Genomic DNA, 72,089 nt, shown 5'->3' on the forward strand with positions numbered 1-72,089 from the left:
CAAATATACACCTAAGTTTTTTTCCTCCCTGTCTTCTGCCCACATATATGTTCCAGTATTTTGCCAGACTGCCTACATGTAAGATATCTTCAAAGAAGCTACACACAAGTGCTCCTGTCCAACCTCAGAAATTGTGCCAGCTGGTCCTGCATTGTTCCTTCTAGCTGGACCTACATTGCCCTTCCCAGCTACGGATGTTCTCAGACCCTGGACAACAAATGCAAGAGCCTGTTCTTCTGGAACCTGACCAACATTTCAGCCTTTTAAATCCCCTATCGGCGCCCTACTGTCAGCAGGAAGTAGTTAAGATGATTACTTCGCCTCTTATCTATATACAAAAGACTGAAATGGTGTGTTCCAGGTTCCCTCAGCACTCCTCAGCCCCTATCTACTGCAGGATATGACTAACATAGTCTGCCTTCTACCTTGAATTTTCAGGGCAGAACTTTTCCTTCCTCTTCATGATATAATTTGGACATTTTGTTGCTATTGCTTTTTTTCCTATCTTTTTTCTTCATTACCTACATTTATATACTTTAACTTGCCTTATATAAAAACAATCCAATGTTCTTCATTTTTAAATATAGGAAAAGGAAGGAATGTTAGCAGTCTGCCTACCTGTGATGTTGTTAGACTTTGATTGACTGAGTCTGTTCCTGGAAGCCTGACTGTGAGCCAGAGTCCAGAGATGATGCAAAAGCAACGGATTAATTAAGCTGACGAGTCAGGGTCCACCGTACTTTGGGGAGATGGAAAGACCCGCATTCTGTAATGGCGGAGGGTTTGAATACCCTTACAGATGCAGAACTTAGTACAAACATGATTGGTTAGTTGACCTTTAAAATGCTTGGTTACTAGTTATTTTATCCCTGAGGGGGCAAGTGCTCAGCTTGGGACATCATGTCACATAAAAGACACCCTCCACATGGTGCTCTATCTCTTCTTCTCTACCTCTCTCTCTACACCCCGCTTACTTTCTCCCTCACTCTCTCTCTCTCTCTCTCTCTCTCTCTCTCTCTCTCTCTCTCTCTCTGGTGCCCCTTTCCCCTTTTTCTTCTCACTCCTTGTTCCTTTAATAAACTCTGTATTACATCTGCTGCTGGTACCTTGTATTCTATTCTATCATCTGCCTTAATCTTATATATAACGAAAAGCAAGCAAACAAACAACAAAAACAAACTAACAAAAAAAACCTAACGAGTATAGAATGTCAATCTGGTTTTTAGAAAACAAATAACAACCATTAGACACCCCTTAAAACCACATTGAATCTGTGCACTATTCTGAAGAAAAGCAGTCCCAGCACTTGGAGGCAGAGGCAGGAAGATCTCTTGGCTCTGCTCCTTAACAATTAGATTTTATTATGAATTTATTAAACAAAACTGTCTTCCTTACAACCCAACTACTCTAAGCAAAAAGGAAAGGAGGTTAAAAAAAAGAAGATTAAATCTTCCGGGTCCCTAGGTGTCTCTGGGCCTGTAGGAAGATCCTCTCCCTGATCAAAGGAATCCTCCCCTTGTGGTCCAAACCTGCAGCCCTTTCTGTTGTCTTTTTGTCTCCTTCTTCCAGTCTGTCTACAACTCAGAACTTGGTCTTCTCTCCATTTCCCACCTCCCATCATTGGCAATTTGCAATACAATAGCCCGCCTGGAGTTCCCAGTCCTTTTTCTTAATTTTGGACCCAGGATGGATCCTCTCAGTCCATCACAATGTTTATCACAATAGGTATCCGTGGTGTCTCAAAAAAGCCCACCAAGATTGCTTTTACCTTGGGCCAAGTCATATTCCTTCCACAAGGATCTCTATGAATTTGAGGCTTATCTGGCATCTATATGAGTTCATGGCTGATCTTGAGTAAGTAGCAGGCCAGCTAGGACAGACTGCATAGTAGGAGCTTGCTTCTGCTGCTGCTGATAATGAGGAGGAGGAAGAGGAGGAGGAGAAGGAGGAGGAGGAGGAGGAGGAGGAGGAGGAGGAGGAGGAAGAAGAAGAAGAAGAAGAAGAAGAAGAAGAAGAAGAAGAAACAACAGGAGGAAGAGGAGAAGAGGAAGAGGGAGAAGGGAGAGAAGAAGGGGAGAGGAGGAGGTAGAAATATTTTTAAAAGATATATTTTTTATTGGTTAAATGATTGTCATCACAAGTATTTGTACATATAAATATATAAACACAACCTGCTGAGTGCATTTATGTTTCCCATATGTATATGGTTTTAGAGCTGACTGTTTGGCGTTAGATAATTTATCAGGGATAATCCCTTAAGAAGATTGATTCTCCCTTCCTTAGCAGTCATTAATTGGCTGAAGCTCTTCATTTCTGTATGTGACCTTGTGAGATTTCTGTTCTTCATGATGATGTGTCAATTGGTGGAGTCATCTTTCAACTGTTGTTCAGGCAAGCCATAATGTTGAGATTTCACAGATACAGCTTCCCTGTTATTAATAGAAGATACTGTCTCACAACTGATTTCCTAGTTCTTGGGCTTGTAGGAGAGGTACACATGTTTTTGTATTGATCCAAAATGTGGGATGGGGAACAGACTTGTGAGAGAGCAGGATGTTTTTCGGCTTAGAAGTCAAACCATTTTGCTGGAGAACTTGGATGTTTCCAGCTGAAAACATCCTAGTAGAGACTCTGGGAATATATATATATATATGAGCCTCAGCTGCTGTCCAGGTTCCAGCAACAATCTTGGTTGAATTGTGGGTTTGCTGAGGGCCTGCTTACTACACCAGGAGAATTGTTCCTTATAACTGATATCCTTAAGATTTCATTATTGTGTTCCTTAATCTCCTTTTCCTATTGTTTGGGTTAGTCGGGTTGTAAGTGAGGTACTCTCTGTTAGGGAGTTCATAATAAAGTATAATTGTTAAGACAATTGGGCCAAAACAGGCTCTTACAGCCTTTCCACTCCCTCTTCCAAAATGTTCCCTGAGCCTTAGGTATAAGGTCTATGTTGAAGATGCATCAATTGGGCTGGATGCGAGGTGCTAGGTGCCAGGTGCCCAATGGTCAGATTTCCACGACATTTCGTCCAGTTGAGGCTTTCTGTAACAGCCTCTGTTTGGTGCTAAAAAAAATAATTAGAAGAATTTTCAAAATTATAAAACAGAGACAGCTGTGAATAGAATGCTTGCTACCATGTTCTGGCTATTATGAAACAGCCTAAGTGTCCCTCAATCGAAGAATGGATAAAGAAACTGTGGTACATATACACTATGGAATATTACTCAGCTATTAAAAACAAGGAATTCCCGAAATTTGTGGATAAATGGATTGAGCTAGAAATGATCATAATGAGTGAGTTAAACCAGAAGCAGAAAGACTCAAATGGTATATACTCATATCTGCATATTAGCCCAAGGGGCATGTCCCACAAAAGCCTTCACTTACCAGGAAACCAAGACAGAGGGGAGGACATTCTAGTGGGACTCTAGATGAGAGAAGCATGGGAGAATGGCAAAGTAGAAGGATCCAGAGGGTCCTAGAAGCCTACAAGTAGAACATTATGATAGGCAGATTTGGGCTCAGGGGTCCCGCTCAAACTAAGGCAACAGCCAAGGACAATACAGGCGGTAAACCTTAAACCCCTACCCAGATCTAGCCAATGGACAGAACACTCTCCACAGTAGAGTGGAGAGTGGGATATTACTTTCTCACATAGTCTGGTGCCTCACCTTTGACCATGTCCCCTGGAGGGGGAGACCTGGTGGCAGTCAGAGGAAGGACAGCAGGTTACCAAGAAGAGACTTGATACCCTATGAACAAATATAGGGGGAGGTAATCCCCCTCAGGAACAGTCATAGGGGAGGGGAATAAGGGGAAAATGGGAGGGAGGGAAGAATGGGAGGATACAAGGGATGGGATAACCATTGAGATGTAACAAGAATAAATCAATAAAGGAGAAAAAAAACCAAACCAAAACAAAAAAAAATAGAATGCTTGCTACGTAAGCCTAATGTCCTGAATTCAATCACAGAACTCACACAACACTACAAAGGAGAGAATGATTCCAAAAAGTGGTTCTCTGACTTCTACGGACCCAACACACATACCTACACTCACACATGTGGAATATATGCACATACTAGGTAGATGGATGATAGATAGATGACAGATAGATAGATGATAGTAGATAAATAAAAAGAACAAATAGATGATAGATAAGGAAAAGATGGAAAAATAGATGATAGATGGGTAGAAAGATAGATGATAGATAGATAGATTATAGATAAATAGAAAGGAAACTGATGGTAGATGGATAGATAGAAAGAAAGATGATAGATAGAAAATAGCTAAAAAGATAGATGATAGATAGACAGACAGACTGATAGATAGATGATAGGTAAGAAACAGGTGGGGAGCTGGCTCAGTGGTTAAGACTGAGTACTGCTATCGCAAAGGACCTAAAGTTAAGGTCCCAGTATCTATGTGGGGTGGCTCACAACTACCTGTAACTCCAACTCTAGGAAACTCAATGCCCTCTTCTGTTCTCTGAGGACATCTACAATGTGTGCAAATACCCAACCCCTACACATATACACACATACTTAATAATACAATATTAAAATAATAAACACTTTAAAATTTTGAGACAATTAAAAATAAAAATGTTAAAAAGTAATTGATTTGGGTTAAAACAATTAACTCCAAACACAGAATTCTTTTTATTTTATTCTTATGGAGACTATTGTACCAAGAAGCAAATGTGTGATGAGACTAGATTGGTCACTGAGAAAGTGGCCCTTACTCCCTGTCTCCTCCATCTGCCTAGTACAAGCTTGCCACTCTGCTTCAGTTCTCCCCTCTTCACCCCACCTGTACAGACAGCTCATCTATGTCAAACAAGTTCATCTGGCATTTGAATACATTCTCAAAACAACAACAGAGTGAGTATTGTATCAGAAACAGCCCAGAGGATTGCAGGGATTTCTTGAAAGATGTGTGGTGACACCATTCAGGGATGTAGGGTACACTGGGGGTGGGGGAGGGACACTGAAGCTCCCTGGGCTGGAAAAGGAGATGTTGTGGGTTGATTTCACTTTCAAAACCCATAAGCTGATACAAAATCAGGACAGTAAGAAAAGGGGGCTTGAAGTGGCCACTTTAATCTTCTTTTCTTTCCTTTGAGAGACTGAAGGAACCTAGATTTCCTTCTTCTGCAGGGCTGTCCAGTGTGTTGTGGCTCCAAGACTGGATCACATGGGCCAGGACATCATTTTAGTTATGAGTGCCAATGGGGATGAGCACATCATGGTTCAGTACTGAGCAGCTGCCCCAGCCAAGTCAGCATGACCCTTGAGCCTCTGTTTTCTTATTTCCAAAGCAGAGAAACTCAGTAGGACCAGAATTTCCAAGGGATGTTCTGTTGGAATTTAATGCTGATTATCTGGAAAAGGGCATAAGCAAGGTGAGGTGTGAAAATAGTGCGTTAAACATATTTAGCTTGTTTCCTCAAGAGTTTCTGAGATATTCATGTCGTGTGGCTTGGGAATTCTCAATCATGCTCCTAGTTCATGCTTGATTGTGGGATTCTTCCTACCATCCGGCTTACCTCAGGGTTTGTCAGATTATACTGTGGGTATGTGCTAATACCCATTAAGATCCCTGCCCCATCTCCAACTCTAACATGCATGATTTAAAAAAAAAATCCATATTCATCAATGGAAGATGTTATCTATTTGATCTGTTTGGAAAAAATACACAAGGAAGGACTGAATGCAGGTCACAGGATCTCTGAAGGAGGATATAGAGGTCATTGCCTTTGTAGCTCTAACTCTGTCATGGATATTTCATTATTGGTGGTAGATAAGTGCATAAAAATATATCTAATAGTGAAAGTGTAAAATCCAATGTTAAGCTCACTGAAATGTCATCAGTTTCAATGTGTGATTGCTACCTTATTTCCAAGTTTTTAATGATAAATTTATTTTTAATTTTTTAAATAAGTAGAATGAAAAGTATATTTTCTATGAAGTGAGAAAAGTCAGAGATCATGAAGAAGACAGCAGGAAAGAAGGTTGAAGGGGAAGGTGGGCAGAGAGGGTCCCTTAGGGCACTGGCTGAAGGAGCAACCAAAGCATGCGTGTGTGTGTGTGTGTGTGTGTGTGTGTGTGTGTGTGTGTGTGTGTGTGTGTGTGTGCGTCAATTAAACACTCATGCATGTTTAAAATGATCTGTGAGCCCATGGGTGGTTGCTGACAGGTAAAAGAAGGCTTTGCATTATAGGTTCAAAAGTGTTGCCACCAGTACCTTTGTCTATTGAATAGCACAAGAGGGACAATGAGCAAGGCCTTAGCACTGAGCACTGAGCACTCCTCAAAGGAGGCTGAGTAAACTTCCTGCTGCTTTTCCCTGAGATAGTGTGGGCACTTCCTGAATATCTGCCACAGGGATGTAGAGATCCTGGATTCTCACCAGTTTCTAGAAGTAGAAACAGTCTCCCAGGATGACCAGTATAAGTCAGTTGCAGTGACAATTAGCGCTGGTTATGACCTGTGACTCACTGCAGCATCCTATCCCCAGATTGACACAGCCAGGTTCCACCAGAAAGCAAAATCAAGTCTAGGTGCTGAGCTGTGCTTCCTCCTGGAGTCTCTCCCTCTTTAGAAGTTAGTTAGTGGCCTCTCCACATGAAAATAAAGGCCAGCTCCAAAATGGCTATAGGGGTGTTTTCCTCCCCCAAAACACTTTTCTTATCAAAAGTTCTTGTTCAAAAGTGCTTGCATTCTATGGGTTCTTGGCTCTAAAATCTGGCCAGATAACCAGACACAATGGTTCTCTTCATTTACTCTGTGGAAGGGTTTGTTTTGTAATGAGCTGAGAGTCTTGGTGGACCTAACAGCCCATCAGATACCCAGCTGTCTGGGGTGCTGCCTGGTAATCAGGGCTTAGAAGAGGCCAACAATTCTTAACACTAAAACAGCAGCTGGAAAGCAAAGCCTGGTGGCCTAGCCTTACCCAACCAGATTGCAGGGCTATTTTTGTCCCTGGTGCTGACTATCCTGATGGAATGCAGAATTACTTTTGTGATTAAATGTGACCAAAAGGCTAGCAACTGTTAATCTCTGGAAATCTGTTACAAATTGGATGGCAAGCACCAGCAAACTGCTATTTTTTTTAAGTCTAAAAATAATTCTTAGTGCCCTTTAATGTAAGTAACACAGGAGTAAAAGGGATTTTCATTTATTAGGTTGGAGTGGTAATGATTGTTAGCAGTCAATTCTAAATATAGTAGGAGGCATGGATGTATGGGCTCCCAAGGGAAGAGGAGTGGGTGGGGGTGCTAGAGGGGCAGGCAGAGCAGCAGGTAGGGCTTTGAGCTTCCACACTTTAGTCATTCTGGTCTGGAGAGTACTGCACAAGAGCCGATATCCTTTAACTCTGCTTCTGGGGAGCTTTCGTGACTGAGATGAGAGTATATGAGATGTGGACCAAAACAGGGTGGGGGCCTCACTGATTGGGATCACTCTGAAGTAGTGGTGAATATATTGCTAGTCTGGCTGTGTGTCATCTGTGTTTGGTTTCTTCGGAAATCAGGGTCAGATCCAGAAGAATGTTCTACCCCAGAAAAGGCTGTGATTTCTAATTTGGGCCATGTGCAGTCAGCTGTACCGAGACAGGCTGAGAAATAAGTGAGACTCCGGGGGGCGGGGGTGGGCAGCAAAATGCTTTTGTCATCCAAATCTAGGCTTTCTGAACACTCTGAAGATTTCTTGTAAGGAGTCTAGCCACACTGGCCTCAGTTTCATTTTTGTTTGAGTAGAGACCCAAGACTCCAGAGATGTTCCTCCCTACCCTCCTCTCCTCCTTAATTTCACTAGTCCACAGTCATGACTCACTATTTGCCTATTATCCTCAGGACTGTTCTGTACATATAAAGAAACTATGACAAACAGCATAAATTATAAAGCAGCAGCAGGAGCAAAGGTCTAGGCAGATTCCCACATCTTGTTCCTGAACCATTGTACTTTAAAAACCTATCCAATCACAGATTTAGCAAAGCTCCTTACGCACACCCATATGTACTGCCTTTAAACATGACAGTGCTATATGCTTCTACATGTACACATATGCTGACATCATTTACTAACATATGTTTGTATATACACACATCTCATAGTCATGAGCAAACAGTATTTGTTTTAATTTTTCCTGTCTCAGATAAATCTTGCAGTAAAGCATTGGATTTTCAGCATTCACAGGAAATACATCCAACTGAATCCATGAGGCATCTCAAGCTAACACTGACTTCTTGCTTATCCTGGGGGAGTCTTTCTTAAATGCCCTTCACTATTGTCTCTGCCATAGAGAAAGAATCACAATTATCCAGGTATTATATGATTATCTAGTGGGTAAGATGACACGAGGGTGGGGTGCATGCATTTGAGTTCCTGTGAGGAATTTGAGCATTAACACTACTCTCGAATCCATGAAATTACCTCAGCCCATGGTGCTCTTAGAATGCCTGATTCTACAGTTCAGAGTTTTTCTTTCCACATCTGGGCTTCAGCTTGTATCTGTATCACTTATATCGATATCCTTTTACTCTGCTGCTTCTAATTTGTTCAATAACTATATGATCAAACTCAGTGATTTGTGGGCAAGGTAAGAATAAACATGGTGGCCTGTGAACCTAAGGACATTCCTTGTAGGTGGCCTGCAGGGTCTTGAGTACCTAGCCCTTGTGAACAGCCTAAGTCCTAAGGCAGTAAAAACCAAAAGCCTGGGCAGAGTTTGATGTCTTGTTCTTCAAGCATTACACTTGTAATACTACTGGGATGCTAAGGGATGTGTTTGGCCTTCCTGGGTCAGATATGTTTAACACACATGAAAGAAGCTGTCAAAACAGAGTGATTGTTCAGAAACACAAAATGAAAATATCTCCTAAGAGCATCCTTGAATGGAGGCTTCCACTTTACTCTGTTTAGGGAGAATGGGATTCAGTAGCATGGACAAGTGAATACTGATCTTAAACCCTCAGCAAACCTCAGCATCACTATGTTAGAACCCAAAACTTAGGTTACACGTGATCTTTTTAAAAGAAAAAAAGCAATCGATCCTTTGCCGGACCTTATTTAATCAAATTCACTGTACAAAATGGATCTCTGAAACACTGAAGGTCATAGAAACTGCTTTGGTTCCCCTATACACAAATGCCTGATGCTAATGGGGCACCTTATGTGAGTGGTCTTCTGATTTAGAGAGTTTGGGGCAGGGGTCTGGTAATATAACTGAGTGACAGAGCATTTCCCTGGTGTTCAAGAGACCCTGGGTTCAGTCCCTATTTGCTGGTGTTGGGAAAAAATTTCCTGAATTAATGCAGCAACAGTCTGTACCATGGCCTGGACAGAGTTAGTATAGACCTGCAGCCACATTTTTACACAGCATATACTTGAGGTGTATTGTTATAATTGGATGTTTCTTACTCTCTCACTCAGGATACTCAGAGGGGTCCACCCTCCAGATGCTCGAACGGAACGCACCTGTGGTCTGCATGCAGCCTGCATATAAAGCATGAATTCACTGTGTGGGATGGTGGTACACCAGAGCCCCTGGCCTGGGGAAGTCTCAGGGAAACAGGAGAATCTGCCTTTGGCCCCCTCCACCTGCCCCATGCCAATTTGTGGAGGGCCCAGGGGCCATGTGGAAACACAGGTGACTGGGTCCACCTAGCCCAGTGAGGGCTCATGCGATGATGGAGGGGACTTAGCCCACAAACCTGAGCAGCTAGAACCCAGCTTAGACAGTGCCCACAGCCCCGGCAGGATCTCCCACGCACCTGGGAGAGGCTGGAAACCCCTGAGGTGTCTATACACTGGTGTAAAAGGCAACAACAGCTCAGAAGGTCTGACCTGGGTGGGGTCTTGACTACAGGGCCATGGGAAGTACAGGCAGCTTGGAGCAACCTGCCCAGCCAGAGCATACAAAGCCTGTGGTCTGAAACATCCCTGTCTCTGGACCATGGCATACCAATCCTTCAGACTCCACCAGACAGAACCTAGCAGGATCAGTTCCCATAGCCATGGCAGGATCTCTCATGCTCTCAGGAAAGGCTGGACATACCTGAGGTGTCTATATGCTGGTTGAAAAGTTGCCCATAGCTCAGTGGGTCTGATCTGGGTCAGGTCTTGACTACAGGGCTGAGGGAAGTGTAGGCAACTGGGAGCAACTTGCCCAGCCAGAGCTCGTTGTCCACAGTCTGAGTCCCAAAACAGCTGGTCTGCATCATAGCACTAATGTGAAAGGGACAAGGTGGAAGCCTACGTCTGCTGACCCACCCTGGTGCCTAAGGTATATAGCAAAGTCTCCAGGAGTGGAAACCAGGTCACCTGCCTGTTCCAGGGAAGAACTCCCTGCTCCCCATAGGCAAGGGCACATGACCTGTAATCATTCACCAACTATCTACTCTCAACGACCAGTGAAGAACACCAAAAGCTATGTCCCATCACCAGAAACAGTAAAATTACCAAAGGAGAGTGTAAGAAGGCAAACAACAAAAACCAAAACAGTTCGGCATCTCTGGATCCCAGCTATCCCAAAGAAAGTAGCCCTGAGAACCCAAACATAATCGAAATACAAGAAAATGATCTCAAGTCCTTAGTATGGAATATGATAATAAAAGAAACGAATAAAACTTGTAAACAACTGCAGGAGGATGCAAGCAAACAGGTTGAAGACATAAAAGAGACATATAGAGAGGCACAGGAAGAATTTCAGGAAAATACAAACAAACAGATGAAGTAGATCAATAAAAGAGTTCAAGATCTGAAGATGAAAATGGAATCTATGATAAATGAACACATAGAAGAAAAACGTGATCGAAAGACCTTAGAGAACACAGCAAGCAACATAGAGATGACCTTCTCTAACAGAATCCAAGAAATGGAGGAATGAATCTCAGGACTTGAAGATACAATTGTAGAATTTGAAAGAGCCATCAGTGAAAATGATGAATCTGAAAAGTTCCTGACACAGAACATCCAAGAAATCAAGGACACTATGAAAAGAAGAAACCTGAGATTAATAGGCATTGAGAAAAGAGAAGACACCTGACTCCACAGCCGAGAAAATATCTTGAACAATGTCATAGAAGAAAATTTCATCAATCTGAAGATGCATATGAACATGCAAGAGGCCTACAGAACATTAAATAAAATAGACCAGAAAAGAAAATCTTCCCATCACATAATAATAAAAAGACAAAACATACAGAACAAAGAAAAATATTAAAAACGGCAAGAGAAAAAGGCAGAGTAACGTATGATGGCAAACCTATCAGAATTACACCCGACTTCTTAGCATAGACCATGAAAACCAGAAGGACCTGAACAGAAGTCCTGCAAACCCTAAGAAAACACAGATGCCAGGCCAGACTACTATACCCAGCAAAACTATCAATAACCATTGATCGAGAAAACAAAAGATTCCACGACAGAAAAAAATTCAAACAGTTCCTATCCACAAATCCAGCTTTACAAAAGTTACTAGAAGGAAAACTCTACCCCAAAGGGATGAGTAACAACCAAAACTAGACAGGAAATAGATAACTACACCATTGTAAAATCACAACGTCACACACTCCCGACTATAACAAACATCAAAAATTGAAGGGACTTAACAGTCACTGGTCATTAATATCTCTCAACATCAATGGTCTCAATTCTCCAATAAAAAGACACAGACTAACCGAGTGGATGCATAAACAAGACCCAACATTCCTCTGCCTTCAAGAAACACATCTCATCCACAAAGACAGACATTACCTCAGGGTAAAAGGCTGGGAAAAAATATTCCAAGGAAACGGTCACAAGAAGCAAGCTGGTGTAACCATTCTAATTTCTAATAAAATAGACTTTCAACCAAAATTAATCAAAAGGGATGAGGAAGGACATTTCATACTCATCAAGGGTAAAATCAACCAAGATGACATCACAATTCTGAACATCTATGCTCCACATACAAGGGTACCCACACTTGTTAAAAAAAACTGTTAACAAAGCTTAAACCACTCATTGATCCCCACACATTAATAGTGGGAGACTTCAATACCACACTTTCACTGAAGGATACGTCATTGAAACAGAAACTAAGCCAAGAAATAACACCATTAACCAATGCCATGAATGAAATGGATCTAACAGATATTTACAGAACTTTTCACTCACAATCACAAAGGATTATACCTTCTTCTCAGTACCCCACAGAGCCTTCTCCAAAACTGTTGAGAAAGTAGGTCACAAAGCAAGCCTCAACAGATACAAGAAGATTGAAATAATACATTGTATCCTATCAGATTACCATGGTCTAAAGCTGGACTTCAACAACAACAGAAATAACAAAAAGCCTACTCACATATGGAAACTAAACAACTCTCTACTTAATGACACCTGGAAGGAAGAAATAAGGAACTCCCTGAAATTCAATGAAAATGAAGGAACAACGTACCCAAATTTGTGGGATACATTGAAAGTAGTGCTAAGAGGAAAATTCATAGCACTAAGTGCCTTTATAAAGAAATTGGAAACATCCCACATAAGCAACTTAACGACACATCTGGAAACCCTAGGAAAAAAAGAAGCAGAAATGCCTAAGAGGAGTAGCTATCTGGACATATTCAAACTCAAGGCTGAAATCAATAAATTAGAAACAAAGAGAACAATTCAATGAATCAATAAAGCCAGGAGCTGGTTCTTCGAGAAAATCAACAAGATAGACAAACCATTAGCCAAACTAACTAAAAGATGGAGAGACACTAAGCAAATCAACAAAATCAGAAATGAAAAGGGAGACATAACAACAGACCCTGAAGAAATACAAAGAATCATAAGATCCGACTTCAAAGGTATATATGCCACAAAAATTGAAAATCTAAGGGAAATGGAAAATTTTCTTGATTGATTCCACTTGTCAAAATTGAATCAAGATCAGATAAACAAATTAAATCATCCTATTTCTCCTATAGAAATAGAAGCAATCATTGATAGCCTCCCAACCAAAAACAGCCCAGGGCCAGATGGTTTCAGTGCAGAATTCTACCAGACCTTCAAAGAAGAGCTAATATCAATACTCTTCAAGCTACTCCAAAAGATAGAAATGGATGGAACATTACCAAATTTTTTCTATGAGGCCACAGTCATGTTGATACCTAAACCCCACAGAGACCGAACAAAAAAGAGAATTTCAGACCAATTTCTCTCATAAACATTGATGCAAAAATACTCAGTAAAATACTCATAGAACGATTACAAGAACCTATCAAAGATATCATTTGCCATGGCCAGGTAGGCTTCATTTCAGGCATGCAGGGATGTTTTAATGTATGGAAATCCATAAATGTAATCCACCATATACATAAACTGAGAGAAAAAAACCACATGATCATCTCCTTAGATGCAGAAAAAGCATTTGACAAAATCCAACACCCTTTCATGTTTAAAGTTTGGAGAGATCGGGAGTACATGGTGCATACCAAAACATAATAAAGGCTATACACAGCAAGCCAATAGCCAGCATCAAATTAAATGGAGAGATACTCAAGGAAATTCCTCTAAAATCAGGGATCAGACAAGGCTCCCCACTCTCTCCATATGTCTTCAATATAGTTCTTGAAGTTCTAGCCAGAGCAATAAGATATCAAAAGGAGATGAAGGGGATTCAAATGGGAAAGGAGGAAGTCAAATTATCCCTATTTGGAGATGATATGATAGTGTACATAAGTCACCCCCAAAATTCAACCAGAGAACTCCTACAGTTGATAAACACTTTCAGCAAATTGGCTGGGTACAAAATTAACTCAAAAAAGTCAGTAGACTTCCTATGTACAAAGGACAAACATTCAAAGGAAGAAATTAGGACAACTATTCCCTTCACGATAGCCACAAGCAATATAAAATATTTAGGAGTAACTCTAACCAAGCAAGTGAAGGACTTGTTTGAAAAGAACTTCAAATCTCTGAAGAAAGAGATTGAACATGGCATCAGAAGATGAAAGCATCTCCCTTGTTCATGGATTGGAAGAGTTAACATAATAAAAATGGCTGTCTTACCAAAAGCAAATTACAGATTCAATGCAACTCCTATCCAAAAACCTACACAATGTTTTTAAGACATTGAAAGACCTATTCTCAACTTCATATGGAAAAACAAAAAAACCAGAATACCTAAAACAATCCAACACAATAAAAGATCCTCTGGAGGAATCTCCATTTCTGATCTCAAGCTGTACTGTAGAGTAACAATAATTAAAACAGCGTGGTACTGGTGCAGCAATAGGTGATCAATGGAATTGAATTGAAGACCCAGAAATAAATCCACACACATATGGTCACTTGATTTTTGAAAAAGAAGCCCAATCTATTCAATGAAAAAAGGATAGCATCTTCAACAAATGGTGCTGGTGTGACTGGATTTCTACATGTAGAAAAATACAATTAGACACATATTTGTCACCATGCACAAAACTCAAGTCCAAGTGCATTAAGGACCCCAACATAAAACCAGAGAAACTAAATCAGTCAGAAGAAAAAGTAGGGAAGCGCCTGGAACACATTGGCACAGGAGACAACTTCCTGAACAAAACTCTAATAGCCTAGGCCTCAAGGTCAACAATTCACAGTGGGACCTCATGAGGCTGAGAAGCTTCTGTAAGGCAGGAAACACTGTCAAAAGAACACAGTGACAGCGTACAGACTGGGAAAAGATCTTCACCAACTCTACATCTGACAAAGGTCTAACATCCAAAATATATAAAGAACTCAGGAAATTAAACACCACCAAACCAAATAACTCAATTAAGAAATGGGGTTCAGAATTAAAAAGAGAATTCTCAACAAAGGAATATCAAATGGCTGAGAAACACTTAAATACATGCTCAACATCTTTTGTTATCAGAGAAATGCAAACCAAAACAACTCTGAGATTCTATCTTACACTTATCAGAATGGCTAAGATCAAAAACTCAAATGACAGTACATGCTGGCAAGGATGTGGAGAAAGGGGAACTCCTTCACTGCTGGTGGGAGTGCAAACCTGTACAACCACTTTGGAAATCAATGTAACATTTTCTCAGACAACTGGAAATAGGGCTTCATCCAGACCCAGCTATTCCACTCCTAGGAATATACCCAGAAAATGCTCCACCACACAACAGGGACATATGCTCAACCATGTTCATAGCAGCCTTATTCATAACAGTAGAACATGGAAACAGCCAAAATGGCCCTCAGTTGAAGAATGGATAATGAAATTGTGGTACATTTACACTATGGTATACTACCCAGCTATAAAACACCAAGGAAATCCTGAAATTTATAGACAAATGGATGGAATTAGAAACGATCATACTGAGCAAGTTAACCCAGAAGCAGAAAGACTTACATGGTATATACTCACTAGCCCAAAAGGCATGTCCCATGAAAGTTTTCACTTACCAGGAGATTGGACCAGTTGTGAGGACATCCTCTTGGGACTCTAGGTGAGAGAAATATAGGAGATGTGGTAATAGAAGGATCCAGAGCATCTTAGAAACCAGAGCATCTTAGAAAGAAGATCATAATGGATGGATCAGGGCCCAGGGGTGACTACTCAAAATATTGCACTAACAAAGGACAATACAAGTAATAAACACAAAACCCCTACTCTGATATAGGCAATAGACAGGACATTCTCCACAGTTATGTGGAGAGCAGGGACTAACTCTGACATGAACTCTGGTGCCCCATATTTGATGACCTACCTTTGGTGGAGAGCCCTGGTGGCACTCAAAGAAAGAATAGGCAGGCTGCTAAGATGAGATTTGATAGCCTGTCACCACAAAGTGGGGGAGGAGATCACCTTTGATCATGGACCTAGGGGAGAGTGGAAGGGAGGGAAGAACAGGAGGATACAAGTGATGGGAGAACAATTGAGTTGTAATCTGAATAAATTAATTTTTAAGATTACCAAAGAAATGTACAAAAGGTTTGCATTCTGTGGAGATGCACATGTTCAATTTTGTGACCTTATGGAACTCTTCAGAATTGGTGGGAAATCTCCAGACACAAACTACCTATTCATGAGTGACTGTGTAGGCCCAGGTTATTATTCTGTGGAGGCTGTGGCTCTTCTAGTAGCATTAAAGGTGCACTATCCAGAGCACATTACAATACTGCCAGGAAACTATGAAAGACGGCAGATCACACAAGTATACGGATTTTCTGATGAGTGTCTATGGAAGTATGGAAATGCCAGTGTACGGGAAAACTTTACAGACCTCTTTCATTGTCTTTCACTTACAGATTCAGTAGACAGGTATTCTGCCTCCATGGTGGCTTCTCTCCACCCATAGATACAGTGGATCATGTGAGAGCTCTGGATCATTTACAAGAAGTTCCTCATGAGGGCCCAGTATGTGATCTCTTATGGTCAGACCCAGAGGACAACGGTGAATGGGGCTTTTCACCATGTGGTACTAGCTACACATTTGGACAAGATATTTCTGAAGCACTTAATTATGCCAAGGATCTCACACTGGTGTGTCATGCTCTCCCGTTTGCAATGGAATGATATAAATGGTGCCATGATCAGAATGGGGTTACCATTTATAGTGTACCCAATTACTGCTCTTGTTCCAGAAACCAGGCTGCTACCATGGAATTAGACAGCCCTTTAAAATATTTTTCTCTTCAGTTTGGTCCAGCATCTCATCATGGAGAGCCCCATGTGACCCAGTGCACCCCAAACTACTTCCTATAAATTCCTCCCCTGGACCTTTTTTTTGTATTTGCAAGTATACCTGGCCCTTTACTATGTACATATGTACATATATATTTAAAAACAATGGTTATCTATGTGTTTCTGTAACAAATGGTGGTATGTCTTGACATAAAGCCACATCATGGACCACAATGTGATGTACTAATGATAAGTGTTGAGTACAATTTGCAACTTAGGACCCTGTCCTAGACGAGTCAACTGGACTGCTTGCCTGTTGTACTGTAGTAACCATTGTTTTTGACTGGTTAAGCAAAAAAGGTCACTGACTACCTCATTTCCTTTGTGCTTTCTTGGAAATCTAGTTACAATGCTTTAACTGGCATGGATTAACAGAGTTGGAGTTTTATTTTTAAGAACTCACAAGCTGATTTACACTTAAATTCATAATCCTTTATTTTATTGAAATGTATGACTAATTGAAGAAGAGATTCCTTGGGAGTATGTTGTCATAACATTAAAGAGATTTTCTTTCATTTAAACTAAAGTACTATTTGATGTTGAGCCGCGTATTTCTGTCTATTTGTCATGACCATGCATGCATCCTATTTGGTGTCCTGCACAAATAAAGTTTCCAATTTAAACAAACAAATCTGGCTTTAATACTAAACTATTGGTAGACGTCAGTGTCCTGACCACCCTCTTTAAGCTTCTTTTTCTGTTAATGGCACATACAAGTGCAGTGAAGAAAGGCCTCCAGATAGCCAAAGCAGAAAAGGCTGCAATACAGGGGAAGGGTGCTTATGATCCAGGAAGGGCTGAAGTACTTTTTCAGTTAGGAAAGCCAATAGGCTTTCAGGTCATGCCATCATCACCTAACTCCAGAGGACATGAAACTACTGTCTCTGCCTCACTAATGTGGTAATCAACACTGAAATTTTGAATTCTCTGTAGCAAACATACACATTGCGTCTAACCTGCTAGCATCAAGAGAAGAAGCAAAGAACTTCCTACCTCACACCTAGATTTCAAATTTGGAGCTATTATTCCTCTGTGGTGAAACTTTTTACAGGTACCTTTGAGCGAGTCTAGGTTTTACATCACCAACCTCATTAACAGGGAGATGTACATAGAGAAAGATAGGAGTGCATGCTGAATGTGGCACATATATGGGTATGATTCTAGTAAATTACAAGCTCATCTAAAGTACGTAGTGCTGTGTCTGGAATATAGCAAGTACTTAATATTTACAAAGTTATTTATATTTATATAGCTGGCGTAGTGTTGGAATTCAGGTGCCACATGAGAATTAAATGGGATTCCCATTTTTCAGGCAACTTTTTCAAAATCCATTTTTAGATATTTAGTCTAAATTCTGAAATCACTTTTCCTTTAATCTCAACCTGCCTCATATTTTCCCTCAATTTCCAGTTTTAATCTAACTTTATTCACTAACATACCCTCATCTGGAAAAATGTACCCTAGTGTCTTTACCAGTAGAATCCAAACAGAAACCACCCATTTCCTTAATGACACTGGGGAGCTTGATTTTCTGACACTACAATGTCAGAGAAATCTTTTCCATTCCCTTTGTCTAATATAGGAAAAATGGAGGAGAAAAACAAAATCTTTACCCATCCAAGCTGAGTTGAGTGGAAAGGTCATATCCTGGCAAGTAGCTAAAGTCAGGTCTCAAAAAGTCAAGTATTTATAAAGCTCCTAAATCTGGATTTTACTTAGCATGAGGAAACTCATTTCAGAGAGGTGAGGATGCAGAAGGCACCCTTAGTAAGGAGCAGTTCTTCTGCTGCCTCAGTCTTGGACTTCCCAGCCCCAGCAAACAGGAAGTGAGGAGCAGCTCTCTGTTTGCTTACAAGTTACCCAGTCTGTGGCATTTTGTTACAGTGGCCTAAAGGGATTCAGACAGGTCAAGGATCGGGAATGAACTTCCTGAGGAGATATGACATGGGGATCAGGTGCACGAGCACCTCAGGCTAGTAGAAAAGAAAACCAGAACAGGCACAAGAGCATGCCTTGGCAGATAAGTCAGTCAAGGGCAGCAGAGGCTGGATCATTCCCTGCCTCAGCATGGCTCCCTCCTCCCCTCCTGCTAGCCCAAACACTGACTTCTAGCAAGTGGCCCTCAGCAGAAGAGGGAGGGTCCAAGAGACAGCGTAGCAGGTAAAGTGCCAGTCATGCTGTCACTAGAACCTGAATTGCACTTCCCTACATTTTAAAAATAGCCTCTCATGGTAGAATGTGCATTTCAGTGCTAGAGCGACAGAGACAGGCAGATCCTTAGGGGCACTGGCCAACTAGTCTAGCCCACTTGTCAAATCCCAGGCAAACAAGAATTTCTTTCTTCCTTCCTTCCTTCCTTCCTTCCTTCCTTTCTTTCTTTCTCTTTAATTTTTTCTCTCTTTCTCTCTCTCTCTTACTGTCTCTCTCATACACACACACACACACACACACACACACACACACACACACACTCTGGAGTGGTAGGTAGTTATGAACTGCCCAATGTGGGTGTTCGGAGCCAAATTCGGCTACTCTGCAAGGGCAGTACATGCTCTTAGCCATGGAGCTATCTTTCTAACTCCAAGATTCTGAGACCCTTAAAGTTCCTAACATGCTCAGGCCTCTCACTAACCATCACCAAGACTCCCCAAAAGCCGAGGAAGCTGCTTCCCCAGAGGACCAGCCAATCACCTGCTCTAAAGTTAATTCCATCCCCCCTCCAAGTTATGAGGAATGGTCCCATTCACACATCTACCTATCCATCTCTGGCCAAGAGAAGCCTTGCTCTTGCTTTCAGCTCTGTATGGACTCACTTGAAATGATTTCTGGCCTTTTCTGCCCCACTCGCTCTTTAGTCACATAGCACTCCTCACCCAAACCCACTTCAACAACTCCAAAGGAATACTTCAGGTACTGGAAGGAATGTGAGAAAAATGACCCAAATCACAGTTAGACAGAAACCTGTGTCCATTGCAGGACCCCAGCACTTCAGTTTTTCAGGTGAACTGTACCTTTCCTTCTCGCTGAGTCATTTTGTTAATAATCCTGTCCTGGTTTCTCCAGCCCCAACCGCAGCAAGAATGAATGAATCCTGAGACTTTGGATGAGTATTTAAGATGCATAGCAGGTGTCTAAGCAAGATTAAACCTAACTCAGCAATTCCCAGGCTGGCATTCTTCTTAGAGAGTCCCAGTCTCTTCTCCAGCAGGGTTAGTGGTAAGGTTTGTCACTCCGGGAACTCTTGGACAACTGAACCTCAAACTTACAGTAACCTGCTGATAAGAGCTTGGCTTCCATTCAAGGCATGGGCTTGGGTGATGTGCTAGAAACCTAAGCCTAAAGCAGTTAGGAAAGGCTGGGGTCCAAAATTACAGCGTGGGTGAGCCCAGAGGATGCCAAGTCCAGCACCACTCACCTGTCAGGCCTGATTAGGGGCCCCACTTCCGGGCAGACAGGCCTGAGGTTAAAATCTCGACTGCTATTTTTCATGCTATGGGATTTTAGGCAGTTTATACACAGTGCCTCTTCTTTAAAACGGAGACTGTTAATAATAATCCCAGTGTCATGAACTGTGAGGAGGATAACACAAATGGTGTTTATTGATGAGCACTAGCCCTTTCTCACTTACATATGCATCACTTTTCTCAGAAAACAGGAACTTTAAATAACTGTTACATCATTTTAAAATTGCAATAGACAGATGGATGCATCAGACATACTGAATTGCTCAGGGGGAAAGAAAATGAAACCATGAACTACTATGAGAGATAAAGGTGGTGAAGTTCACACAACTAACCAATCAGCAAGGAGAGAACCCAACACGGATGGGTTGGGAGAAGCACTCTGCCATTCAGATCATCCTCCACTGTCCAGTGCATAGTGTCCGTCAGCTTTGCATGGGTCCCAACAAAGGCACGCCAAATGAAAAGCCTGGAGCAGTTCTCTAAGATTCTGGGCCGGCTGAGAAAGGGTTAACTACTCTGGAGCTGAGTGAAGCCCGCAACAGCCTCAGGCTCATGGCACTATTGTTTACCTTGTGTTCTGAGCACCTGACTCAAGCTGAGCAGGAGGGTTTATTTTCTCACTTGGAAAGTTTTCAAAGAACCAAAAGGATTTGGTTAAAAGGAAATAAGTCCACACCAGCCAATTTTTTTTCAGTGGCCAAATGGGATGGGCAGGAAAAAAAAAGAATTAATCAGCGATCTGCTTCGGGTAGTATACAACAGACCCATTCAGAGGACACTGTCATTTGTTTATCAGTAGCAGCCAGCAGCTTCCTGCAACCAGCAGCTGCTGTCACTCTGCAAAGGGATGTAGTAAAAATGTTAGGGCAAAGCAAATGAAAAATATTTGACTGCATTTATCTTCCTTTTTGGCTATTTTTACCCCCTGCCAGCTTCTCTGACAGCATCTCACTTTTTATTCTTGCTTTTGCTTAGCACTGGAGGTATAAGTGTTGTTATTTAATGTTCTCAAGAGAAGGTGAGACCATGAAACCTAAGCAATGAGGACATGGTGGGACCACCTCTGTGCTGGACCTAAAATGGCCTCCTAATCCTTAGGCAGGCCAATGGCAATCAGGAAAGGCAGAAATGGCCAAGTCTGTGAATGTTTGAATGCTTACTCACCTGAAGCTGGGCAGAGCAAAGTTACTACTTACCTTCCCAGTGAAGGGCTCCATAAACATACCTGAGCGCCTCAGTTTGAAGTGTAGGGATTTTGTTTTCTTAGCTTAGAATGATATTTATTATCCCATACTTTATTGGTTGACTGGTTGCATAACCCAGGCTTTGCTTGGAATCTGTCCCCTTCCTGCCTTGGTCTCCCAGGTACTAAGATTATGGGCTTGTGCTGCCATGCCCATCAAGATCCAGTGCTTATTTCTGAAGTTTACTTACCCATAATGCCCCTTTATAGATCGTAATCTCGGTGAATTGTCTTCATCATTATCAGCAGACTGTGCAGTACTTTCTTCATGAAAAATTACTGTAATTATCTTCCTATTGTGCCTTAATCCATCCATCCACCTATTCACCCACCCTTTCTTTCTTTCTTTCTTTCTTTCTTTCTTTCTTTCTTTCTTTCTTTCTTTCATAGGTCATACACCAGGTTCTTGTTATGAGTGTAGTGGTGAGGACCTGTGGATACAAAACTGAATGAGTCCCACTTGCTAGCATCAAGCTCACTCCAAGGAGCTAGAAGGTAAACAAGCAGGAGATTTGCAAGGAAATGTCCTGGACCCAGGAAAACCCATCTTCTGTGGGTGCACAAAGGGTGCCTTCTCTTCTGGCTACCTCTGCTTGACCCTGCCTTCTCTTCTCCCTTCGCTTATTGCCCTGTAGTGTTGGTATGTCTCCTACCATTTCCCTCACTGCACATCATACCCCATTTCTCATGCCCCAGCACAGAGGGCAGGCTCATGCGTGTACTTCTTACTCTTCTAGACATCTTGCTTATGAGCAGCCTTTCACAGAATAAATCAATACTAGTTCTTTAAAGCAAAGCACCACTAAAGCGTCTTTCTCTTTTTCTTGAAGCACATTGTGAAGATTCTAATCTACAAAGCATACTAAAATGAGAACAGACTCACTGTGCCTCCCTTCATACTCATTTTAACTCGTCTGATTTACAGAGCTGATAGGTGAGGAGATGCTGTCCTCCACCCTGCACTAGGGGTACCCTGACAGGAACATCCATCAAGCAAGCTGTCAGAGCACAATGCTTCAGAGACACCGTTAAACAAAGGTCTGTCTGGTTAACACTTCCAGGAGATGAGAAAGAAGACTGGTGGAATTTTGGGGTCACTTATATACACTATCATATCATCTGCAAACAGGTACATTTACACTATGGAATACTACTCAGCTAATAAAAACAAGGAATTCCCAAAATTTGTGGACAAATGGATTGAACTAGAAATGATCGTAATGAATGAGATAGCCCAGAAGCAGAAAGACTCAAATGGTATATACTCACATATCTGGACATTAACCCAAGGGGCATGTCCCATGAATGTCTTCACTTAGCAGGAAAGTGGGACAGATGGGAGAACATCCTATAGGGACTCTAGGTGAGAGAAGCATGTGAGAATGGGGAAATAGAAGGATCCAGAAGGTCCTAGAAACCTACATTTACACTATGGAATACTACTCAGCTAATAAAAACAAGGAATTCCCAAAATTTGTGGGCAAATGGATTGAACTAGAAATGATTGTAATGAGTGAGATAGCCCAGAAGCAGAAAGACTCAAATGGTATATACTCACTTATATCTGGACATTAACCCAAGGGGCATGTCCCATGAATGTCTTCACTTAGCAGGAAAGTGGGACAGATGGGAGAACATCCTATAGGGACTCTAGGTGAGAGAAGCATGTGAGAATGGGGAAATAGAAGGATCCAGAAGGTCCTAGAAACCTACAAGAAGAACATTATGATAGGTGGATCTGGGCCCAGGGGTCCTGCTCAAACTATGGTACCAGCCAAGGACAATACATGCAGTAAATACCAAACACTGACCCAGATCTAGCCAATGGACAAGACATTCTCCACAGCTGAGTGGAGAGCGAGGACTGACTTTCACATGAACTCTGGTGCTCCATATTTGACCATGTCTCCTTGATGGGGAGGCCTGGCGGCACTCAGAGGAAGGATAGCAGGCTACCAAGAAGAGACTTGATACCCTGTGAGCATATACAGAGGGAGGAAGTCCTCCTCAGTCACAGTCATAAGGGGAGGGGAGTAAGGAGAAAATGAGAGAGAGGGAGGGAGGAATGGAGGGATACAAGGGATGGGCTAACAATTGAGATGTAATATGAATAAATTAATTTTATATGTCTATATCTATATATCTATATATCTATATATCTATATCTATATATATATATATATATATATATATATATATATATATATATAGAGAGAGAGAGAGAGAGAGAGAAGACTGTTAACTCCAGCACTCTGGAAAAAGTATGTCCCTCCCTCAACAGAGACGTGGCCACAGCAGTAAAGTCTCAAGACTTAAAAATGAATTACAAATATGTCTTCTTTTATGAATCAACTCCTGCCTGAAATATATTGATAAATATATTGATGCCACTGAAAACAGGATTTCTCTTTATTAGTAAACTCAGGCTCTTATTTATGTATGTAAATATAAAGATAACTGAGGGTTTTAAGCCCAAACAGATAGTTATACTGGTCTGATGGGGTGCCAGATGGGAGCTGGGGCCCTGAGACATGAGCACATGAGAGGACAGCGGCCACTACACAGTCATTGCATTAGTATCTTAGTGATTGAATGTTTCAGAACATCTTGAAATTTAAACACATATTAGAATCTAAAACACACATGTTAACTGCCATGTGAAATAGTATTTTGTTGTTCCTTTCAAAAGCCTTAGATCTTTCTGGTTTTGGGGTCACTCAAGGCAAGAGAGAATTCCCACAAAGATATAAGAGACTCAGAAGCATGACATCAGAAGCAGGCGGGGAGCAAGACTAAATGGGGTTCTCAGATATCAGGCTGTGTTTATGTGGGAAGCCGCTCTCACATTCACCATTACAAGATGGCGCTGACATCCTGTGTCCCATGCTGACAAACAACTAATCTGCACATGTGCGAAGGGATTTTCCACTTGTTGTGCTCTGCCTCTCCCGTGGCGTCATCTCGCCCAATGAGCAACAGCCAATCAGGGACTGACACATCCTAAGCGGAGGACAGTTTCCTATATAAGGGATGGGTTTCTGCTGTTTGGGGTCTCCATTTTACTTGTGTAAGCTTATGCTCTCCCTCTCAAGATGCATTAAAGCTTTACTGCAGAAGGATCCTGTTTGTGTGTGCAGCGTCGTTCTTGCTGGCGAGACGGTAACGCTAGCCACATATGGTGCCGAAGCCTGGGAAGACCACACCATCGTCAGCACCTTCGGAGACCCCCTGACTACAGGGAGGATTCAGAACTGCAGGGTTGGTAAGTTCGGAGAGGTATGCATATTTTTGAAATTCTTGGGCTGATTCTGGCTGTAATATTTACTGCCGTAATTGTCAAGAGGGCAGTAGATGAAGGACAGGTCGCCCTAGAAGAAGTTCAGGATAGCATGTCAGAAACCGAACATAGTGAGAGGTTGGGTGCACGCAGGAAAAAGGATGCCCATAAAAAGAAAAAAGCTCAGGACCCTCCTGTAAAAGGAGTGCAACCCCCCTCAGGATCTAGTTCACCGCCGAGAGAAATATCGCAAAGGTTTTATCCTTTAAAGGATCTTGAGGCATTGAATATTGATAGCTCTACAAGCTTTAATACCTCTGACAATGAGACTCTTGATTCGGAGGAAGAAGCCGAATTAGAGGAAGAGGCAGTCAGGTATGAGGAAGAGAGATACCACCTAGACGAACGAGACGGTAATAAAAAACCCTCCCTCAATTCATCTCGCAGGGTGGCACCCACTGCTCCTCCACCCTACGAACTGCAGTCTGGATTTTCCTTCTGGCCGGAAAAGATTCGTAAAAAATTACATAATTTTTTCCTGTGTTTGAAACAGAGAACGGGGGTCGAGTCCATGCAATAAAGGACTTGGCTGAATCTGTTCGCAAATATGGGGTTAATGCAGATTTCACCCTGGTAATGTTAGAAAGAATTGGCACTGGTGCCCTAATTCCTTCTGATTGGCAAATGGTGGCCAAAGCCGCACTTCCAGATATGGGCCAATATATAGAATGGAGAGCCCTGTGGTTTGAGGCCGCTCAAACACAGGCTTGGGCCAATGCCCTTGCACTTACCCCTGAACAGAGGGATTGGACCTTTGATTTGTTAACAGGTCAAGGTCAATTTACTGCAAATCAGGTAAATTACCATTGGGGAGCTTATGCTCAGATTTCACAGACTGCCATTAAGGCCTGGAAAGCACTCTCTAAAAAAGGGGAAGCTAATAGGTGCCTCACAAAGATTATTCAAGGCCCTGAGGAGTCGTTTTCCAATTTTGTGGCCAGAATGACAGAAGCTGCAGGGCGCATTTTTGGAGATATTGAACAGGTTGAGACAAGTTTTTCAGTCCGCGATAAAGCGGGGGACGTTCGGAGACCCTTTAAAAGTGGGAAACTCTTCGTCATGTCTGATCAGGGCGGCTCAGAAAGGGCTGCTGAAAACTAAAGGCTTGAGAGACTCATGCTAAAAATGGAGTCGCTCGCGTAGAAACAGCATGAGGAGGGTAGGAGGAGGAAGAAGGCAGAAGAGGCCGTGCCCAAACGAGATAATCCGCCATCTTGGTGTGCCTCGGAACTGGCACTGCCGCCTTATGCGGACACTTCACCTTTATCAGCACCACAGGGGAACTATCATTCTCTGTGCCCAGAGGTTTGGAAGCAGGCTCGTGCCACCTTCCCAGTGTTTGAGGATGCCAACACCAATGGCCATGATTAATGGAGGAGCATTTGGTAATGCTACTTTCAGCTGGAATACATCTGACCTTTTTGAAACTTCTAACAGGTGGTTCAGCTCAGATGCGAATGGAAATGTCAGGGTTATGCATTACATCTGTGCCATATAACAATTTTACATGAGCTGCTAATTTGTCTAAGAGTCTTTCATCTTATCTCCAGGGGAACTGGTCCGCAGAGTTTGAAGAGATCTGCGCACTGCCGCCATTGTTACATGCGTGGATGTATCCACCGCTGAAGGCCTCGCCTCTTGGATTCAACAAGCTATGCATCATCTTAAGGAGTGGGCAGGTATCGGGACTTTAGCTATGGCCCTTCTGATTATCAGCTTCCTCTGCCTTGTGTTCCTTCGACGCTTGGTCATATCCCGAAACAGAGACTGTGCCCTAATTGCACAAGCCTTCTATGCTATTGAGGCTGGACAGTCCCCTCAGGCTTGGCTGGCAGCCTTTAAGTCCTGATCCTCGTCACATTCGGGGTGCAAGGCAAAGCACTGCACAGGAGGTACATTGTTTGCAGTTAATGGCTTCCTGGAGAGCACGTCTGATTGCATGTGGGCTGACACGCAAAATCCCACCTCCAGAAAAAGGTGTTGGTCGGGTCCAGAGCTAGGCTGGGGCCGAGCCCCTAGCTGAGTTCTGTTGTACATCAGTGGCCAAACTTCAGGGCGGGTTTCGCACATGATCAAGGTGAATAACCTGGGTTATGGACGGTCATACATCAGTGCCCTCTGGAGATCAGACCTCTACTCTCACCCGTTTCGTCCTGCTCTTACAAAATAAAACAGGGGGGACTGTGGAGAGCTGCGATGTGCCGTGCCTTAACAAGGCGCAGGTTTCTGCCATCCCTACGGCGAGCGCTCTCTAAGATAAACAAGTCCTTATATGGCAAAAGGCTGTGCAAGGGTAACTGGTGATCTGATGACGAGCAGTCCTGCTATGACGTGGACCTATGAGGAGGTGACACCTGGCATGAGCTGATTGGCCCTTGAGTTGTACTTAAGCTTGGCCCTCCCCTTCTTCGGGGCCATTCCCACTGAGCTTAATCCTGAGTAAAGATCTCGAGAAGAAGTCTGGTTGTTGGCTTCTTATTTCCGCTGGACGGTCCGGCGCCGACAAGTGGTTTTAACTGGCCCAACTGGGCTGTGAACAAAAATTCCCTGGATTATGTGTTACCTCAGTTCAATATGAAAATTTCACTAAACCAGCTAATCTGTCAAAAGAGTCTCTCTCAGTTTATTTTACAGAATTGGGCAGCGGAGTTTGAACAGACCTTAAGAGAATTGCGAACTGCTATCATTCAAGTCAATTCCACACGGCTGGATCTGTCACTTACTGAGGGATTCTCGTCGTGGATATCCTCAGCCTTCTCCTTCTTTAAAGAATGGGTTGGGGTTGGATTGTTTGGAGCTGCAATCTACTGTGGATTAGTATTGACCCTATGGTTGGTCTGTAAACTCAGGGCTCAAACAAAAAGAGACAAGGTGGTTATCACCCAAGCACTTGCTGCTTTAGAGTCTGGGACCTCCCCTGATATATGGTTAACCATGCTTAAGCAATAAGTCGCTGGCTGCTCAGCTCTTGCACCCTCAGAGTCTCATCTCATTGCACGAGGTAGAGTGAGTAAGCTTCAGCAGCCCTGGAGAGTTGCATAGCGAAGCATTGCAGTAGAATGGCTCTGCGGCATATATGAGCTAATTCTAGGGAGGCATGTCATCTTGCATGAAGGTTGCGTGCCCCAGTGTCCTTCCCCCGGAAAAAACGGCACAGGGCCAGGCTATGACCTCTCCGGGTGAAGAGCTTAGGGGAGAGTTGTGTATGCAGGCCTGATATTTTGTTTGGGGATTTGACCTCTGTCTTCACTCTCCTTGTTGGGTGTCTTATTGCTTCTTAATAATAAGAAAAGGGGGAGATGTGGGAAGCCGCGCTCACATTCGCCATTACAAGATGGCGCTGACATCCTATGTCCCATGCTGACAAACAACTAATCTGCGCATGTGCGAATGGATTTTCCACTTGTTGTGCTCTGCCTCTCCCGTGGCGTCATCTCGCCCGATGAGCAACAGCCAATCAGGGAATGACACATCCTAAGCGGAGGACAGTTTCCTATATAAGGGATGGGTTTCTGCTGTTTGGGGTCTCCATTTTACTTGTGTAAGCTTATGCTCTCCCTCTCAAGATGCATTAAAGCTTTACTGCAGAAGGATCCTGTTTGTGTGTGCAGCGTCGTTCTTGCTGGCGAGACGGTAACGCTAGCCACATGTTTAGAAGCCGTTGCACCTAGAATGGGGCTAATGCAAGGGAGGACAGTGAGGCATCACCAAGAGGCAGCATCTGCAGTCTCTGACAATTTGAACTCTGTGGGCACTCTCTAATAAAGACCCCTGCTCATCACTTGTATCCCCCCACCCTCATTTGACTTTGATTATTCATTCCGTGTTGGGTCATGGAACTCCATACTGTGGCAGAAGACTCTTCATGGTGGTATGCCAGCTTAATTTGCCTCTAATGGTAGGTATAACTGTCCTCAAGAATGCTAGTGGGGATGGTAGAGGGTAGGTCAGTCCACAAAGGGGTTCACAATTGAGAGTGACCAGGGAGACATAGCTGTCTATTCCTTTCAGGTTCCTCTTCAAGTCTGCCTTTGTCTCTTGTCTTAAAAGGCCCTAAGAATGCCTATTGCACTTCCAGGTGCATTTTCCTACATTCCCATCCTCTCCTGTCCCCAAGGCTTTGAGCATCCAGACTGCATAGTTAAGTACCCACACTACATAGATCCGTCAAAGGATCTAAGTATTCCATTAACATATTCATTGCCTCCCAGGGAAGGCTCCAGAGGCACACTACCTCATAGACCTCCCAGAAGACACAACTTCCAACCTCCTTTCAGGGTCTGGGTTAGCTTTACTTTGGGAAGAAGAACACATCCAATGTGTGAACTCAGCCTGGAGGCAGTTGTGTCTAAAGAGAATATCTGAGTGTCCTCAGGGGTGCGTAGGGGTGAAGGAGGTACAGTGGGATGAAACTTTACTATCCCCTATAACTCATAGGCTTAAGTCTTGACTGCCAGCCTATAGGGCCATTGGAAGGTGGAAGCAGTGTTAGGAGAAGGGATGTTGTCCTAGTCAGGGTTACTATTGCTATGATGAAACTCCACGACCAAAGAAGGAAAGCGTTTATTAGGCTTATACTTCTATTATCACTGTTAATCATCAAAGGAAGTCAGGACAGGAAGACAAACCTGGAGGCCATGGAGGGAAGGGCAGTGCTTACTGGCATGTTCCTCCTGGCTTTCTCAGCCTGAGTTCTTATAGAATCCCAGATCATCAGGCCAGAGTGGCACCATCCATAAAGGGCTGGGCCCTCCTACATCATCAATTACCAATTAAGAAATACTCTATGGGTTTGCCCACAGCCTGACCCTATGGAGGCATTTTTTTCAATCAAAATAACTGCAGCATATGTCAACTTGATATAAATCTAGCCAGCACAGATGTAGTGAGAAAGTTAGATCTTGGGGGTAAGTCCTTGAAGGAGTCTGGAGTCCTTTCTCTCTCCTTGCTGGTTCAATAGTGTGACCCACCCTGAGCCACTATATGCTTTCCGCCCCCTATAGCATTTGCTTTGGTTTCCCAGTTCTTAAACAGAATATGATGACAAAAACAACATAAGGGAGAAAGGGTTTATTCTGCTTCACAGTTCTAAGGTACAGTCCCTTGTGGTGTGGAAGTCAAGGCAACAGGAACTTGAAGCAGCCGGTCACATCGCATCCAGTCAGCTCATGGAAGTGCTCAGCCCTGTTTTCCAGTTCATATAGTCCAGGACCCTGGTCAGCAGATGGTGCCACCCACATTTGGCATATCATCTCACCTTAACACATTCAGGAAACCCCCCCACAGGCATTCCCAGAGGCCAGTTTCCTTGGTGATGAACCATCACAGTGTTCTGTTTAGAGATAGGTCACAGGGCCAAAAGACTATGAACAGAAGCCCGTGAAAACATAAGCCACAATTAACCTCTTCTCTTTCAAATTACTTATTTCATATATATTGTTACAATGAACGGACATTAACACAGAAAGGGTAGCTGTCAAAAGCCCCTCTCTCCTGATCCCTAAGCAGGAAGAATCCCAAAGAAGCGTCCTTTGAAGCTGAAGGAAGATGAAAGTATGGGAGTGATTTAGGTGCGAGGATGCCAATCAGAGGAATAAGGTGTGCCAATTACTCTGCGCAGAGAAAAGAAAGACGCCACTGGTGAAGAACTGGCAGGAAGCAGAGAGGCCCAGGAGATAGTTACCTCTGAGACATGGATGGAGTTGTGCCATGTCTGGGTAATGCTACCTCATCAGCATACTCCCACAAACTTGCCTGAAGAGTGGCCATTACCAGAAAATGTTTTTGGAGTTCTATGGGGGTGGGGTGAGTGTGTGAGTGGCAAAATTTAAGTTTGAAGAAGTGTCTGTACATGAGCAAAAAGGTAGGAAGAAGGATGGTCTAACAGGCTGATCCTGCACTGGGCCATGGAAATTAGCAAAAGGTGAAGGACAATGCTCCATTTTCATTATTGTTATTGCCAAGGTCATTTAAGGTTATAGGACAGCTCACTATTATAACAGGTCCCCAGACCTTAGCATGAGTTGCTCCATGACAGAAGTACCATGCAGGCCATAAAGTTCAGAAAGTAGACAGCAGCACCTGCCAAGATGAAAACAGGGACCTAATCCATCAAAGTTCATAGTTCCAGGAGTCTCAAAATGTACTAACCTTGATTTTTGGTTTTCTGTAGTTCTGCTTCTGGCTAACTGTTCTTGCTAACTGAAGATTGCCAACCCAGGGCATGGATTTTGTGCTTAAAAGGCCACTCTGAGAAATGCTTGGGGCTACACTTCGGTCAGAACACCCAGTGTAGTCACAGACTGCCTAATACAGATTTTGTATTGGCTTAAACACATGTCTGACTTGTCTTCTCTGGTGGATACCCCACATCCCTGCCACTGAGTGATGTGGGAGTGTGTAGAGAACCTGCAGAGGTGGCCTCTGGCAACTACATTTGTCTGTCTGCTGGAAACCTGTCACCAAAAAGCCTTCTCTGGCTTTAATCCAGTATCAGGCAGTTCACAACTCTCTCCAATTCCAGGTCTAGGGCCACTGATGCCCTCTTCTGGCCTTTGCAGTACTTGTGCACAGGTGGAATAGGCACACATAGACATGCACACATACAAAACAAATCTTTTTATCAACTTGAGAGTAAGGGCATGGGAGGAGTTCAAAGGACGGGGACTGGGAAGGGATGGAGGGGAAAGGGCTGGAGGAGGAAGCAATGCATTTCTATTTTGATTAAAAACATTTAAACAGGAGGTTGGAGAGATGGCTCAGCAGTCAAGAGCACTGGCTGCTCTTCCAGAGGTCCTGAGTTCAATTCTCAGCACCCACATGGTGACCCACAACCATCTATAATGTGCGCTGATGCCTCTTCTGGTGTGCAGGCATACATGCACACAGAACACTATGTACATAGTAAATAAATAAATAAATAAATAAATCTTTAAAGAACATTAAAATAAACAAGCAGAATTAACTGCGGGAGGGGATCTATTATTTGAAGGCACCCTGGATACTTGGTAGGATGGATACCCCATAGGTATGAGTAAGATGTGCACCCAGATGTCAGCTTAGTTGGTGGTCTTCACTTGTGGACCCTGGTCTATAAGCATAACTTTTCACCTGCCATCTTGATAGAAACTCCAGAACTCAGATTTTAAAATTGCCAAGTGGGATTTCTGGGCATAGAGCCTGGTGTCATAGTGGAATGGTTCCCTAGGAGACCTAGACACATCTGAAAGATAATAAAGCCTTCTGGGCCAATAAAGAAACAAGAGACAAGCAATTTGATGTTTAGATCTTTATAATAGAGCCTTGTCTTCTGCAACGCGTACCACAGGGCCCTGCTAACTGACCTGGCCCATTCCCAGTCAGCTTCAAGTGCTCATCCAGACTGCAGTGACTCAGCCTCCAGGCCACTTCTTATTAGGCTCAGTCTTCTCAACGGAGATCTGATTCTCCAGGTGTGGGGAGCTTGGCAGGAAGCACCGATGTCAATCTCCATCTCCTCTCCCAACTCTCCCACTCTCACCCCTAGATTTCAGGGTTAAGACGCTTGATCCTGGCTAAACAAGATTCTTATATTCATACTGACTGCCATAGCCATGACCAGAGGAGAACATTTCTAGATAGAAAGGCAAGCCAGAAGAGTAGAAACATGAGGCTGGTGGTGGCCATCTTTCCCTTAGGTAGAACATGGAAGAAGCAATTCTGTGAGTCCAGAGAAGAAATGGAGGGAGACAGAGCTGGGATCCAACCATACTTGGAGCTAAGTGCACACAATTACAGGTATAAAAGCCACAAAACCCTTTATGTTCCCTTAGACTAGTTCAAAAATTGAGCTTTTTAAGTTTCCAAGTGACAGAGCCATAACTCTTACACAGAGAAGTTTAAAAATATTAAAGGTCAAGTCAGGCGCGATGGCACACACCTGTAATCCCAGCACTCGGGAAGCAGAGGCAGGTGGATCTCTGTGAGTTTGAGGCCAGCCTGGTCTACAAAGAGTCCAGGACAGGCAAGGCTACACATAGAAATTCTGTCTCAAAACAAACAAATAAACAAACAAACCAAAAAAGCAGCACACTAACTGAGGCCCATGGGATTATAAGTCAGTGAGCTGAGACTTGAACCTAGGCAGTCTGGCCTGAGTCTGTGCTGTAGTGACTGAGCCAACAACAACAACCATGAAGCAACACAGTGGTGTACAGTGATGGAGGAGAACAAGCCATAACGTCCCCTCTCTTCCCATCTTTGGCCGTCCCTAGGTACTGTTTTAGCTTTCCAAGATGACAAAGAGGCCTGGTTCCCCTGGAGATTTTGAGTACCACTGTCCTCTAGACCTAGGGCAGAACACTTTGGAAGAAATGTGACAACCCCCCCCCCCAGATCCAGCATAAATTCCCACAATTCCCTGGACGTGCCGATCTTTTCCCGAGTCCAGTGAATGATGTTATTTAACCTGTGATGAATCCAACCAAATCCCAGGGTAAATTGCGGTATATGGTATACAATACATTTATCGAGGAAAGCCAGATGTTATGAGAACAATCACTCCCCCTGCTCAGGGCCTGCCTAAAGTGGAAAGCAGGATGACCTGCCATGCTTCATGGGACAAAGTCACTGGGTTTGCATATCCCATGGATAGCTCCCGAAGATTCTCCCTGAAGCTCCAGTTCTCTCTGCCCTCTGTCTAGTATCCCTAGAATTGCCAAATCCTGAATTTGCACTTAGTTTCTTGATTACCCGCAGAAGCCCTGAAGCAGCTACAGCTGCTGCTGTTTTAGGCCCTGTGCATGTCCCTTGCACTTGCCTGAGCTATGGCTTTTGAAATGAGCAGCGACATGGGGACAACAGTTGCCAGGCACGAGGATGGCAGAGCAAAGAAGTAATTCTGAGACTAGAAGGGCAGCAACAGAGGAAGCCTGGCATGCATGATATGCGCGTCTTCCTGAGGATGCCAACTATTTTAAGAAGACAGTTTTGCCTCCTGCCGTGGGATGGAGAGGGTACCTGTGAAGCACAGTGGCATGACATATGAGAAAAGGCATTCTGGGGAGGTGTGTAGAGAGGCTGCTTCTTAAATGGCGTAACCTAGAGAAGACGAAGCACTTTCCAAAGGCCCCTTTCAGCAATAATGCATGGCAGCAGGTTGCAGGGTCCCAGTGAGGTAAGGGTGTAGACACATTTCTGTTTTCTTTCTTTCTTCTCCCTCCTTTTTTTTTTTTTTTTTGGTTTTGTTTTGTTTTGTTTTTCGAGACAGGGTTTCTTTGTATAGCCTTGGCTGCCCTGGACTTGCTTTGTAGACTAGGATGGCCCAGAACTTAGAGAGATCCACCTGCCTCTGCCTCCCTAAGTGCTGGGATTACAGACGTGCACCACTGAGCCCGGTTCTATTTTCTTTTTTCTTTTTTTTTTCATTTGGAGAGAATTTTATTTAAAAATGTCACCTTAAACTGCAAGGATGTCTGTTCAACATCACAATTAAACATGCCAAAGGAGAAGCCATGTTTTCAAAATGCCCACTTAATCCCCCCTCAGGCACCTCAAACCCACCCTTTGCTGACCTTCTATATACCTCCTTTTTTCTTTTTCTTTTTATTAAACAAGAGAAAATAGACAGATACATGTTGGTAAATGCTAACTGTCTGTATTCACATAGAGACACAGTGTAATCTCTGAGCCCAATATACAGAGAAAGGAAAAAAAGCTAGAATTCTATTCAGTACTACACAGGGGCCTAACACCCTCCAGCAGAGCCAAGAGAACTGAAGGGCTTCTCTTTTTTCCCCACCAAGCACGGTATTGATATTGAATCCACAGTTTTTGAGACACGAAAGGATAAAATGAATTTAGGACAGAAAAATGGAGATCCTTTTCCTGTTATATTTTGCTCAAGGTATTTTCCCCAAATAAGTTGAGAACCATGGTGTTAAGAGAGACCTCGAAACAGGGCAACTGAGCACAAGAGGGGGAGGGAAATGACTGCAACTTGCTCCCAGGGACTGGAGAAAATTAAAAAAATAAAAAGAAAATAAAAAAGAAGGTTGGAATCCATCGGTCTTCTGTGCTAGTCATCCTCACCTTCATCCTCCTCTCCTTCCTCCCCTTTGTCCTCCTCTCCTCCCTCCCCTTCATCATTATCTTCATCTTCTTCACCTTCATCCTCATCCCCTTCTTCATCAATATCTTCCAACCCTTCTTCCTCTTCGTCATCATCATCATCTTATGCCTTTCCTTCTTCATCCTCATCCATATCAGGAACCAAATAGTCCTGCAAGGGATTTGGCCAAATGTTGTCTTTGATGACCTCTCCTAACTCTTCGGCACCCGCGTCAGAGTGGTCGGTGAACCAAGTGAAGAAGCTCTCTGGCTCTTCGTGCTGCTGCTTCCTGCTGGCCTTATTCTGCGTTTGACTTGAGCACTTTGTCAAATCCTTTCCAGATTTCCATTTGATTTCAGTGGACTTTGAAGATGGGTCACCACTCTCATTCAGATGAAATTCTTTGGAGAGAACTTTATTTTCAAAGTAAGGATTTTCATCAAAATAAAAATCTATTCTGTAACCTGATTTAATGTCTTCAAATTCTGTCACTTCCACTCTGGTCAAATAATGCAGAGCCTCTTCATCCTCCTCCCCAAGCAGTGCGGACATCTGTGGATGGTTGACAAATGTTGTTACCCCAAAATTTGGGACTTTGGCGATCAATTCTGTCCTCTTTTGAAAAAACGGTTGGTGGAGTTTGTTATATTTTTGTTCTACATTCAAAATTTCCTCACTGGCTTGTTCATTAAGTCTATTTCATTTTGTACTTCATCAATATGTTCAATTGCTTCTTGCTGTTTTTTTTTCTCCTTCCGACAGGACAGGAGAGGCCGATGCGTTCTCCAGCTTCGGGGCAGGAGAGCGTTTGAGTTTCTTGGGCGGAGGCTCGTTCGCGGTTTGCCGTTTTGGGGCCCTGGCACGAGGGAGGTGGTCTGAAGCCAGAGGGCAGAGACTCGATGTTCACAGCAGGAAGGAACTCGCAGGACTATTTTCTTTTCTTAATAGAAATCAATACTTTGTTTTCTTCAAGATCTAGATGAAAGTGAGTTCAAACCAAAGAGGAAACCAGGCAGCCAGTTCTCATGAGTTCTCTGCTCATTTGGCTTTGATTTGGGCTAATCGTTCCTCATGTTTGTTTGACCCTCAGACCTGCCATATTGTCAACGTCTCTTAGGAAGATGAAACAAGGCAGACAGCGGAGGAGAGTTGTAGATGGTGAAGGAGAGTTATGGAAGGTGAATTCCACAAGCCCTAAAGGACCAGATTTCTCCACACTTTCAGGTGTTGAGACCTTGTGTCCCCACAACAGCATCTACTGGCTCTTTATGCCCAAAGGCCTAGGCTTGAGACTGCATCTCTCTCTTGGTGCTCAAGCCACCACAGGCTGGCACACATCTCTGTTTGTGTGTACAATAACTCCTTCAGAAGCCAAAGGGAGAGGACACACATCCTCACCCCTGTCAATCCTAATCCAGGCAAGAGATTCCACAGGCCCTGATAACATGAAATTCATTCAACAAATCGTTGCTACGCCTTCAAAGCAGAGCCACTTGGGTTTAATGTGTATAGTGTATGTGTTTTTACAGAAAACCTTCTTATTTGAAATTAAGAAAAAATAAGAGATGGACTACTGGCACTTACCTTAGTTACTGTTCTATTGCTGTGAAGAGACACTATGACCAAGGCAATTCTTACAAAAGAAAGCATTTAATTGAGGATTTGCTGAGAGTTTTTAACTTGCTTAGCAGTGTGAGAGGGTTACTCTGACCATCCTGGCAGTATGTAGGTAGGCATGGTGCTGGAGCAGTAGCCGAGGACTTTACATCCAGATAAAGACAGAGAGACAAAGACAGAGACTGAGCCTAATGTTCAAACCTCAAAGCCCACTTCAGTGACATGTTTCCTCAAACAGGTCCACACCCCTTAATCCTTCCCAAACACTTTACGAACTGGCAACTAAGTATGCAAACATATGATCCTTTGGGGGCCATTATCATTCAAACCCCCACAGTGCATGTTTGCCAAGGCTTGAGGGACATTAACTTTGATTAGAGAACTCTTGAGAGCCCTAGGTAGCAACTGGGTAAACAAAAGATTCATGGTTAAATGAAACTCCTGAGCAAAGGCTTCACATACAGGGTGACTCTTGCCTCTGCAGAGAATTCTGCTGGTGATGGTCCTACTGTGAAGAACTAAAATAGTCACATCAAATTAAAAACTGTCAGGGGGCATAGGAGGCCTGCCTGTTCCTTGATGCCTAGAAAGTGCATAGAGCTGCAGAGGGGGTGTTCTTGGCTTGACTTGACCTTCTTCGTTACTGGTGTGTGTGTGTGTGTGTGTGTGTGTGTGTGTGTGTGTGTGTGTGTAGGGATGTCCATGCCAAGGTGAGTGTTTGGAAGTCACAGAACTTACGGAATGTCTATTCTGGTTGAATTGAGGTTGTCAGGCTCGGGGACAAGTGCCTTTACCTTCTGAGTCATCTTCCTTGTCCTAGGGTATCCTTTTTAAAAATAAGTTTTGAGATAAAATTCAAGTAGTTGTTATCTGTCCCTTCAAGTGTTCAATTCAGTTTTTTGGTTTTAGCATGTTCAGTTGACTACTAAGTTTAGAATGTTTTCATCACCTCCCTACCCCCAAACCATATACCTATTCATAAGCATTTTTTATTTTTCCTTAATCCCCAGTGGCTATTATTAATTTGCCTTTGTGGATTTTCATTTCTGACATATTTGTGGACATAGTGTCTGGTTTCTTACACTTAATGTATTTTAAAGGTTCAGTATGTATCAACACTTCATTTGTACAGCCCGAATTTCATTGTATATATATTCATTTTGCTTACCCATTTCTCAAATGATGGACATTTGGGTTGCTTTCAGACACATCCACATTGCTTGGCACAATTGCAAGGGCATGGAATCAGTCTAGATGTCCATGAACAGATGGGCAGATCCCAGTATTGTTGCAAACACATACAGTGTTAACTGTACTCCGTCATAAAGAAAAATGGAATTTGCATGAAAGTGGACAGAACTGACAACCATTATTTTAAGTAGGGTAGGCCAGGCTCAGAAAGAGAAATTGGGGGGAAGGGGGAAAGGGGAAAGGGGGTAAAGGCAATGAAGTAGAAAGGGTGGGTAAGGATGGTGAAGGGGCTAATGGCTTGGAGAGAGGCCTGGGAGCTGAGGAGTGTGCACAGGGATGGACCAAATGCAACCCATACAGCAAACTCCATATGGAAACCTACTACTTCCTGAGCTAAAGATGGAAGGGACATTCACTAACGCTCTTATGTGTTCTCAGTTCTGTGTGCATGTATCTCTCCAGATTAGTTCTCCAGATCTCATAGTGACTACACTTTGGATGGTCTGAGGAATTGCAAACTGCTTGTCCCAAAGCAGCAGCACCGTTTTCCCATCCCAGAAAGGGGACACGGACGCTCACATTCCAACCTCTTACAAAAGTTCTGCGATGGTCTTTTTCTGCTGTTCCAGTGGATATAAAGCTGAACTGTGCAGTTTTAATTTGCAGTCCTCAGTGGTTAATAGCATTGAACATGTTTTATGTGCTTATTTGACATTTATGTATCTGAGGGGGACAACCAGCTTTGACCATTTTTAGTGGCATTGTGTTTTTGTGAGCAAGTTGAAATTCAGATGCTTGATCCAATTTCCTCGTGAGACCTACGACCACTACATTTTGACTCCATTTTGTGAGTTATCTTTTTACTAATTACAGCTTCATTTTGTGCACAAAAGTTTTTAATTTTAATGAAATTCAATTTGTTCATTGGCAAAAGGCTTTTCCCCCCAGTGTAGTATTTAAGAAACCACTGACTAACCTAGTCAGAGGGTTTAAGCTCTCTCTTCTGAGAGTTCTACAGTTCTGCTTTGACCCACTGAGTTATTTTTTTAAGACCTCACTGTGTATGGGTCTTAATTTCATTCTTTTGCATGATGATAACCAGTGGTCCTTGATCCCATTGTAGAAAATACCATTTTTCTCCACACTGAGTGGTTTTCAGCACACTTGATGGGTGGGTGATACCTTATAAGTGCAACTGCCTGTTTTACTACAGAAACACATTTTACAATTCATGACATCTTGGATTTGATAAAAACAGAACATCTGCATTCTGTTTTAGAAATTAAAAACCTATTTCCCTCAATAACAGTTATAACTCTTGATATCAATTTGAATAGAAAAAATTCTATCACAAATGCAAGTATTATCTTATGATAGACATGCTAGATTAAGTCTTGAAGGCTTACACATCATCCTTTTGCTATTGAAAAGAAATTAAGACTACCACAAAAGTAATAACACAATTATAATGATCATGAAAAAAAATCCATTAATTCTACAAGCCAGGTTAAATTCTCCTACAAGTTAGATTTATTTGACAGTGAGAAGATGTCACAAGAAATAGTAATATAAGCACCAATGGAGTGTCTTTAATAAAAATATTCAGGGATTTCAGAACACAGATGTAAGTATGTGGTGTGCAGAGCATAAGACAACAATAAATGTCTGTTTGGGATTCATGTGGCAGTTCAAGAGATGTACAAATACCTATTATGTCCTATAGTTCTGTATATGACATATGCCCCCAAATACAGGAAGCACCCCACCTTCAGAGTCTGTGACACCATAAACTCAGCTTCATCGGATGTCCTGATTTGTGTAACAATTATTTTGAAGATTTTTTTTCCTGTAAAATGGCTTGTATTTTCACAGGTACAACAGTGAAGAAATAAAAATTTCAATTTGACATGGAATATAAAAGAACAGATTTTACAAAGATAGCCATAAAATTTGACTGCTTATAATACTGTCCACAGTAAATATGACTAGCCCTCTAACTCCTAGATTATTCAATACCGAGAAGCAATATGTGATTTCATCATAAAAGACAGAACAGCCTTTCCAGCATGTCTATTTCTGTTCAGAAAGTTGAGCAGAACTGGAAAATATATTTGTTTCCCTCTACTGCCCACTAGGGAGTCAGGAGGGCATGCATTTGTTGAGGACACATTACAGAACTGGTTCTATTTACTTATTTATTGTTCACTGCTTCAGTAATGCTTAGCTTCCTTTACAAATATTCTGAAGTTATTTCATTGGTTGTAACATGACTGGAGTTTTGTCCCATGTTCACTACCATAGGAGCTTTAGACCTTTAGTCCAAAAGAGGGAGAACTATGGGACCATGAGATTGACAGCCAAGTGAACGGGACCACATCTGCCTTGAAATCAAAACCCTGGGCCTGTCTATCTGAATTTCCACTGTTAGAGGCAAGACTGCATGAAGGCAGCACCAAGAATAGCATGACTGTCCACCTCTAGTGCATATCCAGACAGCAGAACAGCTCTGAGGAGGAAAAGAAGTTGGGTGAAATCGTAGAGCAACCTTTAGTGCATGTAAGTAGAAAATGTGGTTTCTAAGCTCTTCAAAGTGTTCAAATATCAATATGGAGGCTCCTAACTACAGAGACTGGTAAGCAAAAATGAGAGGCATTGATATTTTATGAAGAGCTCTCAACTCTCCTAATACAGTATTTGTAATAACTTAAAAACAATTTCCCTCCTAGTACTGGAAGGCAAATTCTACTACAATCACATTGATGCCAGCCCCGGCACATTTCTGCACCTACGTTAATTAGTCTCCTTAGTAGAGCCCATCATGTTTTCCAATGGCTTTCTCCTTTCTCTATACCCTAATCCCCAAAGTCTATAACCAGTTACATCACGTGGCTTCCCTGAGGTACAAAGGTACCAAACTCTATAATTAACCATGAGGAATGATATAAATAGGTTCTCTATTTATATTAAAAGATTTTAATTCTTTTGGGCCACAGAAGTATGGAGGGGGGCCACAAAGCTTAATACTTACTCTGCAGTGTGAACTGTAGCTCTTTTTGAAAAAAAAAAAGCCAAAAAAATCAGAAAAACGTTGACAGCCACAGTCTGCGTAACCCAGCAACACTGTTTAATAATAATAATAATAATAATAATAATAATAATAATAATAATAATAATAATAACAATAATTTTAAAACACTAGAAAAATAATCAGAGCTATACCCCATTCACTCTGAATTTTTTTCAGAAGAAAATGACACAAGCAACTGAAAAACAAATATCACTTATGGAGGCATGACATGAGGTCTTGACTTCTGGTCATGCTGAGATGGGGATGGGCAGTTGGTGATGTACTTATGTACAGGTGGGGGTCGGTTAGCATGCATCCTTTAAAGTGATGACAAGTCAAACCTGAGAACAGACTGACCTTGGAGAAATTTCCTTTCTCAACTGTGTCCTTTTACCTGGATGAACCTGAGTCCTTTACTCTCAAAAATGAAATTGCTTTCTAACTTGAAAAGCTTTCTTCAGTAGAAAGTGACTTATCAGAAGTTGTGCAAGTCAGCATGGCTTCCTTTGCAGTGTGACACCTCTGCTATCCCTCTGGCAGGGCGGGAGGGGACCCTCACCTGGAAACCAAAGGAAAAGATCAAGGCGGCACAACTGCCACTGAAGAGCCTTCAGCTTATTGCCCGAGCTGAGTTTATGGTGTCAGGGACTCTGAAGGTGGGGTGCCTCCTGTATTTGAGGGCATATGTCATATGCAGAACTATAGGACTGGCACAAAGCAGTCCTGGTATCAGAGTGAGCTTCACTGAAAAAAAAAAGCTTTTTTTTTTTTTGGATAGGTGAAATTCAACTTTATCTTATTAGATTAAGCCTAAGATAGCAAGATTTCTCAAAGTATCTTTCTCCATATGACAAGAGGCTGCGAATACATTCTCTAACCTTTCTCTGAAAACCAGCGCTGGGTGCTCTGGCTGCCTCAGATGACATCCAACAGGATTCTCTAGAAAGTACTTCCCTCCTCCCTCCCTCCTTCCTTCCCTCACTCCCTCCCTTCCTTTTTTGTCTGTAGGTGATCTATGTAGAGCAGTAAGAAGACTGCTGTTGGATTTTCACATCATAAATATAATTAAAACAAAACAAAAAAATCCATCTTCCTACACAATGGTCTCCATGGGGAAACAGCTATTTTTAAAATAACAGGAAAGCTCAGCATAGTCAAATTAAGCAGCAGCATTAAACAGTAATTAATATTATCATTTTGCTCTTAAGAAAAAGTACTCAGATAGGTTTAATTTGCTGAAAATAGGCAAACTGTCTGCTAACAGGCAAAATATGGAGAAACCAATTCAAATATGGATGTATCAGGATCATATAATATATGCCTGACACCGGTGCGACACAGCTCTGCAGGCTGGGCACTAAGACATCTGTTGAATACATTTCTTCTACATGTATAAAAAGGATGTAAATCTTGCCCAAGTTTACAAAGGAAAAATAAATCTTGCTTAAAACGTTAAAGTTAAAATAAAAACATGGCAGTTGAAATCCAGTTATTACACAGGTATTAAAGTTTAATCAGGCAGACCTCAATGCTGCTGCTGCTGCTCTGAGCATGCAAAACACAGTTGTATCTGTGGGCTCCTGCCTAGTTTCATTATCAGCCCCGTTTCCCCCAGCCCAGTATGCCTTTCCCTTAACAAACAGCGTTATGAAAGTAGAATCTACAGTTAATGGCAAAATCTTCACAGTAACATGTTAATAATGTATAGATGGCTGTCCAGGGTGTCAGTCCACTGGACCTTGGAAAGTCAATGTGATGCAGTTCTGTTCGCCAACTGTGGGCCCTTGTCTGCAGGCGGAGGAGACACTCTCTCCCAGTAAACTGTGTTCCGACATAGGTGAGCGGACCCCTGCCAACAACAACCCAACAGACCCAAATGTGTTAAAAAAAAAAAAAGATAGTTCCTTGCAGATCCTAACCTGCAGAGGAGGTGTCAAAAGCTGGCTCTTTGAAGAAATACATATCAAAAGTACCCAGGAGACACAAGCCCCAGGAAGTGTCCTGGGAGTGTCTCCTGCTATCCTCCATCCCTCCCATATAGAACTGTCCTTGTCCTTTCTTTAAGCTTAATGAATTAAAATCTAGTTGTTTGACTCTTTTGTCTTTATTTTTATTAAAGTGTAGTCTGGCCTTTTACAAGCCAGAGGCCCCCTTTCCCCCCTGGAAGGGACGCAGATTTTTCTTGCCTCAACCTGGCTGAATGCAACTGCCCTGCGTTCCTCCCTGCCAAAAAGGCCTTCTTCAAGGACTGGTTCTCAAAATGGAGCCTTCTTCAGGTAGCCTCCTCCAGAAGGCTGAAGAAAACTCTGGGGCCAGATTCTGAGCCCAGCCTCCGGGAGAAAGGAACCCACAGCCAACCAGCCGCGTGGTGCAGAACGGACCGGCGGCTTGAAATGCGTGGGTTCCGTGGGTCAGTGGAATCTGAAACCAGTACTTTGCAGACTTCTCTGAACACACGTGTCAGCAGGGGGAGAAAGCGTGAGTTGGGGGGTCCTGCGTCAACATAAAAATCCTGCCTCACAGCCCAGACAGAGAGGGCTATAGGGTCCCACAGTCCTGCACATGGGACACTCCCTCTCATTGACCTCTGTGTCGTTCCGATGGCCCCAGTTATGGTAGCCATGCATATGGCCGCAACTCAGGTATGCCCAGGGCGGCTTCTCCTCCACCCTCTCCTTCTGGTTGATCTAGGGAAGGCCAGGGCGTTGAGGCTCATGGGGCACTGGGGTTGGGTTGCCTTCCTGCCGTGCTTCTGACTCGGAGTGTGAAAAGGGCCATCTGTAGTTCTCCAAAGAAGAGTGGCCCCACACAGGTCAATGGGGGAGCTGTCTTACAGGACACTGATCTCAGTTTTCACCTACAACAGGTTCAACAGATACACCTTTAAAAGCAAAATCTTCAGACTGTGGGGGCAAAGGCACCTCAACACCCTTTCCTCTGTAAGGGGAAAAACAGAAGACACAGGAAGGTAACATATGCAACTAAAAAGGACATGGGAATTGCCCTCCCCAGCCTCAGGACACATAAACGTTCAGGGTGAAACACTCAGAGCCTTTTAGGTTCGATTAATGCAGCAGTTACTTTAAGAGTCCCACAAACATTACACTTTTATCTTTAACTTTTTATGTGGAGAACACACCCATAGACCTTATACGGGATGAGTGCTGTCTTGCCTTTGAAGACCCACACTCTTCTAGCAGAGCGTCCAACACACTGCAGGTGACCCTTAGCTACGCACACCTTGATCTGTCTTTCACCCATGTTTTTCCTAAGGTCAGAGGCAGAAGTCTTCATGGAAAGCCTTTTGTTTTCAGAGGGCATCTGTCTGTGCCAAGCACACTGCACAGGTCATTTACAGCTGACAAGCAGCAGGGTCAGGCACTGTCAGCAGGAAGCAGCCCACTGCTAATACTAGATGCATACTAAACCCTGAAGGGATCAAGGCTAAGGAGTCAGAACCGCAGTCTGCAGCAGTGGGAGGCAGGCATGCCTGGAACCGGGGGAGGCCACTGTCGCACAATGGCTGACACTACAGTCTGAGGCTTTTGGTCTGTTAAGGACCTGGCTCTGTCCTTTATAGCTGTGTGACCTTGGGGGTGGTTATTGGAGCATACTGCCATACTCTCCCCTTCTTTAGAATGTAGAAGGCGGCCCTGAGGGTTAAACAGATTACAGCAAGCTGAATTCTTGGAAGCGAGGTCTGGCATGTGTGGGTTCCTTTCCCCTAGAGGCTGGGCTGAGAATCTGGTCACAGAGTTTTCTTCAGCCTTCTGGAGGCTAGTTGAAGAAGGCTCTGTCCTGAGAACCGACCATGAAGGCCAGGGAGGGAGCAAGGTGCAGCCACACTCAGCAGGGGTTGAGACAATAAAAATCTGCGTCCCTTTCAGAGGGGGAAGGGAGCCTCTGGCTTGTGAAAGGACAGACCGCACTTGATTAAAATAAAAATAGTCAAGAGTCAAAGAACTAGGTTTTATTTCACTAATCTTAATGATTAAAAAAAGACAAAAAGAGAGAGCTGGGGGAGGGAGAGAATGGGGAGTGTGCTGCTAAACCTTCCAGCCTCTGGGTTTTTAAACTAAGAGTACTTGACTAGCAGGAGACACTCCCAGGACACTCACCCCCACCCTCCCACCCCACCCCCCACCCCGGGCTTGTCTCCAAGGTACCTTTGATATGTTTTTCTTCAAAGAGCCAGCTTTTGACACCTTTTGTGTGGGTTAGGGTCTGCAAGGAACTATCTTTTTAACACATTTGGGGCTGATGGGTTGTTATCAGCAGGGCAGTTGCTCACCTATAGCTTAACTGGAGGAAGAGGCTCCTTTGCCTGCAGACAAAGGCCCACAGGCATGCAGTAAACATCATTGATGCTAATACTCTGATGAAGATAGGTCAGGATGGGTTCTGCAAGAATTTTTGCCAAGAGCCACCCTGTTAAGGGAGCTCACTAGGCATGTGGGCTGGGTAGGAGGTAATCTGGTGTCTGCAAGGTCTTGTACCATGATGCCCCTCCCCCCCAAATGGCTTTCAGCCTCTGACATGCTGTCAGGAGCTATTGGCTTGGAGAAGTCCAGTAGGCATGAGAGATCTCTGGAGGTGATCTGATATTTGCAAGGTCTGTATCATGATGTACCCCAGAATTGCTTCCAACCTCTGACTACCATGTCAATTGTGCTTTGCTGCATCTCTCTAAAATCTAGCATTAGAGCCAGGCATGGTGGCACATGCCTTTAATCCCAGCACCTACAGAGGCAGAGGCAGGTGGATCACTGTGAGTCTAAGGTCAGCTTGGTCTACAAAGTGACTCCAGGACAGCCAGGACTACATTCATGGCCAGCCTGGTCTACAAAGTGAGTCCAGGATAGCCCAAGACTACACAGAGAAACTCTATCTCAAAAACCAAAAGTAAAAACATCTGGTATTGGTGTAAACTGTTATTTTCTGGGTACTGACCAGCTCAGATTGAGCAAACTTCCTACAGGATCTTGTTGAAGATGTACTGTTTGTTGTTTAGATGAATTAATCCCTGATTATGGAATTCCTGATTTGATTCAAATAGTTTTAAAAGTCAAAGTTAGTTTATGCCTGTAATAAATACCTTTGTGGACCTCCAGATGCCTCACTAAGGATAGCCTTGTAGTAGATTTGTGGCTTCAGATAAGCCTCCACTGCAGATGGCACCATGAATCCTGGTATTTCACCATAAATATAGGCAAGTTTATTTAAACTTTGCATGAACCTAAATGGAATGAAGCTACCTTGATATGTCTGAATTTACTCTGTTTCTTAGAATGAAAGACAGATAAAATTATTGTCTTGAGCTCATAATGAACTAAGAGATAGCTAGATAATGTATAATTAGGTCCGTCCTAATTGATAAGTGGTATACTTTTGTAAGTTTCAAACCCTATTAACCTTAGACTCTGCCAACGTTCATCATTCTGAACTTACTATGAGCTTATGTAATGGATACATAGATAAGAAAGGCTTAGCTTTAAAACATGTAACCAGTTTTATTTTAGAATTCATCTGTTTTGTGATTAATTTTAGTCTGTTGACTATGAGGTAATTCTCTTTTCTCAGAAGTATAAGTATGGTCATCAACAATAAATAGGGCTGAAATTGGGAAGCTTAACTTCAGTTGAAGTCGAGATGCCCAAATTCATCCACCCTTTCTCTTAAATGTGTGTGAGTGGTTTATTCTCTCTCTCTCTCTCTCTCTCTCTCTCTCTCTCTCTCTCTCTCTCTCTCTCCCTCTCTCTCTCATTTCTTACTTCCCTGTAGATTTGCAAATGAGCTAGCAGACTCATTTTTATCAGCCTAAGTTTACACCATCTCATTGGAGATCTCCGCAAAGAGGCCTGCCTGCAGATCAAAGAACCTCCTTTTATGACCCCTGTGCAGTTTCTGGCTAGAAGCTGCTTTTACAGCCTCATCCATAGGAAATTTGTGGTCAGTTTAAATTCTCCTCCTTGGCCGCAGGATAGCCAGTCCCTAGAGAAGAAGCCTTGGGCTCTTTTTCCCCTTCCCTTCTTTCTCTTTCAATTGGTTGCCTGAGCCATCAGCTCTGGCCACCCAAGAGATGAAGCAAACAAGACAGACATTCGCATGCAGCCCCAAAGACCCTACCCTGGACCTCTTCAGAGCAGCAGCCAAACATTAACAGATTTTTCCTGAATGGAGATTTGGAAATGACGTCAGGATCCAGGAGGAGGGTGATAAGAGCAGCACACCAGAGAGGTGTGATTACCCTAAGCATGGAGTGGACAAGGAACTCACATGGCCTTGGGAATTGAACAGGCTAGGGAACTGTAGGTGACAACATAGCACCAGGCACCAGGCCTGGGCTGGACAGCTGGGTGGAGAGGTCTGGGTGCCGAAAGAGAGTCAATGTGCCTTTCCTTAGCTCCCATCTAGCAGTAGTAGACAAGAGAGTCCCTAGGAAGGCCTTGTCTTGTGGTTATCCTGTTGTCTCCATGTCAACAGGTAAATCAGTTGATCTGGGTCAATCTTGTGTAAAAGTCTTGGATCATCAGAATCATTCTTGTTAGGAAATTGTTTTCACAATACCTTTCCAATTTACAATTTCTTAAAAAGTATTCAAATAAAACAGAGTTTGCCTGACCTTTCACAGAAAATGTTTTTCATGTGTATTTATTGGAGACACTAAGAAAAGGCTATTTTCTGTAAGGTGAAGGGGCCTTGCTTGTCCCTGAAAGGTGTGAAATAGAAATAATGAAAATGACACCCTAGAAGTAGGCCTCAGGTGTAGGACAGCAAACTGTCCACCAGGCCCCGCTTCCTTTCTCCATCCCAGAAACATCTCGTTGCCACTTTCATCTGAGTCCATAGACCACACGCCCTCACTGCTGTGTGTTTTGCCTATGGCTGCTTCGAGAACTGCCTCCCTTTCTATAACCCAGAGCTTCTCTCCTAGCTTCTATGCAACAAAGGAGGAGGGAAAGGTGAGTAGGTCTTTTAGGGCTTGTGCTGCACTTATGGTGTGATCAGACCTCAGACTGCCACTTGGCAGTGACACTTCTGAGATGTCAGCCTGTCGTAACAGGTCTGGCCTCAAGTAAAATATTCTTTTTCTTTTTTAAAAGATTTATTTATTGTATATGAATGCTTTATCTGCAGAAGAGGGTATCAGATCACATTATAGATGGTTGTGAGCCACCATGTGGTTGCTGGGAATTGAACTCAGGACCTCTGGAAGAGCAGGTGGTGCTCTTAACCACTGAGCCATCTCTCCAGCCCAAGGAAAATATTCGTTTTCCTCTGGTGAACAATACTGAGAATGCTACTAATTGCTAACCATGAACCTAAGGGAGGGTTCATGGCAAGTTGAGTATTTCTTAATTTTAGAAAATCTAGACTTTTGTTTAATTTAAAAATTTCACTCACTGTTTGATACTGCCCAGGATTTTTTCTGGATTAGTAAAGTGTTATGGGGGAAAGATGAATTCTGCAATGATAGTGTAATAAATGACTGTTCTCCTGGAGTGGCCCACCCTGAGGATAGACAGCCACACTTTCCAACTCTCCAGAGCCTGTAGCATTGCTTCTGGACCAGGGAACTGCACACCTGCCTTGCACCAAGGCTCTGAGCTTCAGCAGGGGAGAGTGACAGTTGCCACAAAGTGTCTGTGCTTTGGTCTGTTTTCCAGAATGGAGGCCACTGACTCACTAACTTTCCCCTCTCCTATGCCAACCTGGTCTCTCGCAAGATAATCACATCTCCACAGACAGATATCTCTCACCATATTCAGGGCTGTGACTCCTCTGTAAAACCACCCTGGGAGTGCATCACCAGGACACCATTGGTGGTGAGTCTGTCCATGTGCCATCCATGTTCTTCCACTATGCTGCATTTTTCTGGAGAACAATACCACAGACCAGAAAAAGCCTGCTAAAGTGATACTTGAGAAGCAAAACTCCAGAGTATCCTTAAAATACATGGGAAGCCAGTCAGGCCTGGTGGCACACTCTTTTAATACCAGCACTTGGGAGGCAGAGGCAGGCAGATATCTGTGAGTTTGAGACCAGCCCCATCTACACAGTGAGTTCCAGGCCAGCCTGGTGTAGAAAGTGAGTCCAGGACAGCCAAGGCTACACAGAGAGACCCTGTCTTGAAAAAAGAAATACACAGAAAAGGTGGAAAAGAGCAGAGATGTCATTTTCTACTTAAAGCTGGAAAGTGGAGGATAAATGTGCTGCTCTGACAATGGGACAGAAGCTAAGCTGTCAGAAGCTGAACAGTTCATCTCTGACCACCCACTGTATGTTCTCCTCAGGAGCTTAGCTAGGGCTGGCACCTGATCTCCTCACTCAGGGACCCCTTCCCCTGTGTCAAACCTGGAATCTAAGCCTTCAGTTCTTTCTTGAGTGTCACTTCCACCTGCTCTTACGCAGGTACCCGAAAGCATTTTTGCATGTACTCATTACCTGGATGCAGAAGGAAAAATAGTCTAAAGAAGTACTTTTTATCAAACATACAAAATTTTAAAAATTAAGCCAACAATTGGGGGGGCGAGTGTGTTTCCATGCAAACTGCTGTGTCTATCCTTGAGGCGATGGCAGCAGTGATAGGACAGACACCCTCTCATCCTCCTACATGCACTGCTTTGAAGCCCCTCCCCTTTCCCCTTCTGGCCCTGTGGCACTGCAGGGAGGATCAGAGTCCTGCTTCATGTAAACCCATCAGAGTAGCCCCAGGCTTGGAGGCCTTGTGACCGCTGTGAGGTGGCTATGCCCAAGTACACAGCCACTTCTTTCTCAGGGAGCTGCCCCACACAAGCAGATGCTGGGAAACGCAGGAGCAGGTGGCAGACTCAGGAACAGACCTCCTCCTCTTCCCAACCCTCAGGTAGCCACTGCACCAGGGGAGGAGTGGGCAAGACAGAGAGAACCAGGTCCAAGATGTTGCAGGACCACTGCATCACCAGGGCTGAACTGGCTTTCCTCAGTACTTCCTGTCATATTTTCCTTTAGGTCACAATAGACAGTTTTCTCTCCACAACGATGTTCAGATTCAAGAGGTATTTGTATTAAGATAGGTTAGCTACTAAAGCTTTCAGGGTTAGTTTATCAAGTACCCCTTGAAGGCAGGGCTTTCTGTTTTCTGTTATCACATAAAACAGGGGATACAGCAAACGCTCACCTTTCAGTGAACAGCTAACAATTTCCTTTGTACACTAAAGATCTGAATTTGGCCACTTATTTTTCCCTTTGAAATAAACCTCCCAATTTCACCATAAATGTATGTATGCATGTGTATGTGTATATATATATATATATATATATAATGTTAGCATATACTTTTTAATTAATACAACAAATACAACAACAACAGCTGAGTAATCTACAGAGTGTTTTCTTTTTATTGAGGCAGGGTCTCTCTGCAGTACGACTGGCCTTGAACTTATAACCCTCCTGCTTCTCTCTCCTGAGTGCTGCATACACGTGGCCAGGTTTTTAACACTGCCTTGGGCTGTTCTTAAAATTAAAACATCGGGGAGTTCCAAGATGACAGCGAGCAGCATGCACCTTGCTTAGACGCCAGAGAAACCAAGGCAGAAAATTGGACTTATTTCATAAGCAGGAACACCAAGTTCCCCACCCAACTACAGGGGGAGAAACCATAGTGCACCAGGAACAAACTAGGGACAACCTTGTGCAACCCCAAACACGGGGGAAAAGTGCAGACCCCCCGAGGAGCAGAGCATCCGCAGCGACAGCAGCAGCAGCAGCAGCCCACAGCTAAAGCAGAGCGACAGGATAGCAGTGGTGGCTGTGGCGCCAACAACACTAGCAGGGCTTGCTGAGGTAGGCCTCGAGGGACAAAACACTCGCAGTGGTGATTGGCGGGGCGGGGATTAGTGAGCTCAGCAGTGGGAAGTGGCAAGCAACAGGGGCTGCAAGGGACTGTGTGCAGTGACCTTGGGTGACAGAGAATGGACCAGTGCCTTGTTTCAGTGGAGAGTGGCAACCAGCAGGGAGAAAGGGGAGGTCAGACTGCTGAATGGATCAGTGCTCCAAAGTGGAGTAGCCTGTTTATAGAGCAAAAGATTAACAAAACAAAAGTCACACAGCATCTGACATCTAAATCACAGATTCATTGTGTGGTGAATCCTTTAGAGGAGACAAACAGCCAGAGGAGCCCTATAAAACCACAGAATCTAGGTGGTAGAGCTCAAACAAATAAAGACACAGAAGGCAGAGTCTGAGAACCCAGTATAGAAAACAGCTCCTTATCAAAGGTACTCACCCCCAAGACCACCAGCTTGGAAAGCCCAAGCCTCCTAAGCAGATGCCTAAAGGAAAGAATAAGAGGTCTAATAACAGAAATCAAGACATTTTGGCTCCACCAGAAAGCCCAGAAACCAACAGATATCCTACTATGGCAGAGTCATAGGAAGATGACCTCAAAACCATGCTTATACAGCTTTTTTGAGAACTATAAAGAGGAAATGAATAGAGCCTTCCAGGAATTCCAGGATAGCACAAACAAGTGAATAGAAGCCATCTGGGAGAAACAAGATACCACAAGCATACAGGTGAAGGATTTAAATAAAACAATTCAAGACACGAAAACAGAGTCAGACAATATTAAAAAATCACAAATCGAGAAAAAAAGTGAAATGGAACAATTAAAAAAGGAAGCAGGAATCCAACAGACAAGTATAACTAACAGAATCCAACACATGGAAGAGAGAATCTCAGGTGCTGAAGATACAATAGAAGTAATGGATACTTCTCTCAAAGAAAACCTTAAAACAGAAAAATTAGGGACACAAAGCATCCAAGAAATTAAAGACACCATGAGAAGGCGTAACCTCAGAATTATAGGAGTTGATGAAAAGGAAGATGCAAAGTTCCAAGGTTCAGGGAATGTTTTAAAGAAAATTTTACATGAAAACTTCCCCAATCTACAGAAGGAGATACCCTTGAACATACAAGAGGCCTACAGAACACCAAATACACTAGACCAGAAAAGAAATTCATCCCGGCACATAATAATCAAAACACTAAACCTGCAGTATAAAGAAAAGATACTAAAGGCTGCAAGAGAGAAAGGCAAAATAACATATAATGGTAGATCCATCAGAATTACACCTGACTTTTCAACAGAGACTATGAAGCCAGAAGAGCCTGGTCTGAGATTATGCAGACTCTAAGAGACCACAGATGCAAACCTAGGCTACTATATCCAGCAAAACTTTCAATCAACATAGATGGGGAAGTCAAGATATTCCAAGACAAAACCAAATTTAAACAGTATCTAAACACCAACCCTGCTCTACAGAAAATAGTAGAAGGAAAACATCATCACAACGATAGCAGCCACACCCAAGAAAATGCATCATACTGATAAGTGCACACCAGCAAAACCAAAACAGACATGCCACACATAATCACCACTAACTCCACAATAAAAGAATCCAATAACCATTGGTGAATACTATCTGTCAATATCAGTGGTCTCAACTCCCCAGTAAAAAGGCACAGGCTAAAAAAATGGATGCAAAAACAAGACCCTTCACTATGTTGCATTCAAGAAACACATCTCATCAACAAAGACAGACATTACCTGAGAATAAAAGGCTGGAAAAATTTTTGTCAAGCAAATGGTCTCAGGAAGCAAAGCAGGAGTAGCCATTTTAATATCCGACAAAACAGACTTTCACATAAAAGTGATCAAGAAAGATTGAGAAGGACACTTTGTCCTAATCACAGGAAAAATCCACCAAGAGGACATCACCATCCTAAATATCTATGCCCCAAATATTAGGGCACCTGCATTTGTAAAAGGAATACTTTTAAAGTTTAAATCACTCATTGATCCCAACACAAAATAGTGGGAGACCTCAACACACCACTATCACCAATGGACAGATCCTCAAGGAAGAAATTAAGCAGAGAAATAATCATGCTAACAGAGGTCATGAATCAAATGGACCTAACTGACATTCACAGAGCTTTCTACCCAAATAGAAAAGAACATACTTTCTTCTCTGCACCACATGGAACCTTTTCCAAAATAGACCATATAATTGATCACAAAACAAGCCTCAATAGGTACAAAAAATTCAAATAATCCCTTGCATCCTTTCAGACCACCATGCCCTAAAGCTGAGCATCAACAACAATAGAAATAACAAAAAGCCTATGAACACATGGAAATTGAACAATCTTCTACTCAGTGACAACTGGGTTAGGGATGAAATACAGAAAGAAATCAAGACTTCCTAGAGTTTAATGAAAATGAAAGCACAACATATCCAAACCTTTGGGACACAATGAAAGCAGTGCTAAGAAGAAAATTCATAGCACTAGGTGCCTTCACAAAGAAACTGGAGACATCGCATATAAGCAACTTAATGGAACACTTGAAAACTCTAGAAAAAAAGAAGCAGACACACCCAAGAGGAGTAGATGGCTGGAAAAATCAAACTCAGGGCTGAAATCAATAAGTTAGAAATGAAGAAAACAATTCAGAGAATCAATGAAACGAAGAGCTGGTTCTTTGAGAAAATCAACAAAATGGACAAACCCTTAGCCAAACTCACTAAAAAGGAAAGGGAGAGTACACAAATTAACAAAATTAGAAATGAGAAGGGAGAAATAACAACAGATACTGAGGAAATCCAAAGAATCCTTAGGTCTTACTTCAAAAGCCTATACGCCACAAAATATGAAAATCTAAAGGATATGGACAATTTCCTTGATAAGTTCCCCTTTCCAAAGTTGAATCAAGATCAGGCAAACAAATTAAACAGTCACATATCCACTAAGGAAATAGAAGAAGTCATCAAAAGTCTCCCAACCAAAAGCCCTGGGCCAGATGGATTCTACCAAACCTTCAAAGAAGAACTAATTCCAATACTCCTCAAACTATTCCACAAAATAGAAACAGAAGGAACTCTTCCAAACTCATTCTATGAAGCTACAATCACCTTAGTACCTAAACTACACAAAGACCCAACAAAGAAAGAGAATTTTAGACCAATCTCCCTTAGGAACATAGATGCAAAAATACTCAATAAAATTCTTGCAAACCGATACAAGATCACATTAAAAAGCTCATCCATCAGGACCAAGTAGGTTTCATACCAGGCATGCAGGGGTGGTTCAATATAAGGAAATCCATTAATGTAATTAATCATATAAACAAATTGAAGGAAAAGAATCACATGATCGTCTCTTTAGACGTGGAAAAAGCATTCAACAAAATCCAACACCTTTTCATGCTAAAAGTCTTAGAGAGATCAGGTATACAAGGCACATATCTAAACATAGTAAAGGCTATATACAGAAAACCTATTGCCAACATCAAGCTAAATGGCAAGAAACTTAAGTCAATCCCACTGAATTCAGGGACATGACAAGGCTGCCCACTCTCTCCATTGCTCTTTAATGTAGTACTCGAAATCCTAGCTAGAGCAATAAGACAGCTAAAGGAAATCAAGGGGATACACGTAGGAAAGGAAGAAGTTAAAGTTTCCCTTTTTGCAGATGCTATGATAATATATATCAGCGATCTCCAGAAGTCAACCAAAGAACTCCTACAGCTGATAAACAGCTTCAGCAAAGTGGCAGGATACAAAATTAACATGAAAAAGTCAGTAGCCCTCCTGTATACAGAGGACAAAAAGGCAGAGAAAGAAATTAGGGAAACCACTCCCTTCACAATAGCCTCAAACAACATAAAATATCTGGGAGTAAATCTAACCAAGCAAGACCTATATGAAAAAAACTTCAAGTCTCTACAGAAAGAAATTGAAGAGGATATTAGAAAATGGACAGATCTCCCATGCTCATGGATTGGGAGAATAAACATAGTAAAACTGGCCATACTACCAAAAGCAATCTACAAATTTAATGCAATCCCTATCAAAATACCAATGCAATATTTTACAGAACTAGAAAGATCCCTCAACTTCATATGGAAAAACAAAAAACCCAGGATAGCTAAATCAATCCTATACAATAAAGATCTACTGGCGAAATCTCCATCCCTGATCTCAAGCTGTATTATAGAGCAACAGTAATAAAAACAGCATGGTACTGGTACAGAAATAGGACAATCGACCAACGGAATCAAATTGCGGACCCAGATATACACCCACACACATATGGCCATTTGATTTTTGACAAAGAAGCCAAAACGATACAATGGGGGAAAAGGGCGTTTTCAACAAATGGTGCTGGTCCAATTACATGTTAAAAATGCAAATAGATGCATATTTATCACCCTGTACAAAACTAAAGTCCAAGTGCATCAAAGACCTCAACATAAAACCAGACACACTAAATCTGTTAGAAGAAAAAGTGGATAAAACCCTAGAACTCATTGGCACAGGAGACAAATTTCTGAATAGAACACCAACAGCTCAGGCTCTAAGATCAACAATTAATAAATGGGACCTTATGAGGCTGAGAAGTTTCTGCAAGGCAAACGACACTGTTAGCAGAACAAAGCAAAAGCCCACAGATTGGGAAAAAAATTTTACCAACCCTACATCTGACAAAGGGCTGATATCTAAAGTATATAAAGAACTCAAGAAATTAAACACTACCAAACCAAACAACCCAATTAAAAAATGGGGTTCAGATCTAAGCAGAGAATTCTCAAAAGAGGAATGTCGAATGAGAAACACTTAAAGAAATGTTCAACATCCCTACTCATCAGGGAAATACAAATCAAAATGATCTTGAGATTCCATCTTACATTTATCCAATTAGGTGTATCAATAACACAAGTGATGACACATGCTGGAGAAGATGTGGCAAAAGGGGAAATCTTCCCCACTGCTGGTGGGAGTGCAAACTTGTTCAACCACTCTGGAAAGGAATGTGGCACTTTCTCAGAAAATTGGGAATAGCTCTACCCCAAGACCCAGCTATACCACTCCTGGGCATATATCCGAAAGATGCCCCACCATGCAACAAAAACATTTGTGCAACTATGTTCATAGCAGCCTTATTCATAATAGCCAGGACCTGGAAACAACCGAGATGCCCCTCAATTGAAGAATGGATAAAAAAAAAACTGTGGTACATCTACACAATGGAATACTATTCAGCTATTAAGAACAAGGAAATCTTGAGTTTTGCTGGCAAATGGATGGAGTTAAAAATGATCATCCTAAGCGAGATAACCCAGACCCAAAAAGACACACATGGTATATACTCACTCATATGTGGATTTTAAACCAACACCGACATCCTAGGAGAGACTCCACCCAGCAGGACATAGGGACATTTACAGAGACTTAAAGCTGGACAATGGACAGAGTCTTGAGTGTGTAGAGTGGCCCAGTCCGGCCACACAGGAAGAGGTCATATATAGTACAGGGGATATTAGATAAACTAAGATCAGATGGTAGGGGAGGAGAGCTCCCCTATCTAAGGACTAGGGGAAGGAGGGAAAGGGGTTGAGAGAGGGGATGGGATCGGGGGTAGATGAGGGAGGGGGTGGGATCAGGAGGGGAAGAGAGAGGGGTCCACAATTGAGATGTAAAGAACTCAAACTACAGAACAAGCAGGTAATTTATATTCCTAATCACACTACATGGGAATAGGTCTGAGACTGGCAGAGGTATAAATGTATAGGAATAGAGAGGCCTCATGTGGACCACAGAAACTCTGTGAATTACTATTAGAGGCCTTTACTAGTAAGGAAAGAAGGAAGATTTGTAAATGCTTTATGTCGAGCCATACACTTTAATTGTTCCGGGCATCCCGCAAACCTCATACAATTATAATGTTAGAACTGGATAATACTTGTAAGAGATTGTGTTTTCAGAACAAAATAACCAGCTGGATCAGACTTGAGAGGAATCAATCCCCCCCAGCACAATGGCACTGATATCCTGCATCCTCCTAGATCCAGCCCTGGATGATTCTGTTCCTTTTACTCATCAGAGTTGGACAGCTTCCTGAACAATATTGTAGAAAACTTCTGATCCAATTAGGACCACCATTGCAATCTCCTACTAAGCCTGGAATCTCTCAACATTTAAAAACTGAATCGCAAATGAAATCACTATATTGCGTAAGCATTCTCTCCAATTTTGGGGGGCCCACTCCAAAGTATTATGTGCCCCAATTGAACCTGAAGAAACCTTAAGAGAACGATGCTCCATTCCCTCAAAGGGGGTGGGGGGCACGGTTGTATAGGTTGCGGTATGTTTGCCTGTTCTAATTGGGAGGTGGTCATAAGTCAATATTGGTCTTATACAGAGAAAAAATTAGGGGAAACACAGGAATGTCTCTCTTTGCCTTTATCTTGCATACATAGGCAAGGAGATGGGAGCTGAAAGGAAAGAGAGATTTAGGGACATAAAGGGAGGATAGAACAAAAGCTAGATGATTGAACCTATTCCTTAACTCAAGGCCTTAATTGTTACTTATAGTGAAGGGTATGTTTAAGTCCTTGCGATAGAGTTCAGTATATTGATACAAAACATGGGGATGTCAAATAATTGGCAGATTTTAACACAAGAATATATATCCTAAGCCTAACAGATAGATATGACTATATCGATATATGAGGTAAAATAGTTGAATAAGGTCTTCAAAAGCCTCAGAGACACACAGAATATAGCATTTAAAGTTGTTCTCACAATCCTAAACTTCTTTGACAACAAGACAAGTTAACTCCTGACAACAACCAGCCGACCTCAAAGATGATGATGAGCATCAAAGAGCCTTCTTATGGACATGGCTTCAAAGGTGGCAAAATAACAACTGGGCAAATTGTCCTCGTTCCACCACTAACAGAATCTGCCTAAAAATGGGCAATTTAGATGCAGGCAGAGTAGACGGCTGCACTCTGCCAAGTCAGGGTAAGCAAGTCCTCTATAGTTCCTGCCCTGGGAACAAGTCTGGCAGAAATATAGGCCAGAAAGCTGAAGATGAGGCTCCAACATTATACAGTGTATTGGGGGACTGGTCAGGAGGTAAACTGTCTTAAGTAAATTTGTACATTTTGGAAACTGCTAACCCACACTGCTGGTTCACTCAGGAATTTAAGTTTTATTCCTTCTCAAGTCTCTGAGGGGCATTGAAGACAAGATCATATAGTTCTTTTTCTGTTTTTGTTTTTTGTTTTGGTTTTTCGAGACAGGGTTTCTCTGTGTAGCCTTGGCCATCCTGGACTCACTTTGTAGACCAGGCTGGCCTCGAACTCACAGCGATCCACCTGCCTCTGCCTCCTGAGGGCTGGGATTAAAGGCGTGTGCCACCATGCCCGGCTTGATAATAGAGTTCTTTAACCAAGTTTAGCTGGTTGGGGGACAAGATCATTTTAGATCAAGATAAAGTAGTTAGGCTATTAGAGTTGAGATAAAATAGATATTGAATCTCATTCGGAGATCTAGACTCAACAAGACAGGAAAAACACTTACTTCAAAGGAGACAGATGCAGATGGCCAAGTCACTATGAATGTAACATATATAGTACTCAGTATTCTCATGATTGTCACATGGTTCTCCCTGCTGTATGTAGTTTGTTTTACACATGTGTGATAAAATAAAAGTATATATATATATATATATATATATATATATATATATATATATATATATATATCCCTAAAACATAAAAAAAAAAACCTTCTAACTACAGACTTCACACTAAGCATGTTCTCTGCAATTAACTCCATCACAGCAGTGGTGGAGTTCTGAAACCAGAATATATTGTAGAACTTACTCCAAGAAATATATTTCTGGAAGAGTCAAATCCAGCTGAGAATACTAATGCTGTGTATGGCTTGTTCCTGTCACACATGATCCTGCAGGCAAACCTAGAGGTGGTGCTCTGTGTGATCTGGGCATCATAGATCTGACTGCCAAAAATGGTGTTGATGACCATGAAGTTGATAGGGCTCTCTGTTGATCTGCCCACTTGAAGAAACCAAACACTCTCATGACTCATATGAAAACCATCAGGCTCTGTGTTGCACTCACAGGAACAGGGACTTGGGACACTGTCAGCTTCCTTATCTTTGTTTAACTGACTTCATGCTCTTCCTTGTTATCTAAGAGAGAAGTTACAGGGAATAAGGATCAGATTCTTTCTAAAATCTAGTTCATTTTATCAATGGACCAAGACCTAATGGGACTGATATGACCCCTCCCCCACTACACATGTGTGTGCATATGTGCATGCATGCATGCATGCATGCATGCGTGTATGCACACACAGACCCACAAGGCATGTATAAGCCAGAAGACAGTCTTAGATATCATCTTCAGGGATGCCATTCACCTGCTATGAGAAGTCTTTCTTTGTCTGTAGTTGACCAGTTAGGCTGGGCAAGCTGTTCAGCCAAGCTGTAGTGAGCCCCATTTCCACCTCTCCAGTGCTGAAGTTACAAGCACACATCACCACCCTTCGTTTGGGTTCTGGGGCTTAAACTTAGGTCCTCAGGTTTGTGAGCTCCTCTCAGCCTGAGGTGGGTGTGTACAAATGCACAACACTACAGGTATAATGCTGTAGAGTAGATTCCTAGATCTTAGTCATTTTGTTTAAGTGCAACTTTAGCAAGAAAGCTCAATTTTCTATTCTGGGAGAATGAATGATATTAGATTTTCTCTCTTGGATCAAGTTGTAAATACTACTTTTACAGCAAACGCCTCTTTGTTTTCTATTTTCAGAGGAAGCAAACTTTTAAAGAAACAAAGGGACTCTGCTTGCTAAACTCCCTAAGTCAGTCAGTCCATGAACAAACAAAGTGCTTACCCTGGAGGACAGAGGGAAAACACTGGCTGCCATTGCTCAGTGAACATGAGAACATGGGATGTGGGGCTTACCCAAGTCAGCCCAAAGCTCGGAGTGTAAGTGGAGGGAATATTTAAAAGACTGCTCTTAGCACTTCATGTCTAGATTAAAATGAAACCTCTCTGGAGAGGGCTAAAGTTGCCACCAATGTTATTGTTGCTTCCTTTCCTTGGTAAGATTTCAAAGCTGCCAGGAGATCATATTTCACTACATATTAGAGTCCTAACAGAGCCTTTCCTGTTCAGTAGATTCCACTGAAACAGGTCTTGCCTTCCCCTGTTAACTAGAAGCACGTTTGCTTATGTGTAGGGACATCCTCAGGGTGTGATATTAAACACGTATGTACTGATGCTCCCTATCTGTCTGCCTGAAGGCAGCAACAGACATGGCCTCCAGTCGAAACCATTTACATGAAGGCGAAGAATGCCTCACTGAGTACACCCAAATGTCCTCGCCTGAAAACAGAGGATTCAGGAGCTGCCCATGGGATGAACATATAGGCCCTGACATGTATGCACATAAGGACATGAAAATCAACTTCCATGGTGTTTTTATTTTGATCATGAATTCTATCTGAAAAGATAAATGATGTAAAATATATGATTTTTTTAAATCCAAAGGAATAAAGTAAAAAGAAGAGCTGCTCCATCCTTTAGCTCCACATGCTTCCCAGCAGGTCATGAATTTCCTTTGTAAACTTCTCCTCTATGTCCCCATGCACAGAGTACCCATACCAAGCCAACAAGCATTACTTCTTTCTTGTTTATTTAATGGCCTTTAATTCCTTGCTCCAGTGAAATGTGCCTGGGATAAACGAAGTTACTAGTTTCACTGGAACCCACTAACCCGAGCAGATGTATATTGCTTAGCTATATGCATTTCAGGCTTAGAAAACATGTAACTTGCTTAAAAATGCAACATAAAAATCTAAAGGAGAGATAGCATAAAGCCATACAACATAAGCCATATTTATAAAGCTGGGCAGACTCCCCTCTGCTGGATTAGTTTTCAAGATGTGTAGCGCCCACGCTGCATATACCCCGATGTATCGAGCGAGGGACAACGAGTTGAAGAATCACTCCAGACAGCAGGTCATCCATTCTAAGAGAATGCTGTTTAATAAGGAGGGCCAAGGACTTTTATACAGTACAGAGGCAGGTAGAAAAATACAAGACTATGTAGATGGGAAGTCCCCAGGACAAGAGGAACCATATAACCAATGTAACCAGGGTGCAAAACAGGAACTTGTGGTCAGCTCAGCAAGGCACAATGTTCACAACAGGAAGCTGCCAGGACAGAATAACAATTACATACCAGCCAGGGCATAGCCCCAGGGGGCCCAAGCCTAACAGTTACCAACAGGTCCTACCTTCATATAAATTAAATGAGCTCCTGTCTTAGGTTGCCAGGACATTAGTCATCTGCCTTACCCATCCTTGGTACAGCTTCTCAAAACACAGTCATCCTGTCTTAGGTTGGCAGGGGCCTCCATCATTGGATACTCATTTATCAAGGCTAAACCAAATTTTGGGCAGTGGGATTATCCAATGCCAGGGATACAAGGACCTGTTCGGTGTAGAACTGTTGAATGGCCTGTTGTTTTTTCATGTAGAAGCATTGGTCACCTTAGCTGGGGTAATGCAAGCATGATAATACATAGGATAACAAGGAAGGATATGAACATCCCACAAATTATCAATTTGTTCTTGCAACAAGGCTGTCTGCTGATTAAGATTCTGAACAGTCAATTGAATCATGAAGTCCAATGAATTTTGAGTAGATAGGGCACTGGCCACCTCCTCAAAAAGTTTGTCCAAAGTCTAAATTCTGGGGGATGACAATTCTAGTAGCTGTTGCAGCGGTGGCAGCTAAAGCGATGGCTCCGATAATGGCGGCAGTGATGTCAAAGTCTCTCTTTTCTTGAAAGAGGATCAAACTGATCTCTTCTGTATGCTTCACCGGAAATGGAACTACTCCAGGCACTCGTACTCGTGATGCTCCTGCCTCTGCTTCCTTCAGCAAATCCTACCGGTGTGCACCACCACAACTGGCGTCACGATCGGGGGACTTTTCACTGGTGTCCATGCTGCCTCCTGAAGGCTGATGGGCAGATGGATGAGAGACAGGATGCACACAGCACCCAGGAACCCAAATGGGTACCTCATTGTCCTGTGGGAAAACACAAGCAGAGCCTCAGGCCCATACCAAAAGAGGATCCAGACCCTTTCATACACCAGTGGACAGATCCTTCCACTTCACCATTCTTTTATGTCTTGTAGAAGGTCTCCAATGTTTATCTGCAGCAGGAGCATCAATAGTTTAAAATTTTAAAATATATAATATATAGGCTAATTGTGGATGCGGGGTAGTTTTTCCGCTGTATTCACCCTTCTTTATCTTATATAAATAAGCTTTAAGTATACGGTGTGCCCATTCTATAATCGCTTGGCCCTGCGGATTATGGGGAATGCCAGTCTTATGTAAAATATCATAGGAAGAGAGAAAGGATGCAAGCCCTGCACTAGTATAGGCTGGTCCATTATCAGTTTTTAATTGTTTGGGAGTCCCCATGTATGAGAAGGCCAGCAATAAATGCCTTGACAGCCTTAATTTTTTCTCCTGAATGGGCAGATGAGAAAAGGAGTCCAGAATATGTATCAATGGAAACATGTGCAAACTGTAATTTACCAAAACTGGGAACATCCATTTGCCAAATGTGATTAGGCATGAGTCCCTTAGGATTGACTTTAGAATGTAAAATAGGAAGGAATTCAGCACATGATGATCAATCCTTTACTATTTGGATGGCTTGATTTCTAGATACTGCAGTATGGTGTCACAAGGATTGAGCATTAAGATGAAACTTGGCATAAAGTTGGGGAGCTTGATCCATACCGGTCGTTTGAAAACAAGCATGGGCATTTGAGTTAACTGGTCTGCCTTGTGATTTCCTTCAGCTAAGGGACCAGGTAAGGAAGAGTGAGCTTACAAATGCCCAATGAAGATGGGTGAGATTCGACACCAAATAAGCCCTTGTAATTCCAACAGCAAGGATTGTACATTAGAGAGAGGTGAAATATATGGACAAGTCTTTAGAGGGCTAAAATTTGAGTTACATACTTACTATCAGAAAAAATATTAAGTGGCTTGTCAGGAAAGAGTTGTAAAGCTAATATAACTGTCTATAATTTAGCTAATTGTGCAGACCAAGTGGGTACAGTTACGGACTTGCTTACAGACTCTTATACTATGAGGGCAATACTTTTAGAGGTTTCATCAGTATACACCACTCTGGCCTTAGGAATAGGTTGTTGTTTAATTATTTTAGGAAAAGTCACAGGATGTTACTTTAAAAAGTCACTCAACTTATTAGGAGGATAGTGATTATCAAATTGACTAGAAACAGAGGACAAAAATATGGTCCAGTCATCATTATTGTTTTGTAACTCTAATATTTGTGCTTCAGAAAGTAGTGTAATAATATGATCTGGGTTTTTACTGAAGGTTTGCATACTAATTTTACAAGCTTTGAAAAGAAGCAACACCATAGCCTGTGGATATGACAGAACCATTTTTGCAGGCAACACTTTTGACTGAACCCATAAGATGGACCCAGTTTGCCAAAACAGCCCAGTGGAGGCATGGGTTGTACAAAAGATTAGTCACTGTAATGTTTGCTTCTAATCTACATAATTAACATGTGCTTTGGTCAATGCCTCTTGCACTATCTGCTTACATGCACGTCCCTCAGGTGTTAATATTTGGGCAGAGGAGGGATCTGGATTACCCTGCAGGATATCAAAAAGAGGCTTCAACTGACCAGAGTAGATTCCTAGGCTAGGTCAGATCCAATTGATGTCTCCTACGAGCTTTTGAAAATCATTTAAGGTTCTCAAAGAATCGAAATGCAAGGCAATCTTTTGTGGCTTGATGCCATTTTGAAGAAGTTGATGGCCTAAATATTGATAGGGGTGGTGTTGTTGAATTTTCTCTGGGGCTATCTGTAATTTGGCTTGTTTTAATACTCCTTTTAAGGCTGCTAAGGCATCTAAGGCTTCAGATTCCAGTTGGGCCGCTATCAAGATATCATCTATGTAATGAATGAGATATATTTTGGGATACAGCTTTCTAACTGGTTTGATGGCAGCAGAAACATACATTTGATACATGTTGGGACTATTGGCCATACCCTGAGGTAAGACTACCCATTGGTACCTCTTATAAGGCTCCTTAAAGTTTCCATATGGGACACTAAAAGCAAACCTATGAGAATCCTTAGGATGCAAAGGGCTGGTAAAAAAGCAATCCTTGAGGTCAGTCACTATCATATGCCAGTCCTTTGGAATGGCAACTGGAAGAGGCAATCCAGGTTGAGTACCCCCATTACTATCATGGAGAGATCGACTGCATGGAGGTCTTGCAACAGCCTCCACTTACCAGACTTCTTTTTAATAACAAAAATAGGAGTATTCCAAGGTGACATAGAAGGTATTATATGGCCAGCAGCTAGTTGTTCTTGAACTACAGCATTAGCATCCTCCAGCTTTTCTTTAGAAAGGGGCTATTGTTCTACCCAAACAGGGTCATCTTTTCTCCATGTTATAGGTGGCTGCGTTACAATGGCTCCTGTGGAAAATTTCCTAACCCTGTTCTATCATAGGGACAACGAGTCTCTTGAGCTAAATCAGTTATGGGTTGAGCATTACCCTGAAGATGCTTTCCCAGGCTTTGGCCAGGGCAGTATCCCTGTTGCTGTAACATCTTTTGTACAGAGGGTGTAATTAAAACAGCTCCCATTCCCTCCAGAATATCTCTTCCCCATAAATTAACTGGAACATGATGTAAAACATAGGGCTGAAAAACTTCTATATGCCCTTCAGGATCTCTCCAAGTTAAGAGCTGTACGCTCCGAAGGGGACCAGGATCCATCCCAATACCCTGCAGATGAGTATCACTTTGTTGCAATGACTAAACCTTAAGCCAAAAATTATGTGAAATTACAGAGGTATCAGCTCCAGTATCCAAAAGTCCTTTAAACTCTTTGCCATTGGTTGTGAGTGTCATGGTGGGGCAACTATTCATGGCAGCTACCCAAAAGGCTTCAGATTCTGTGGAACCAAACCATTGTCCTTCTCTTGTGTCTTTTAAGAAGGGGTGGAAGTTTTAAACTGAGGCAACAGGACAAGTTGAGCCACTTGGGAACCCTGAGGTATAACAAGGATACCCTTAGTGGTTTCCATCATTATTTTTATTTCTCCCATCGTATCTGGATTAAGGACTCCTGGTATGACCTTGAGGCCTCTCATTAGAACATTACTGCAACCCAGCAGTAAGCCAATTGTTCCTGTGGGTAGGGGGCCTTTGACCCTTGTACCTATGGCTTGGAGACCCATCGGTGGAGTCAGTATGACTCTGGAGGAGGTACAGAGGTCCAGTCCTGCACTTGCTGCTGTACCTCTGATGAGGTCTCTGATAGAAAGGGGTTTCTTTGTGGGATAAAATGTGCATGTCTCTGTGCGGGTGTCTGCAAGGCTCCATACACCCACTGTGTTGGGGCCTGGAGCAGACCCTGAGACCCGTTTCCCTGTAAAGGTCTACCTTGCTTGTCCATTTTAGAGTGGCACTCATTTGCCCAGTGATGTCCATGATTTACATCGAGGGCACAACCCAGGTTTGCCTGGCCCTGTGGGAGGCACTCTAGTGCCTTAACAGCCTTGGGTACATTCCTGCTTGAAATGCTCTTCTTGTTGTCATTGGAAACAGGTCTTAGGCCTAGCTCCACCGGAATATGCTTTCCCTTCTACAGTGGAAGCAAGGACTTGTCCCATGATATGTGTGGAGTTAATGTCCCGGGCAAATTTTTAAATAATCACCAACACTCTTGCTTTTATGTGGTCACAAGGCATCTTGACAGTATTTGTTAGCATTTTCAAGGGCCAATTGCTTGATAATAGGCATGGTTCCTTCTACATCCCCAAATATCTGACCAGCTAACTGCATAAGGCGATCTACAAATTCCTGAAATGGTTCAGAGGGCCCTTGAATTACCTTGGACAATTGTTCTCCTGCCCCATTGTTAGGTAAATATTTCCATGCCCGGTGGGCACAAGTAGCAATTTGAGCATACACAGCTGGGTCATAATGAATTTGAGCTTTCAAAGCGGCGTATTGCCCCATGCTTGCAAGCATATCTACATTCCTTTGAGGAAAGCGGGCTGCAGCATTCTGAGTGGCAGTTTGTATGCATTGCTCCTGATAATCGCTGCACCAAAGCAGGTAGTTGCTACTGGCAAAGACGGCCCAACACATTTGTTGCCAATCACTGGGTGTCAGGTATTGAGAATTAAGAGATTCAAAAATTGCTACAGTAAAAGGGGCATGAGGGCTATAAGCCATAACTGCATCTTTCAATTGCTTTATGTCCTTAAATTGAGGAGCCTCATGCTGTCTTTGAGCCTGTCCTGGATTATTGGGGTTAGGCACTTTTATCACAGGAAAAATAACTCCTTTTGGAGGTGCAGAGGCCTCAGGCAAAGAGAATTGACTCTGAAAATCAGGATTATAGGGTGGGGGTCGATCCTTGTCTCTTTTACTATCTGTCCCACCCTCTATAGTCACTTTGTGTAAAGGCTGTTTCAAAGTCTTGATATCTGCTCTTAATAAACTTTCCTCACCCTCGGACTCCAAGGAGAAAGTGTCCATTGTATCTAAGCCTGTGACTTCAGAAATTCCTGTTCTTATACCTCATTTAAAGTTTCATTCAAGGCCCCTAACTGTTCTTTTATTTTTTCATTGGTACTATGTAGGGCATCTTGAACGAGGCGCCATAAAGAAAAGGTAGGTATAGGGACCTTTTCTGAGCCCTCCCTCTGTAACATCTGTTGTAAATCACTTTTTACCTGTCCAAGTCTTGTAAGTTTAATCTCCCAGATACCAGAAACCAGGGGCTGCTCTGTTCTATATTTTTAATAAATTCATTAGCTGTCTTATGTTTAATCCTGTTGCCCTGTTCCTTTAATAACTTAGTTAATTGGCCCACCATGATGGCAGCGGATGTAGTGGCATCCATTTTCCAATACACCCGTATCTTACCTTCCTTGGGTGCTGGCCAACTTCCTGGGGCAACCTGTCTGTATCCTCCCTTCTTTCTTGATCTTGGTGAAACCACCATTTGTAGCACCCGCACTGCAAATACCCCGACATATCGAGCGAGGGACAACGGGTTGAAGAATCACTCCAGACAGTGGATCATCCATTCTAAGAGAATGCCGTTTAATGAGGAGGGGCCAAGGACTTTTATAGAGTATAGAGGCAGGTGGAAAAATACAAGATAATGTAGATGGGAAGTTCCCAGGACAAGAGGAACCATGTAACCAACGTAACCAGGGTGCAAAACAGGAACTTGTGGTCAGCTCAGCAAGGCACAATGTTCACAACAGGAAGCTGCCAGGACAGAATAACAATTGCATACTGGCCAGGGCATGGCCCCAGGGGACCCAATCCTAACAGTTCCCAACAAAGATGGATGTGTTAACTTAGCTCTACTGACTAACAGCACTATGAAGTCTTTTTTGTGGTTATTAAGCTTGAGATTACTTATTAATAAATGTAAAAGTAAGTTGTATATGTGCACTGTTCAAAATAAAAATTTACAAAAGCATAGGATAAAAGCACCATCTCCTTTGCTTTTAAGGTGATAGTATTTTACATTTGTTATTTGAGACTTCATACATGTACACAATGTGTTTGGATCACACCTGCTCCCTGTCCCCTACTCCGAAGCCCTCTGGGTTCCTCCCCATATCCCCCTCCCAACTTCTTATTTCTTTTCCTTAACCCTGAGCCTATTGATTCCCATATGTGCACTGGCATAGGGCATATTCCACCTACCAGGGTCAGCAACCTCAAAGAAAACCGACTCTCCCCTCCCCAGCATCCGTCATCTCACCAGCTGTCAACAGCCTCTCTCGCACCCATGCACGAATGACTGACCAGTCTGAGCTTGTGCAGATCTTGTGGAGGCAATTTCTACATTTCCTTTCTTTTCCTTTTTAAAAGCTTTTATTTTTTTTAAAGAAAGGTCACAAATACTGCAAATATTTAATGAATATAGAAACATAAAAAGGAGAATATATGGTTTCTTCAAACTCAGCATCATATCTCACCCTAAGCTTTCATTCCAAAAGATGCTTAGGAGTGAGTGCAGTAACTGTGAGAAACCCTGTATGTTCCTGGTCACAACACAAAACCTGAAGCCTGGGTCCTAATGTCCATCAGTCTTAGAGAGAGGTGGGACTTCACACACTGTGGGTTTTAATTTCCATCAATCTTATAGAGAAGCGGGACTTCACACACTGTGGGTCCTAATGTCCAACAGTCTTAGAGAGAGGCGGGACTCCACAAACTGTGGGTCCTAATGTTTATCAGTATTAGAGAAGAGAGATGGGACTTCCACACACTGTGGGTCCTAATGTCCATTGGTATTAGAGAAGAGAGGCGGGATTTCACATACTTTCTAAAAGTGAGCACTCTTTTAAAATGTCACACACTGCTCTTAGAAGGCTAGGCAGGTGATCTGCCACTGAGGTCCACTTCCAGCCCCACCCCTTCATGCCCACAAGCATTACTTCCCTCTAGAAGTGCCACACTGTGACTTTAAGTCACTGACTTCATGTCTCATGATTCAACTGAAATTGACTTTAAGATCTGAAATTTTATTTCAATTAAAACACCCTGCTAGGATCAATCACTGTGAGCCATGTGCTTATCTGCCTGGCCATACATGATTTATCACCTCACTCCCCTTCACATCTAACCTCTGGAGTGCTAGTAAGATTCTCTCCTTTAAGACACAAGCCTCCTACCGTTTTCACCAGCAAAGAAATTTCAGACACCTTCTGACTGAAACCCCAGTTGGTGTGGGAAACCTGCAGTCCATCTTTTCTTCTTTTGGATCAGTTCCACTTTCTCTTACAGGCAGTCATGTAGACAAGATGAGATACCTCTAAAGTTTGTTAGACAACTGAGTGGCACACAGGCCAAGATGCTTCTGAATTTATCTGCTATTCATAGGACACTGGCATTCAGAATAGCCACAGTGAGAACTTGAAAATTTATGTATAATGAGAGCACACTTGTGGAATACCTGTGCAGCCCAGAAGACTGAGCTGAAGTGGTACAAAAAGTTTCTCTCGTTTCTTCCTTCCCTCCCACATTTATTTTCTGACTCTTTTGTTTCTATGGCATGGAAGTTCCTATCCAGGAGCCCTCTCTCAGCTTTGCTCTTGGTCATCTCCCTTGAATCTTCACTCACTCCTTGATTTTGGATCTTGTACCCATCCAAACACACACTGGAGCACCTTGAACTGTGGTTAAAGGCACAGGTTTGTTCTGGTTTCTGTTAAAGATTCAAGCCTGTCTCTGGTAACCTTTGGAAAATATACAAAAGTGAGTCTTTGAAAAGAACCCTTGGCTTAGATCATGTCAGCCATGTTGAGCTGCTATACAAGTTTCAAGGGCTGCTCTTGGAACCTTATACTGCCACCAAGCATCCTGATCCTAGCACAGCCTCTTGTGACTGGATGCTTACCTTAGGGAAGCTCTCCTGGCTGTCTGCAGCTACCAGCTCACCCACCAGTAGTACACCTTAGAAAACCACATCTATTTCCTTACTCATCTGATCAACTTCCCTTCTCAGCTCAGGCCAGCTGGCTTCCTACCCCTCCCTTCTTTGGGGGCCAGTACACCTCTAATACAAGTCTGAACACATCTGCCCTTTCAGCCCCCCCCTTTCTCATAACCCCATCCAATCTCCTTCAGCTCTGATTCTTCTGGTAGGTACAAGTTCAGCCCACTCTATGGCTAAGTGAACATCTCTGGTATGATATGCTCTGAACAAAACTTTGACCCTCCAGCCCTTTTCTGGATGCTAACGGCTGCCATACAATTTGCTGAATCTAAATATCCCAGGGACCGCTGTATAGCCTTGCCACTGTAGCTCCCAAGCACAAATTAAGTCCTTCCATTTTTTCCTCTTTACTCCTGTTATTGTTACTCTGTACAGGGACTCTCTTTTGCTCATCTGGCTCAAATGAACATTTCTGATAGTCTCAGAAAGGCCCAACCACACATTTATTTTTGTTACTACTTTATAACTGTTAATTTTTCTACTGAGCGGTCTCTCAGCTCCTGAGATCATTGGAAATATGTGTTTTCCAAAAGTTGAGACCCAAAGGTTGAGAACCACTGATTTAGTTCTTTCTTCACAAGTAACAGCATCTCGCTCTTGTTGTTTATCTGCCCTGACTTCCTTCCTGCTGACCTTTGACCCTGTCTTGGAGCTCAAGAAACTTGCTATTTGACCTGGAATGTCTACTGATAGGTGGGTGTTCTATCTACCTCCTTGGTCTTGTATTAGTATATGCAATGTTGGGGATAGAAGAGGACTGTGCCTGTCAGGTAAGCTGAGTCACAGCCCTAGCTCTTTGCCCCTGTAACTGGCTGAGTATCTGATACACCAGACACTCTCTTTCATGTATATGTATATATACACGTGTATATATACATGTATACATACATACATGATATAGATGATGAAGGATTCTAATGGTAAGCCAACCCTGTAAGTGAGCCCGTGAGGACACACACACACACACACACACACACACACACATGAGGGGGGGCGTAAGACACTTTTCAAAAATGAGAGGGGGGTGGGGAGGTGGGAGAAGGAAAAGGGAAAGAAAGAGGGAGAGGGAGGGCACTTTCCAAAAATAATAGTTTTAAATTCAGATATTACTAATGTTTTTTTAAAATTAAATTGATGCTGAGTGCGGCAATCTAAAACTATTGTAAATGGACTAAGTTAACGCAGCGTCCTGGCTGAATCACATGTCCTTGGTCCTTTGTCTCATCTGAGTGACACTGTAAGGCATCTGTTCTGACTCCCTCAGATTTTATGTTTTACTTTCTCTATTTTCTTTCCTCATTTACTCCAACCCTAGGAAGCAATTTCTAAGATCTTTCTAGCTTGTATTAATTCAAACTCCACCATCCTTAAATCCCTTCCTTAACCCAGACCTAGCCCTGACTGTTCGCTCCGATACCCCACCATTGCACATGCAACACTGACATCAAGCTACTGACACCAAGCCAATGGGGATGGCTGGAAAACACAGCCTTCTATGCTGAGGCCCACTGTCATCTCTGACCTGGGTTTCAGTTGCTTTCCCCTTCAAAAACCTGCAGTTTTCAGATTCACAATCTAGCGGCTATAAAAAATAAGTATTCTTCCGTAAAGAGTGTGTATGAGTGCTTGTTTGTGTGTTTGTGTACACTGAGGCCAGAAGTCAATGTCGGTGTTTTTTTCCATCACATTCAGCACTATTTATCTTTAGATTTTCCCTTTTATTTACTTACTTTATTGTTGTGTGGTTGTGTATATGTGGGGCAGTGGTGTGGTGAGGGGCATGCATGTGGGCGATCATGTAGAGGTCAGAAGGTAACTTGCCTGAATTGGTTCTCCTCAACCTTGTAGGTCCTGGGAATTAGACTTGGGTCATTAGGCTGGATGACTAATGCCTTTATCAATTGGGCTTCTTTGCTGATTCTTTTTATATTATTTTGGGAATCCCTTGTGATTTACTACTGTGACAAAATGAAGCACTCAGAAGTCAGCTGGGGAAAATCCAACTACATCTGTAATTCATTCTGAGAAGGGAAAGGCACACACACACACAAAAAGACTGCATTCATCATCAAAGGATGTTGCATGGCTGCAGAGAATTACTCAGGATTCTCCTTAAGAGAACACACTGTCTCACACTCAGCAGCATCTGCCTGTCTACTTCCTGTGGGAAAGCAAGCTGTTGATTTAAGGGTGGGACAGTATCAGTGACAACTGTCAGTCACAATTCTCTTCCCTATTGTTGAGGATGCTTCCAGCCCACTCGTAGTAAAAAGGCTTTGCAGCGGGAAGAGTACACGTCTTCCAAGCTTTAAGAATCATTATAAAGTCCCATAACAGTATTGACAGGAAGTGCATGCTCATCATTGCCATAACAAAGAAGAGAGCTCTTAGGTGGCACTTGGAGAGTGGAGCTGCTGTTAATACTGTGTGCAAATAGCAGAAACCTTGCTTCTGAGTTTGAGATGTCATTTAAATAACTAAGTGTGTATTTATGGTTATGTCTGTTATTCATCTACAGTGCCCAGCTGTCTAGAACTGTTTAGCTTCACACGGTCCCCAAATCTGCACATCACCTGTCTACTCCTTCCTTCTCAAAGCTAGCTGCCTAGTCAATGTTTTATTTACCCTTTTAGAGACTTTCAGTGCACCGAGGAATTGTTTAAGTCATTCAATAATACCAATTTAACAATACAACACTTAATGTTAATACACCACTTAGTATTGTTGTGTGTATTTAATACCATGATTTAATTATTTGACACTTCCTAGTAAGTAACCTTAACTGACCCCAATACTAACAGCAGGACTCACAAATGCCATTGCTATTTGCTCCTTTAGTCTGTTTTGATGAGTTCTTTCTGAGTCTGTATTCAGAGCTTTTCCTTGCTCAGCTCCATG

At 42.7% G+C, this 72,089-nt stretch overlaps 3 pseudogenes across 3 annotated transcripts; 1 reads left to right on the plus strand and 2 right to left on the minus strand.

Annotated features, from left to right (window-relative positions):
- Window positions 1-15,562: 15,562 nt before the first annotated feature.
- Window positions 15,563-17,337, plus strand: LOC311580502 (serine/threonine-protein phosphatase 2A catalytic subunit beta isoform-like; annotated as a pseudogene). The gene has a single exon. The product of its transcript is annotated as a serine/threonine-protein phosphatase 2A catalytic subunit beta isoform-like (transcript).
- A 17,029-nt stretch (window positions 17,338-34,366) lies between these two features.
- LOC311580715 (protein SET-like) lies at window positions 34,367-37,264 on the minus strand (annotated as a pseudogene). The gene is made up of 2 exons: window positions 37,197-37,264; window positions 34,367-35,736 (listed from the first exon to the last, which is right to left on the minus strand). The product of its transcript is annotated as a protein SET-like (transcript).
- Window positions 37,265-42,088: 4,824 nt separating this feature from the next.
- On the minus strand, window positions 42,089-58,760 carry LOC311581029 (E3 ubiquitin-protein ligase pellino homolog 2-like; annotated as a pseudogene). The gene is made up of 4 exons: window positions 58,433-58,760; window positions 48,404-48,591; window positions 43,068-43,573; window positions 42,089-42,490 (listed from the first exon to the last, which is right to left on the minus strand). The product of its transcript is annotated as an E3 ubiquitin-protein ligase pellino homolog 2-like (transcript).
- Between the last annotated feature and the right edge of the window lie 13,329 nt (window positions 58,761-72,089).

The sequence above is a fragment of the Acomys minous genome (assembly GCF_964271855.1).
Source record: "Acomys minous genome assembly, chromosome: 13".
NCBI classification, from domain to species: domain Eukaryota; kingdom Metazoa; phylum Chordata; class Mammalia; order Rodentia; family Muridae; genus Acomys; species Acomys minous.